The sequence below is a fragment of the Acipenser ruthenus genome, chromosome 2, assembly GCF_902713425.1.
Source record: "Acipenser ruthenus chromosome 2, fAciRut3.2 maternal haplotype, whole genome shotgun sequence".
In the NCBI taxonomy this organism is placed as follows: Eukaryota; Metazoa; Chordata; class Actinopteri; order Acipenseriformes; family Acipenseridae; genus Acipenser; species Acipenser ruthenus.
The window spans coordinates 93,843,486-93,915,574 of NC_081190.1; the positions used below are offsets into that span (position 1 = coordinate 93,843,486).

At 38.6% G+C, this 72,089-nt stretch overlaps 1 protein-coding gene across 4 annotated transcripts; it reads right to left on the bottom strand.

Annotated features, from left to right (window-relative positions):
• Positions 1-34,718: 34,718 nt before the first annotated feature.
• LOC117409631 (fibroblast growth factor 18-like) lies at positions 34,719-46,684 on the bottom strand. 4 transcript variants are annotated; one of them, XR_009309289.1, is made up of 6 exons: positions 45,856-46,684; positions 45,672-45,708; positions 41,068-41,245; positions 39,334-39,440; positions 37,321-37,843; positions 34,719-35,296 (listed from the first exon to the last, which is right to left on the bottom strand). XR_009309289.1 is itself a non-coding variant. In XM_059004100.1 (6 exons), exons 1-5 carry the CDS (start codon positions 45,885-45,887, stop codon positions 37,565-37,567), a joined length of 633 nt encoding a protein of 210 aa, XP_058860083.1. In that variant the 5' UTR covers positions 45,888-46,684; the 3' UTR covers positions 34,719-35,296; positions 37,544-37,564. The 4 variants fall into 4 exon arrangements, 3 of the variants coding, with proteins under 3 accessions (XP_058860083.1, XP_058860092.1, XP_058860075.1); XM_059004100.1 differs by having other exon boundaries at positions 37,544-37,843; XM_059004109.1 differs by lacking the exon at positions 34,719-35,296 and having other exon boundaries at positions 36,035-37,843; positions 41,077-41,245.
• Between the last annotated feature and the right edge of the window lie 25,405 nt (positions 46,685-72,089).

Consider the following 72,089-nt stretch of genomic DNA (forward strand, 5'->3'; position numbering starts at 1 on the left):
CATTGGAGGGGCGGGGACCGGTGCAGGTTGTGGAGGAGCCACTGGCTGGCTAGCAATGGGCCCAGCCGGTTGTTCTGAGACTCAGGGCACCACATTTGCTAGGGACATGAGAAGGGACTGCTGCCCTATCATGACCTCCATAAACTCCGACATCTTCGATGTTAGTTCCGCCACCCCAGACCTGTCTCTGTATCGTTTGTCCCGACGAGGGGAACGAGAGCATCCCCTCCGTCGAGGCGATCTGGAGTGTGATCTAGACTCCCGATGGGGGTGTACCCTACGAGGGGAGAGGCTGTGGGAGCGTTCCCGAGCGCGTCTAGTGGGGGACCTCTGACCAGCTGTCAGCTGGGAGGACGGGCTCCCGGAGAGCTGTAGCCACACCGGCGGCGTCGCCGTAGACGACGGCGAGGAGGGAGAGTGCCCACCAACTGCTTTCTTCGCCCTTTGGCGAAGGGCGCATGTCTGGAAGCCAGCACAGAGGTGACAAAACGCCCTATGTGCCAAAGCGGATGCGGCGTGCTCTGGTCCGACACACGCTACACAATCATCGTGCGGATCGCTGGCAGGCAGCTTTGCCTGACAGGTCACGCAACAATGAAAGCCGTACATCTCACCGAGGCGTTGAGCGTGGAGCAACGATCGCCGAAGCGTCGAGTGCCAAGCACCGAAGGTGCGTGCGTTGAGCGCCTCACACCGAAGGTGCGTGCATCGAGCACCGAGCGTCGAGCGCCTAGCGTTGAGCGCCGAAGGTGCGTGAGTCGAGCGCCGAAGCGTCGAGCACCGAGTGTCGAGCGCCGAAGGTGCGTGAGTCGAGCGCCGAAGCGTCGAACGCCAAGCACCTAAGGTGCATGCGTTGAGCGCCGAGCACCGAAGCGTCGAGCATCAAGTGTCGAGAGCCGAAGCATCGAGAGCCGAAGCATCGAGAGCCGAAGCGTTGAGCACCGAGCGTCGAGCACCGAAGCGTCGAGCACTGAAGCGCCGAGCACTGAAGCGCCGAGCACCGAGCATCGAGGTGCGTGTGTTGAGCGTCGAGCACCGAGTCCCAAGCGCAGATGCGCTAAGCACCAAGCGCCGAAGTGCTGACACCAGAAAGCGCCGGCGCGCTGTGCGCTGAGTGTGAGTACCAAGCGTTGAGACGCTAGCACGAGACGCCTAAGCGTCAGTTGACCCGCAGAGCGGAGACGCTAGTGCTGGTATGGTGTCTGATGCTGTGTAATACTTACCTTAGGTGCTTAATGGAGTATGTGCTTGATGGTTGTCTTCCACAATAGTGAAAGGGAATTTTTCTTTTTGGACACTGTAGCAACACTATATAAGTGATTTGTGACTGTAAGGGGCAGGCCGTACAGCTACCACGCGGTAGGGTGGAACACGCCGCAGTGGTAGTATATGGGAGACGGCAGTGCAGGCTCCACACGCGCGGTCTAGCCAGAGGCAAGACCGAGGCTGCAAATACACACGTGGCCAAAGGCCAACGCAACGCGCGTCCTAAACATATATATATATATATATATATATATATATATATATATAATAACAATACATAATTTATTTACAATAAAACAAAAAACACAACAATAATAATTATAAATAATTATTAGTAATTAAGCACAGGAAAGACGAAGACCACGAAAATAAACAAAACGCGATCCTGAAGCAAAGCGTGAAGGAATATATAATTGTAATACAATATATAATCCTTAAATAATAATAATAATAATTACTCCGAAGAGTATAACTGAAATAAACTCGGAGAAGGGGCAATAACCAGCTTCTCAAGCCTAAGCTGAATGAGTACAGTCAGTTAACAAGCTACCGATGCTGAAAACAAAAGAGGAAGAGAGTCTCTGCGCGCTGCGTATAGTAAGCTCCCAAGGGGGCGGGATTATGTGGCAGCTCACGCAGAGGCCTATCGGCAGCTTTGCTATAAAAGCTCAGCCAATCCCTACTGCCTGACGGCAATATCCCATACCTTGATGGTTATTTTCGACTTGAAAGGGAACTTCAGTTACACATTTTTAGCCAATGTTTTCACTAAAGTAAAATCAGACTTGTGTGATTTTGAAGTGCCACGTTTTGATATATTTACTATTGCTTAATCTAAGTTAAAAATACAAGATTTTGGTGAGAATTGAACTTGAACTTGTTCATGGCCTCACGGCAACATTACCCTCATTTTCTATTCTAAAACCCAACATTATTTCATTTTTAATAACGGTCTGATATTCTCTCTTCCTTACCTTTTTTTTCTTTTAATAATGGTCTATACTCTCTCTTCCTCCAGATATTTTCACGAGTAATAAATAAAGAAATATTTAATTATTAATATTTCATGCAGTCGTCTCTCCTGAGCACCTGCCAAGTTCACATTCACTTAACAACAGTTTTCCTTACTGTTCGCTAATGTTAGCCACGGTGCAGACCTTGGGTCAAACCAATATGTTCGTCTAGGGAGAATTTATTGTGATTATTGTGACCTTCTGAATACTTTTCCATTTTTATATTTTATTTTAAAGATTTTAAAGCAAACCAATGCCAAGCACAACAAGGTATAATACATACATAATGAACAAAAAAAAGTGGACAGGCAAAATATATAGTTTGACCCACCCATATTCAAAGTGGGAGGGCACGTGCCACCTTCTGCCCCATGGGTTAGGCGCCTATGGTGCTGAGTAATCATTATAGCTCAACAGGGAGTGCATAACATAATTATGGGTGCAATTAGGAAATAAATTAAACTATAAATAAAGTATTACCACTTACAGTTGTAAATGAGAGCCCAAGATCATTGCCTTGCATTACAGGTTGAATGCATTTCTGCCCTTTGCATGTCCAGAAAGAAAGAAACTTCTTTACCATTTAGATTTATATTCCTGATTTTCATGTACTTTTATAATAATAATAATAATAATAATAATAATAATAATAATAATAATAATAATAATAATATAGCAGAAAATATTGAATTCACAGTAAGAAAGTCCTGGTATTTCTAGTAATTTTTTTTTGTAATGTTGTCTGATAAAGATTGGAATCCTTTTGTTTATTCATCTATTGGTTGTACTATATCATCCAAGAAAGCTGTTGTACCTACTCCAGGGCCCAGAGCTCTTAATTTTATTCCACCACTCATGCTCCTTATAGTCAGACTGAAATACTCCTGGCTTATATAGTCTATACATACTGTCTCTTTATTTTATTTTGAACAGTATTTTCAGTTAAACTTCTTGAAGATAATACACATTTTTAACTATTATAACCAAAAAAAAAGGTTTTGTGGGCTTTTGTCATTTTCACTTTAATACACTTTAATTGTATGGCTGTAACGCAAAATAAATATATTACCTACTCAATACCTAACTGCTCAAAACTATAATATGACTGATATTTCACTTAACTGTAATAATGAAGACTGCAATCCAGTTGCTGGGCAAGTTTAAAGTATATTTACTGTAACTTTGGGTTGCAGCAGCTCAGAAGGCAGAAACAACATTCAAAAGCCATCATGTTCCGCTGCCAACCTGCATTGCCGAGAGTGTGGTGTGTGAGTGTGTTTGCACGGCATGACCAAGACCTCTGCAGATAACGATAGATCTCTGGAGGAACATCTTGTCACACTGGTCTTGATTAAAGGCACTGGTTGGCTCTGCGTCAAAAACGTCTTAAAAGTGTAACTTTTTTATCAGTCTCCTCCTCACCAATATGCAGGCAGTAACATTGTGTTTCAATTGTTGATTCTCAGTTTTAAAGAAAAGATATCAGAACATACTCAGCTGAGCTATATTTGCAGAACTCGTTCTTCTATTGAGCATATATATTTATAAAAAAAAAGAACTCAATCAATTGATGTATGGGGTGGCTTGGAACACTTTGCAAGCACTCTTTCACATCTTCCACATCATGTAGGCCATACTTTTTTTTACACATCTTACGGGAATGAAGATATAAGCCCCAACTGCATGGAGCCACCTAGTGCCTGATAACGTTAGATGCTCAGCCTTAATCTCAAAACCAAGAAAAGACTGATCTTGTAGAGCCACTATTATCTCCAGCCTTGTGAAGCAGGACACAGTATACTAAAATAATTCTCCAAGCCCGTCGGCCTATCTGACAGTTTTTGACAAACCATAGCTGTATTTCACTGTGTGTGGACCAGTAACAACTGCAGATACCTGATACATGATTCATGTATCATAGGGGACCTGTCCATCCAGCAGGCACTGGCGACTACGGGGTTAACATTCTATAGGAGTCGGCCTGCTAGGAGGCTTGTGGAGGGGAACAAGGTACACCTGGTTGCAAGGTGTAGAAAAGGGGCAGCCTCTCCACCGGTCAGGACAGTGTTCCTGGGACAGAGCAGAGAGAGCACACTAATGCTGGATAAAAGCCTTAACCTTTCTGTATGTTTTTCGTCAGATTAAGCAGAGCTATTTCCTGCCTTTTGGCTGCCAAGGACTGGTCAAGCACGGGACTGTGGTATTTAAAGAACCAGGACTTATAAATATGCTCTCGTCTCAGGACCTATCAATTGTAAATAATGTGTTTCAAAGTGACAGTACGTCTTTTTGTTTTGTGCACCGTTTTTTGTCTGTGTGTGTAAATAAACGCAGTTATACCTTTTCTTTTGAAACCTGACTCTGTGCGTCATTCTGAGGCCTCCCACACTTCTAACGCGCCTAACTGGGGAAGCGCAAGCTGTTTATTGTGCCTTGAGCGACAACGATGCTGCTAACTACTCCCAGGTGAAAGCTGCTTTAATGGATCGCCTTGGGATTACCCCCGAAACTCATCAGCTGTGTTTTAGATCCCTCAAAATGGGTCTGAGAGAAAGAATGTGGCTGGTAGCCCAATGCCTAAAGACCTCGGCCATAAATATCTGCAGCCCAATGCTCACACTGTGACAGAGTTAATAGAAGCTCTGTATATTGAGCAGTTCTTGTATGTAATAGAGTACTGTGCGTTCATGGGTCTGAAAACATCAGCCTACCACATTACGGCAGGCAGTCGAGCTGGCTGAGGCCTTTCTGGCATCGCCTGTGTCCATGGCAAAGCCAGAGAGTATCCAACTACGCGAGTTAGAGGTTGCAAATCGATAAGAAAATGGCATACGTAGTTGTGTCCATAGCCAGTCATCTGTCATACCTCATCATTTTGGGACAAGACTGGCCCCACTTCTCCAGACCTGCTAACCTCTACGCATTTTGCGTATCCGCTGCGCATTTTGAGTTGGTAATACGTGGGTATGCTTTTATCAGAGATGATACGCAATAATAAGTCATCCGTATTTCGCTCATCGTCTATGTTGCCTGTAGTTAGAGAAAGTGTTGCATCTAACATCAGGGCCGGCTTTAGGGCAAGGCAAGCAATATAGATTAACCAATCAGGTTTTGAGTTTAGTTACGTGATAAACCAATCAGCTTTTGAGTTTAGTTGACGATTCAACCTCTGTTTAAAAAAAAAAAAAAGTTATCGTGGGTTGACTGACAAAAATTCCTACCACCCAGTTCACTGGCATTCTACTGTAGCCAATCAGGCTTTGTTGAGCTGACTCGCTTGTGTTTCAACTGCCAGTTTCGGACACACTGGAGGGAGTGTGAAATATATTTATTTCAAACTGGCTATGATACCTTTGTTTTTTAATTAATGCATTAGTTATGCATTCATTTTTGTCTGGGGGAAAAACCCACTTGCATTTAAAAAAAAAACGTGCTCATTTTAGATAACTGCATCGCATGAAAAGAAAATACAGCTGAATGAGTCAGCCACCTATGAAGCTAGACATTCAAGATCTGAAAGTGCAGTTTGACCTGTTGGATTCCTTTCTGTTCCAAACAACTCACTTTGTGGATAGCTATTACATTTGGTGCTGAGTCAGTGACTATTTACAAGTTTTTTTTTCTGTTTAGAAGCTTATACATTTCAATTTGTTATGTTTTGACAGTAAATAAAATACAAACATGCTACAAAAATGGCTATTTTCTGTACTTGAAATAATTTTCAGTTGGTATAAATTAAAAAGGTTTCATCGATACTAAGGTAAACAAAATTTAAATTTAAACTGAAACAATCATAGCTAATCTCATTTTTTTTTTTACTGAAAAAATTCATACTCAATACTCACCAGAGTGTAGCATTTAGCTGTTTTATACCCTAAAACAATTCTGGGGGGAAGCCCCCTGGACCCCCCGAGATGTCTGCGTGAAAGAGTGCTACTCAAAAAAAAATGTCAAGGTTGGGTTGTCTGCTTCTCCAAACTGTTTCGGAGAAAGAAGGCATTTTTTGGTCTGTGCCAGGATGTAAGAAAGAGCGCAGGGCTGCTAAGTTTAAGGGTGCTGTGGATCAAATAGGTAAAGCTGTCAATGTGTTAATATCCAAACATTTTTCAAAGGGGGTGGGAGTGCAAACTAGGTCAACTAAGCCAGGACGGCCTCAATTGGTACCCCTAGTGACCAAAGTATGACCCAGTTGGAAGACATTTGGGGTTCTGATATTAATGTAGCTCTAGAACAATGAAACAATGGCACCCTGAAATATGCATGGTGAAACTAGTGGACCTACTCGACCTGTGACATATTAGCACATTCTGATTGAGTGATCCCTGTTGTATCGTGCAGCCAAATTACCGGGACTGGGGCAAGTAGTACAGCAATTGTTGATACCTAGAAGGTTCCGATCCTGGTCGATGGATATCTGGGGAGAGACAAGACCTGGGAACACTTGACCACCCGATTCTATTGGCCCAGGATATACCAGGATGTGCATAATTATTGCACCAAGTTCCCCCAATTGCCAGTTGGCGGCTCCACGGTGGGAGGTCCCGACTCCTTTGATTCAGCTCCCAGCTGTTGCGACTCCCTTTGAGTGGATTGGCATGGGCAATTTAGGCCCCCTAGGGGATACAGACACAGGTTATCGGTTATTTTCGTCATTGTCAAATATGCAACATGGTACCCGGAGGCTGTTCCCCTATGCACAATGAATGCTGATGCCATCACCACAGAGTTGTTAAAGGTGTTCTTCGGGTCCGCTTGCCCAAGGAAATCTTAACTGATCAGGGTACTAACTATATAACAGCTTTGTTTCAGCAGATGTGTCGGGCTCTCAACATCACCTCTCTCCGAACTTCGGTTTACCACCCACAGACTGATGGTTTGGTGGGGAGATTTAATCAGACTTTATAAGACATGCTCCAGCTATTTGTAAGTAGCCATGCTAAGAATTGGGCATGGTTGCTTCCCTTCCTGCTCTTTGCTGTCAGGGAGGTACCTCAGGCCAGCACCAGATTTTTACCTTTTGAGTTGTTGTACGGTCACCAGCCATGGGGTATTCTCAATGTGATTAGGGAAGGATGGAAGGAGCAGCCTGCCCAAGGTATTAGCATGGTCAAGTATGTGCTCCAGTTGCGGGAACACCTGCAGTCAGTGACACAACTTGCAACAGACCACTTACAGACGGCACAAAGAGAGCAGTGTCACAATTATAATACAGGAGTCTGCAACCGTGTGTTCAATGCTGGGGATAAAGTGTTATTCTTACTGCATATGTCTGATTATAAATTGTTTGCAAAATGGCAGGGTCCCTTCGAGATTATTGGGAAGACTGGGCAAGTAAATTATGAGGTCAATCAACCAGATTTCCGCCGACTGACCCAAATTTATCACATAAATCTCTTTCATTAATCGCATGTTCCAGTTGGTGCTTGCATTATAAGGGAGTCTGGGGGTGCTCTTGAGGTGTCATGTGTGCTTATGTGTTTAAATACAGTATCCAAGGTGAATAATCTATTCTTTTGAAAAGCCATTAGAAAAAAAGTGTTTGGCATGATATGGAATACTTACTGTGCCAAAACAAAAAATAAAGGAGAAATGACACTAATTGTGTTTTTCTGGTCTGTCCATAGCAGTCAAACTCTTATTAAAAAACAAAGACACAAATCACATGAAAATACAAGGATGAAATGTGTTTATAATTCCATTATGGGTTAATTGTCCTAACTGAGATTGAAGGGGGAATCAAATCATTAAGTTCATGTCTCTTTTAAGTTGTAATTAACTGATGATACCATGCTAATCAGTTTAATGGTTTCATGAAGACTTTGGTTGGTTTAGTTGTGTTTGTTTCAAAGCAGCTCCAGAGATAAGGGCCACCTCAGATGACTGTAACATGGAGGATTGCAGAAGAGTGTCAGACCACTGAACTTGTGAGGTCATTAAATATATTTTGCTGTATAAAAACTGGCATACAGAATAGTACCATAATAATAACAATGATAATAATAACAAAAGCAATGACATTATTTATCCTTTCCTATCTGCTTCTGTTTTATTTTCTTCCCTGTCTCTCTGTTATCCCCTGTAGCCCACAGCAGTGCTATGTTAAACTCGAAGCCCTGCTTTGTTTTGATTTGTTTATGTTTATCTGTTTAACTGGGGGTAACCTGAGCCCCAGCACTGCCATTTCCTCTCCTAATGGATTCTGGTGTGCTATCAGGACAGGCCTGGAGGCACTGGTGAGGGTGCACAGCTATGAGGAAAAAAAAAAAGCCATTGCCCTGTTTACAGTAAATAAAGACAGAGAGAGGATCGGGAATGTCTTTTTTTTTGTGTGTGGCCTTTTAGGAACCATGAAAAAATACCATCAATTAGAAGAGTCAGCGTGAACCTCAAGATAAGCAATCGAACCACGTGGAAAGGTGTCTTGACCATTTCCCAATTTCAAGCGATGAGTAAACCATGAGTAAGCACATGCAAGCTGTATCTTTAATGCAGGAATCTCTCTGGTGTCTAAATAGAAGGTAATTCCTCCATTGTGTTTGCATCTATGACAGAGTGGCCAATGGTCATGCAGGCAAAACAGGAGTAACACACAACAATTGCTGTTAAGCACCGGATGGCATGCTTTTGTTTGTCAATAATGAAAGAAAATGAACAAAATACAAGTCACCTCATATCAGGTATAAGCACTCTTTGATGCAGAGCTTGCCGAGGACACCAGTTCCTGCCCTTGAACTGACTTGATCAGTCAACTTGGGCTTTTATACATGTGGCCAGGTTAGACTGCCAATTAATGATCCAGTCTAACCTGACCACATCCCGGACATGTTTTTTTCATTCCCCTCCAATCTTATTAACAGCAGTCGCCAAATGCATACTGTCAGTTTTTATTGAAGTTACAAGTTAATACATTTCCAAATATCCTTTACACTCAGCTGTTCATTTTATTCTAATTGTTCTTCCCTGGGGGTGCTCCAAAATAAGTAAGCACAAACAGGAAATTCATATTAGGGAATGTGTATTACAAGAAGTAATTTACAATAATCGACTGCTAAATTTGGCTGGGAGTCCCGGGACCATGTCGAAAATTCAGTTTATTTTAAGGAGAAGTGACTTTTATATCTGCCTGAAGAACTGTTTGTTTAAAACGTGTTTTGAGAGCTCCAGAGTGGCACATCCAGTAAAGGCGCTCCGTGTGGAGTGCAGGATGTGCCCTATAGTCTGGACGTCGCAAGTTCGAGTCCAGGCTATTCCTTTGCCGACCGAGGACGGGAGCTTCCAGGGGGCGGCGCTCAATTGGCCGAGTGCTGCCCGGGGGGAGGGAGGGTTAGGTCAGCCAGGGTGTCCTCGGCTCACTGCGCACCAGCGTCCCCTGTAGTCTGGCCGGGCGCCTGCAGGCTTGCCTGTAAGCTGCCCAAGAGCTGCATTGTCCTCCAACGCTGTAGCTCTTGGGTGGCTGCATGGTGAGTCTGCAGTGTGAAAAAAAGTGGTCGGCTGACGGCACACACTTCGGAGGACAGCGTGTGTTCATCTTCACCCTCCCGAGTCAGCTCAGGGGTGGTAGCAGTGAGTTGAGCCTAAAAAGATAATTGGCCATTCCAAATTGGGAGAAAATAATAAAAAATAATTGGCAATGACTAAATTAAAAAAAACAAAAAAACGAGTTTGAAATGGAGGATCCTAAAATGAGCATCAACTGTATTGTTTCTCATGTGTTATCTCATGCTGTTGTACAGAACTACTAAGTGCTATTACTGCCTTTGTTCCCCTTGATATATTATACACTATTAGTAAAAGAAAAATACATTTAGCCAAACTACAAACAAAGGGTTTGTCTTTTGTGTTATTACTTCTGTGTTAGACTTTAAACCAAATGCCCAATGTGTCCCCATTTCTCATTCCTGGGTCCAACCACATTCCAACATATTTAAAACAGTCCACAATTTCAAACAAAATATGTATTACTTATAAACCATGTTGAAATATTTTTGATATCCCCATGCAAAGTACCATTAAAGTACTTAAAGCTAACAAAATCATTTCAGTAAGTCTTACTTAATATGTTTTACCATCACATTGCAGATCTCATATTTTCCTACATTGTTTTGTATTAGTGAACAAAAAATGTGTTTTGTACTGTTTTCAATGCTGCATTTCTGGTCATAAAGGAACACAGTCGATACTGAAAATACACAAGTTGCATCTGGAAGTTTGTGTTTCATTTTTTTTTTTATACCATAACCCTTCTGAGCATACCGTTAGTTTAAAAATATATATTTCTCCAGAAAAAAAAAAAAAAACTCAAAACATGCCTGACATTCATTGCCTTTAAAAGAACTTGAATTCCAAGAAGCTTCACCATCCAGTACCAATCACTGGTTTTCCTTAAACTGACATGTTTTCAAAGTAGACTGCATTCCTTTATGCAACCTCTTGAAGTAGAAAGCAGTAAATGGGAAGTGCATTGAAGGAATGATCAATACATTTTCTTCATTAACTGCTTTAATAAAAATACAATAAAAAATAAATAAATCAATGTGTGCTTGTTTCATATAGGAACATGTGAGACCTGGGAAATGATGTCAATACATATCAGGTACAATTTACTGGAATGTTTGTGTTGCTCTCTGTACTTTATATAAGTAGTTAAATGATACCCTTACCCGCCAATACATTTCTGAATCCATGTCTGGCCCTGTCAGTCACAGTTCTGCAGTCAGACAACACACCCTATACTTTGACTGCTTGAGATCTGTTATTAGGTAAGCCTGGGAGCGTTTAACTGCTGCAGGCAACAACCAAGGAGTCAAAAGCTCACCTAAAAGTGGTGACTGACCAACTCTAAGACCTTTGTAAGGATGTGAACTGACCCACATCCTGAAGAAGGCTCTCTTCAGTATGGGGCAGTTGTTATTGATCATTGTGCTCTAAAGCCTGACTGAGTGGATGACATTAAGTTATTCACATTTATCTACTTTGTCAAGTGTTTGATGGAATACTGAATCATGGTTTGATAGACCGGTACACCACACAACACATCCGATTTGACTGGACATGGGTACACAAATACTAGAGGTCAAAATGGAAGTTACAAAATAAATAAAATCATGGTCATATTTTACTCCCAAAAAACTAACCAACCTTATATGCTGGTATGTTTATTAGGGTGTTCTCTTGACAAATGTAGTGGATAGTGTTTTGTTGCTGAGGATGAGGAGTATTTGAGAATAATATTTTTAAACTTAACCAAACAGGGTTTAATTTATTGTATAACACAATAAATTAGTTGTCCAATATAGAATTGTAGTCCAATATAGAAATCGATGAAGCACCTAGGAATTTCATAGGCTACTGTAGGCACTGGTATATTTTCAATATTATATTCCGCAATTCTTCAGGACTTGCAAGAAAATCTTCAGAAAGTGGACACTGAAGCTGGCTGAAGAAAATAACGGAAAAAAAGAAACCCACAACAAAGAGCAGGACCTGTCTGATCATTTTTTTATATAGAGATATACAGTATAATTAGGGTGGTCAAATGAAATTTTAGATTTCAGCAAACAAAATAGATTATTATATTTAGATTTTACCTACAAACATATTTGAAATCAAAATGCCTCCACAAATGTGTTTTACTCATGTAAAATTTAGCTTTAACGCACCACCTCTCACTGTGGGCAGACTGGCAAGGATGGCATGGTACGGGCAGTTCTGCCAGTGCAGATAAATATGTGTCACTTTTAAAGGCATGGGTTATATATCAGAACACAATTATTAAAGCCTTCTTTAAAATGTGATATATTATTCTATTAAGAAAATGTTGTTATCTCTGTACTGTAATCATTTTTTACAATATATTTTTGATGTTAAAAAACCCCTATATCATAAGCCCCTTTCACACTGACACTCTTATCCGAGTCCCGACCCAGGTTCTGGCTACCCTGGTCACAATCCCACAGTGTGAAACCACGTACCTGGGTTGTACCCGGGTTGACCCAGGTCCCAGTGATCCACCACAGGATGTGGCAGCAGTGTGGAGTAGTGGTTAGGGCTCTGGACTCTTGACCAGAGGGTTGTGGGTTCAATCCCCAGTGGGGGACACTGCTGTTGTACCCTTGAGCAAGGTACTTTACCTAGATTGCTCCAGTAAAAACCCAGCTGTATAAATGGGTAATTGTATGTAAAAAATAATGTGATATCTGTATAATGTGAAATCTTGTAACAATTGTAAGTCGCCCTGGATAAGGGCGTCTGCTAAGAAATAAATAATAATAATAATAATAATGTAGGTTGACACGCTTTGACCCATGTTGAGTGAGACAAACATGCTTGACGGCCGTTCGGAAGCCGACTACATAACAAACAGCCATGCCTGCGTGAAGGTTTTACTTCCACAAGGAACGTTTCTGTTTATTCTGTTTAGCCATATTTTTGTTGCTTGAGACACACCATAAGCCAGATTGCAGCAGGGATGAAGAAACATTTGCTCTAATCAATCCAGAGAAGCTTGGATGGAAGTGTCCGTAACAAGCTGCTTCCGGGGCATTGGTACGCACATTGCTTACTTGCATCTGTCACCCAGGTCAACCCTGCTTTATTAAAAACAGTGTGAAATTGCGTAACCGACCCGCATGACATGGGGTCCTGACCCGGGTAGAGCATGCCAGTGTGAAAGGGGCTTTAGAGGCAGAACTAAGTGAAGCTCCCTACGGTCACTGTTGTAAAATGATGTGCTTGCCAATTTTCCAAGTCGGGATCATATTTCCGCCCAAATGTCTAAAATGCCAACCATGATAGGCTCTTGATTTAACTGACGACACATTATAGACACATTCCGTAGCAAATAGTGGAACTCTCACTTCGGCCCTGATTGGTATAGATTTTGACATCTCAGAGTAAAGGAAAGAAATATGTTTTTTTCACCTTTCTGTATGTCCCATGTTTAAGGGCTTACAAAGTCATAAAGCTTAGACTCTACTTTTCATTGATTATACAAACATGAATCAAAGTCGTTTCCACAGACCCATGGCATCACTAACGTTTTGACTGGTAGTATTTTTAAATCAATCAAGAAGATACTACAAGCAAAAAAGAAAAATAAAGTCTTTTTCAATTACTAAGCTAAACTTAAATGTGTATTTTCAACTTTCAATTAATATTCTAAAATTATGTTTTTTACAATGAAATAAAACAAAAAACGTCAAAGTATGAATATTGTGATTATTATTTATGTTTACTGGAGCATTTATACATCTGAAAAATGTAGAAAGATTGTGCTTCACTGAATAGTATTCAATTATATGACAAGTTGAAAACTGCAAAGTTTATGAGCAACACAGCAGAACTCTCCATTAGAGCAGAACTCACCAGATCCCTGGTTTGCCACCCTAGTATAACTGCAGTTTTGGTGTTTTTGATATTCCCTAAAGAAATAGAGGTTCGGTTATAGTTTGGATTTTTCAAAAGGAATACCTAACGAGTATGTAATATTTATATATATATATATATATATATATATATATATATATATATATATATATATATATATATATATATATATATTACCTGCCGTCTGGTACATTGGAAGAAAATCCACAGATATATTTTTTATATGTTAAACTGAAGGTGCATATTGTTTGTTTGTTTGTTTGCTCCAAACGGAAAAAAAGAGACTTGTGTTTTTTCCTGAAGTCAAGGACTGCTATTATAAAAGTTCAGATAATCACAAAAGTGTCCAAAGTTTGACGCTCATGTGTGCTCAAGTTCATTTGAGTCAAATCCATTTTTAATAGTAGCATTTTACCTGAAAACCAAATCTGGAACAGGATATAATATTGGCATTGCTTTCATCAAATTTCTTGAATTGTTTTGGCACAGGATCTTCCATAAAAATGCTTTCACCAAGCCCTAGGATAGGTCCATTAGATGCCATTCACCTGAGAAAAAATGTGCTCTGTTTGTTTAACATTTCACCTTGACCTCACTTCTTGTCTAAATATTTTAAGTGATATGGCTACAAGATCAGAGCAGCTTATGGTAGTAAAACCAAAACTGACCTCTGTGAAAATATACAGCATTCACCAGGTATGTTTCATTAGCTCTTGAGTAAGCATGTGCCTACTCAAAGTCCATTAGTTGGGATAAGCTAGAAGCGAGTGATTATACAATTAGCTTTGGTTAACAAGGTAAGCTTAAACACATTAATAAAGCAGAGGCCTCTTCAATTTCTGTACATAAAATGAATAGCCTAGCAGCATCAAAGCAAGAACAAAGAACAAGCTGTGTACTGTGTTTTCAATGGGCCATAAGGTAAGACAAGCCCTGTCAATGTTCTTAACAATTTGTATCTGATTCCATTCAAACCCTTTGACAATGTGACCTTTCAACTCTGCTGCCCCAACCTACTCGACATATATAAAGAGGGTGAGTTGGTGGGACATTGCAAAGTTGAAAGGCCATTTTGCACATGTATGAAGCTAGATATAAAGAAAAATCATAATTCAGTAGTAGATCAACAGAATCCAATATAAATGTAAATATCATAAAAAGGCAAGGGAAGGTAAAAAAAAAACAAAAAAAACCGTTTAGGGCTAACTACTGTGTCCCAATTTAATGGACATTCAGAATGGGGTTTCATATCACTATTAAACTACACAGAGCTTACAAAATAATTTCAGTAAATCTTATCTAAAATGTATTGCCATCACTTCATAGATCTAACTGCGCAACAGAAGCATGACTTACTTCTCGGGATTTTAAGTATTTTTATATATTTCCTCAAAACATTCTAAATGTATTTCTTTTTTCTTTAAAGGAACTCAAAATCCTAGAAACATCACTAATTGGCTCACCTTTAAGGACCAATCGCTGTTTTTCCTGTGACTGACGTGTTTTCAATGTCAACACCAGTTAATTAATGTTGCCTTTCAGAAGTTGACTGGAAGTGTAGCATCAAAATATCTGCAAGGAAGTATAATGTGTGCATTTTTCATATAGTAAAATATGAAGCCTACAAAATTATGGCAATAGATATTAGGTAAGGTTTGCTGAAAATGTTTTGTTAGCACTATGTACTTTAAAGATGAATAATAATAATAATAATAATAATAATAATAATAATAATAATAATAATAATAATAATAATAATAATAATACCATCATTCATTTTAAATCATTTGTTCTTTAACATATTCAGTGACACATTCACTGGCATTGAGATTTTTTTTCTCAAAGTAAATATGCTCTACTGGCTTTGGATAGAATTTACATAATTTTAATCTTAACACTTCTTGATGATATATTTATGTGTATTACGGGACGTGGGCCTTAAAATACTGAATAAGTATTGATTGATCCTTTGACATTAGTTTTCTTTTTTCTGCTACACATAATCCAGGTGGAGCTTATTAATTGAACAGTTGGGTTTGTTACACTGCCTAGATAGAGGTCACTGATTGTTTCATTAGAGATACAATCATAAGTCCAATTAAACACTCATCACATTAAACACTCATTACAACACAGCTGTGGGCACCCAGCCTCTGAAGGAGCATGCATTCTGATGGTGTATCCCACTTTAAAGACAGTAAAGACAATGCAGGACTCCCTGCTGTTCAGTGCAGCATGCTGAACAGTAGGGGGTTGCTCTCTGTTTGTTTAAATCTCACAGGAATCCCAATAAAGCCCTGAGTCCTCTCATTTAGGCCTTCTGAGAAGACACAAAGAGCAACCCTGGGAAGCGGCACGTTGCAAGGGACACCAATTTATCTCTGAAAGGACATAGGCCTGCTTGTTCGTGCTCTGGGACATGTCAACTTCTTGGACGACCCCTTTCGTCAAACCCATTCAGCAGAGCAAATAAGGAGGCATCTTAATTGGTGTTGGGCAAACAGATTTTGTCACAAAGTTGCAAAGAAAGTTAAGTAGCTGAATGTTCACATTGTCCAACCCCTGACCCAGGCTGAGGGGCCATTCTGAGACATCATTATGCTCCATTACTTTGATTAATCATCCTTGACTCCTTTTCACTCTGCAGGGGAAACCAGGACAGCAATTAAAAACAATATTCTGACAATGACTTTCGGAATAAATAAAAAATGAGACCTTTTCTCTTCGGACAATGATATGATAGTGGTGAGGGGTTCAATTTGGCACAAAAAGCACAGTCTGGAAGGAAACATCAATTTGTTTGTTTTTTTATTTTTTTAGGGAATCATTTGGCATCATTTGTTTGAAGATCTGCCAAAATGATAAAATGATTGTTGGGTTTATGAAAACATATGTTGAAACAGCCACAGAACACCACTTTTGGACCTCAGGTGAAAGGTCTAAAATCTTTTCTTGCATTTCCTCAATCTCTTATCAGATATTGAAACAAAACCTGAAACACTTTAATCTTGTAAGGTTAGGTCCTTCTAATTTGTGGAGGCAAAGGTACCCTTTGGGTGTTCGATTGGGGTGACATATCCAATGTGAAATGATCCAATATGACAACAGGATTTCCAATAGAAAGGTCAATAGTTGCACGGGTTTAAATTTGCAACCTCCAATACAACAAGCCAGTGTTCAATACATTGACATTTTAGACCTCTGCAAGACATCTGTATTCCAAACTTGACTGATTTTTGGCCTGCCATCAGTATTCTGTTTTTAATAAATCTTTATAAAATAAAAAAAAATCAATTTTATATGGATGAGAAAAAAAAAAAAATGTGAAGGTTTTGTATAAAGATATTGCATTTACTATCTAATGATACCACAGTTACCACAGTTTCAGAGTGGACAGAAATTAGTTACACACTCCTAGTGGTAATTTCTAAAACCACTCTCTTCTGATTCTTTCAGTAGCAGCCCTGTGGTCAAAAAGGACATCAGTTAATAAGTCTAACAAATAATGGTCTAAGCAGAAACAGTAATACAATTATTACAAAAACCACTGGGCTAACAGGTAAGAATGGAATACTATGAAAATGTAGAAGTAAATGGTATAAATCCTTTAATTCACATGGTGGATACAATGATCAGAATCCAAAAGTTGAAATCTTGCTGGATATAAATCAGCAAGCACTGAGATGTAAATGGACTCCAGACCTCTTTCCAAAAGAAAGTCATAATGTATCTTAAGTTGGTATGTTATGTAATGCAAACCTGTACCAATCCAGACTATAGCTTAATTCTATAGCCTTCCCTATTTTCTGAAGTATCATACTGCACAGTACAGAACTCAGATGGAAAGAAAACTGAAGCACAGGGAAAATGATTCAATTTCTCTACAGTAAAAAAAGATACCTCACATTATGGTAGGCTGATGCCCTGCATATTTTACTGTGAGCAGTGAAACTTTTTTTATGTGACGCAGCATGCAGCAGATGTTTTTTTTCAAGCATTTTTCAAGCAGGGTCGCACATTTGAGCCCTAGGACCCCCAAACTGCAGAACATACCAAACACATTACAAATTGCAAATGCATTGCCTGTTGTAATAATTTTATAAATGTTGAACTAGCCCGAAGGAATAGCCTGTTTATCAAATTCCTTATTAAGTACACTCACTGCAATGCGGAACAAAGAAAAGCTAAGAACTTCTAATCCAGACATACAATGTGAGTAAACAATTTCTATGTTTTAAAACTGTGGTGTATAGTAGATTAAAAAACTTGTGTCCCTGTTTGGGTGCCCAAATTGTCTAAATTGTTAGTAGGGACTTGTATTTTTTTTATCTTTTTGAACATGTAGATTTTAAACAATGTCTATTGGAGTATGTAGTGCTGTTTACAACAACTTTTAGATTTGTTTTATACAATAAAAAAAGATAAGAAGATAGGTCAAAATAATATTTGAAACATAACAGTACCTCTGAATAGGTTTTATATTTTCCTTTCTTCCTAAGGACTTATACTGATCAATATTTGGGATTATTCATCCAAAATAATTGAGGTGACTAGGACAAAAGAATAATAGTAAGGGAATTTGACACTGTATACTTATTTTGTTATTTTCATTACCTGTTCAATCTCCTTGGAAACCTAGTTGTAATTCTGAAAGGAGTAAACGCCCCTAATCAAACACGTAATCATCGAACCATATAAATACCAACTTCATCTTCGGCCTTATCGTTTGTCGTTCGTTTGGTTACGTATCCCCACAGGTTGTGTCAATGATTCATGTCATTATGTATTCCATTTTTCTAATCATAGACCCAGTTCCAGGATTCGGCAGGGAAACATCCTGACAGGAATTGTCTAACACCACATCCATTTTACAAACGCCACAATTTTTTCATTTTTGAGCAATCCTTTATTCCAGTCACTCAGATTCCAAATGTTCCTCGTACCAGTAAACTAATGTTCAAAACACACAAAGGTAGGAATGTAAATTTAGTACTGCTCTTAATTCAAATATCCATTCGGATATTGTTTTGTTTTTTCAAAAAGTAATAAAAACCATTATATTGCTCAGAACTCAGGCAGAGACAGCATGGCCCTGTGTGTGCCTTTATTTTACAGCAAGACATTACAATATTTAACACGTTCAAGTAGAAAAATATCCCAGGAGTAAAGAATACGTTGTGTAGGCCGTACTTTACCCCAGTGAATTAACTACAAAACAAAGGATGCCAGTTAGCAGTTTAAGTTCAACGTTTTTTTGTTTATTCCCAAAATAAATAGTACATAAATTTGACACTGCATTTTATTTATTTTTTCCTTTTTTAATTTCTTGCCATTGTGATTTCTTCACAGTAAGCAGTGGCCACACCTTTTCATAAAGTAATAATATGAGGTTTACTTGTGAAAACTGAAATTTAACATTAAACACTTAAAATAAAACAAATGTGGAAAAGGAGTTGTAAAATGAAGGTGAAAAAAACTCACCATTTTGGTTATCATTTATTACATTCCACATAACAGAAAGTCGCAACAAAAAATATATAATATGTACAATCTAAAACTTTTAAATAGAGGCTCAAGGCTGCTGTATTGACCCTTTGTTTTTTTAAATATACTAATCTCACATATCATACAGAGCTCTTTTTCATTTGCCATTTTTTAAACTGTTGTGCAACTTCTGGTGATTTTTGTATCCGAATAAAAAAATAATAATCGTGGGCTCCCAAGTGGCGCATCCAGTTAAAGTGCTCCGTGTGGAGTGCAGGATGTGCCCTATAGTCTGGATGTCGTGAGTTCGAGTCCAGGCTATTCCTTTGCCGACCGAGGACGGGAGCTTCCAGGGGGCGGTGCTCAATTGGCCGAGCGCCACCCGGGGGGAGGGAGGGATAGGTTAGTCAGGGTGTCCTCGGCTCACCGCGCACCAGCAACCCCTGTAGCCTGGCCGGGCGCCTGCAGGCTTGCCTGTAAGCTGCCCGAGAGCTGCATTGTTCTCCGACACTGTAGCTCTTGGGTGGCTGCATGGTGAGTCTGCAGTGTGAAAAAAGCAGTCAGCTGACAGCACACGCTTCGGCGGACAGCATGTGTTCGTCTTTGTCCTCCCGAGTCAGCGCAGGGGTGGTAGCGGTGAGCTGAGCCTAAAAATAATTGGCCATTCCAAATTGGGAGAAAATAATAAAAATAATTGGCAACGACTAAATTTTAAAAAATAAATAAATAAATTATAATCGTTCGAATATTCCGATATTTGTCACAGCACTAACATTTTGTCATATTGTTACTTCTCCTTGTTCATACTTTTGGAAAGTCGGCCTTTCCAAACGCCACATTTGTTCTCTCATGTTTTGCTATTTTAATACTTTGTTTCAGCTCAGGCTGTATCTAACTTATCATGCCTGACCACATAAACAAGCTGAATGTTTTGGGACGACCATGTAGCAGACAAATAAGTTCTATTAAGGTATGTGTATGTTTTTCGATAATGAATACTGGGACAATCTTGCATTGATTTCGGGACTGCTGCTTTGGCATGTGCCCTCTGTCCTCTAGGGGGGAAAGGCGTTTTTAATCAGAGTTGAGTTACTATTATTTTATGAAATAATTCACAAATGTGAAATCTGCAAATAGAATACTGCTTGATAATAGGATATTCTGTGTATATGCTTACTGTAATGTACAGAAATGAATATGCTCACAACAATATAAACATTTCCACTCTACATAATTTCATTCAAGCTGACAAGATTATACATACATGTTAAGCATGTAAAATATCGTACTAATTGAATTATTTGCCCTTTTGTGCTCCTTCTAGCTACCTAGCGAGGCATCCTGCTGCAGGTTCATACAATCCCCTTTTTCTTTATATTGCCTATCTCTTCTCCATGCTGGATTCCTTCTGGCACCCCTGGCATTCCTACGCTGTTGCGCTGTTACTTCTTCTGCACCTCCCAGAATGTTCTTCACATTTAACCAGGCAACAGGGAGATGGACCTCAAGAACTCACAAACTGTGTACATGAAAATGTCAATGACACATGTTCATTTAAAAGATCATTAAGAAGTTATTTTGCAGACCTGGAGGAAGGGCTACCCTTAGCCATGGATTCCCTGAGGTTTCCTCCTGTCACCTTGTGTTTTCCTTACCCAAGTACCGGGCGGTTTAATTCTGCAAGGTGGTGGAGGCTTGGAGGCTTGGGGGGCGGTGGCCCCAAGTGCTACTTTTCCTGCCTACTGGCATTAGACATTCATCTAATTCCTAGACTTCATTCATCATAATTTGCCAGCATAAGGGCAGCTAATGAGATCCAATGGGCAAGGCCATGGGCCAGACTCAAATATCAATGTAACCATTCATATGCATGTTTCCGTCAAATCAATAAACTGTTCATTCATTCCATTGGCATGTCTCCTTTCTAAATGCATATTATATGTATGCTTGGTATTTCTTTAAAATAAGCCGTATCTCAAAAAGCATGGATAGAATATCTTTGAACATGGTGTGTGTTCAGTGCTGTATTGCTTTTACATTTGCTGTAGAAGATCCATCACTTAAAGACATTTGCCTTTTAAATATAATCTCTGACTTCGTTTTTTCCTCAGATAAGGGTTTTGGAAGGACATTTATCACTGTTAAAGTTGTGTTGAACAAAGTGTTTACATGAGGTCAGTGGCAGTTGACAGGCATTCCACTTCTGTATTAGCAGATTACTATACATCAGACACAGTAGCATAACATCAGCTCAGGTCTGTTTTGGCAGCTTGTGAAGCCCTGCAGCTGGTAAACTTGCACATTTTCTTAAAGCAACCTCCACAGCCACCAATGTGAAGTAGAAATTAATTCATAGCATGTGTAACAGGACGGAGACTGGGCGTGAACCAGCAACTCTGCACACCGCAAGCAAGCGTCTTAACCACAATGCAAAAGAGCCGGGCTCGTCTGCATTCGTGGTTTTAGAGCTTTTAACATCATCTTATCTCACTGACAGGGCAGAATCTGTAATGGTAGTTTACCACACAACACACGTCGTTACACATGTATGAATATAACATAAAACCAATGTCACCTTACAATAATTGATTTTGAGTTTCAGTGTTTTAAAACTGTATATCCTCGCTCATGACCCCTAGGTTAATGAGCGCATCCGCTCCTTCAATCCTCAGATGCCACACCGTTTACCGTCTGGGTCATTAAGTTTGGATACCGTAGCTGCGCCCCTTTCCTAAATGACCAACTTCCACCTACCCTACGGAATAAATTGTCGTGCCATTTAGTTTAGGATACTCTGTTCCTGTTACACAGTGCCCTCACAGGTCAAGAGGGAGATCTAACACCAAGCACCATTCGATCTCTGTCACATACCCCTATCTATTTTAATGTAAAACAACCTTTATATCAGAATATTGATCTACATATCATTGTTTCCCAGTAGGTACTGTAAAAATAAAATTAGAAAGCTGTTTTAACTAGAAATCAATAAATTCCCAGATCTCTTTTCCAAGCCGTTGTCAGCATGATTTTATCAGAAAGGATAGAACGCACCTAATGAAGTTACCAAACACCTCAGATATAGGGGCTTGTTGGTAGTCTTAATTTATAGTAGTATTTGTGCATTTAAGAAATGTATTTGTGCATAATAATGTACTTGACCCTTTTAATCTCCGTAGCATTCTGTAAAATTATCCACATACTTTCTAGACCCTGGGTACTCACCTACAACGGGACTTGGTCATGCTACATTGATAGCATTGGATGAGAACATATATCCGTTATTTATTTATTTATTTATTTTTTTACTTATTACTTAGCCTACGATAACATGTTCTGTATGCTTCTCTGTTTCTGTCTAGATTAATTGCCACAAACTATTCCAGAAAAAAGCTTTTGAAAAGGCTTCCCAAAGCTGAACAAGAAGAAATGTGATGGAATTATGTCAGTGTTACACATACAGTACACCTTCTTCAAATGGTTTTTCATCATGGCGTGATTATCTTTCCCACATACTTCCTGTAAATCCGCTTTGAGAAGTCTTTTCAGGAGTGTGACAGAGAGCGAATGAATCCTAGTCAACAATCTCCCTCCCGACCTGTGAGGGCGCTGTAAAACAGGAACAGTGTGCCTCGTACTGGATGGTTCGGCAGTTCATTCCAGGGTCAGTCGGAAGCCGGCCATCCAGGAAGGGGGCGGAGTCACAATACCAGAAGTCATCGCCCTAGTACGTTAAGTGATGTGTCAGTCATGGATTGGAGGAGACGTGATTGCTAGCTATCGGAGGGGCGTGACCATGTGTATTTTAAGGGATGTGACGATGCAATTTGTTCCTTTGTCATGGTTTTACAAAAGGATCAGGACAGAGTAAAAACAAAATTGTGAGTGTTTGTATTTGTTTCATTAGCCACTATTTATTTGTATTTAGTAGACGGCTAACAACCGGGAGCTGTCGCTGTTCTAGCCAGCATTAAACCCGGATTCCAAATACTGCACGAGTCACCAATAACTGTGGATTCACCACCAGCACTGGAGCGCCGCGAGAAAGGACACAGAGCCGTGCTTGTATTATTGTATTTATTATTTTCGGGACTGAAACCCTGTTTTGCTTAGCTGTGCAATTACACATTGCTGTGTAGTTGCCAGCATTATTATCTGACTGTGCCAAACCGTGACAACAATTGAAATAACTGTTTGGACCGTGAACACTGTGTTATTGTCGTTGTTTGAGTGCTGCATCACATCTACACTGGCACACTACTAACCACTTTGCACAGCAAATACTAACATTATTTATAACTCTTAAAGTTTGTATAATGCTATTTTCAGATCTTCCCAATCTAATAATATATTTAATATAACTATAGACAATGTATACATATAGTGTTACATCAAATGAAGACTAAGAGCATTTCCAAATGATTTTTTTTAAAGACAAGTGAAGATGTCTCCCTTCTCCTGTGCATGAGTTCAGAAACTGGAACACTCTACCACTCTATATTATGAATAAGCATAAAACTGTTTAAAAATGCCATGTGTTTACTTTAGTAAGAAGAAAAAGGGAGAACAGTGCATTTAGCTACAGCCTTCATCAACATTCAGTTGGAGATGTGAAATAAAGATTTACTGTAATCTAATGCTTTCAAATATTATACAAATGATAATATTTTTTTTTTAAATGTGCATTAAAATCAATAATAGTGACACAAAATTGTCGCTCTACTGTAGATTGTAAACACAATATGCTACAGAGGGTGTATCTTTTGTGCTACACCAATGGCCTGGGCAGCCCTCCGCCTGTAATGCTCTTGCATATTGTACCTTCCCCCTGCTGAAATTCAAGACATGACCACTAACTGTTTTTCAGTGTTATTTAGCCTGCTCCCATGAACAATAAGATACATTAATAAAGTACATCCTTACATTTCTTTCTTCGATCATTTCAAAGAATCATCTACCAGATATTCTGCCATGTCAACAGCACCAGGTATTGTGTTAACATCTTGAACATTTACACATGGGTAGAAAACTTCTAGTCACAATTAATGTAATAATAATAATAATAATAATAATAATAATAATAATAATAATAATAATAATAATAATAATAAAATCAAAAGTATGTAGCCAGATTGTTGTATAATCGTGGTCTGGTTCAGCTGTTAGGTCTCAAAGTTTTGCCGTAATATTTTTTTCTTGTAAATAAATAAATAAAAAGGTAATGGATTAACAATGACTGAAGTGCTCCATTCATGCTCATCTCAGGATCAGCTTGGACAGCAGTGTTGGCCTCCTGACACATAGACATTGGCAGACAACTCTGGTATGAAGAGACCATCCCTTGCTGGGATAAAGTTTACAGTGATATAGAACATATTGTTTTAATAATAAAATCACTACTTAGGCTGTCTGTCTTATAGTTTATTTAAAATAATAATAATAATATAGATGATGTAACACCCAGCATTTACTCATTGATTTCTTCTGGCTAAACAGAGAGAGCAGAGCTAAGGGTACATACAGGTCTCTGAGCAGCAAGGAAAAACAGTACCTGTGCTTGTTTAATAGATAACCATTTTACTGGGACTGGAACCAAGAATTAACAGTGAGAAAGAAGTCTATCTTCTCTGCAATACCAGGCTTACTCACCCAAACAAAATACATTTAGCTGTCGCCGAAATAATAAACTATAAAAATAACCATATCATTATAATTAGTGGTTGAATGAGTTAGGCTGAATAGCTGTAAAATAGGCATCCCAAATGCTTTCTAATATGAGTTTAAATGGCTATTTTGTATGTATTGTACTAGTACTCCTGGCAGGTGCCCAGACTGCGGTGATCCTTTATTGCTCTGATAGCAGTATGGTTATGGGTGCTGTTGTGATCAGATAAAGCATAAAATACTGCAATGTAATTGGACAAAACACCATTAGGATGATATAACAACTAATTACATTGTTACTGCTAAAATAACACAGATTTCAGTTCTTGGGCACTGACAAAGAAGAATGACTCTTTTTACAAGTCTGATAGTGATGAGGTTGTCCTCTTGAAGACAGCTACTGTAGGACCAGTTAAAGTGGTGTGAAAAATCTTGGCACTCTTGTTTGTGCCTTCACAAAAAAATTGCAGTGTTTAAAGAACAAAAAGACATTTGCAGACACTGTCAACACAATGAAACTTCAAGAGTTATTGTCTTTTTCAGCTAAATTTAGACACAAACAATCATCCTTGTCCTAGAAATCCTGTGTAAGACAGGGATTCTTTATTCCAGGGGTGATTAGTCACCATACACCCACCTCAAAATCAAATGGTCTGTGTTCTTAAACATAAGGAGGCTGTGTGGTCCAGTGGTTAAAGAAAAGGACTTGTAACCATGAAGTCCCTGGTTCAAATCCCTGCTCACTCACTGACTTATTGTGTGACCCTGAGCAAGTCACTTAACCTCCTTGTGCTCCGTCTTTCGGGTGAGACGTAGTTGTAAGTGACTCTGCAGCTAATGCATAGTTCACACACCCTAGTCTCTGTAAGTTGCCTTGGATAATGGCATCGGCTAAATAAACAAATAATAAATAATAACAATAACTGGTTTGCATGCTTGTACATATCAGTTTGTGAGTAATAATAATGTGTGTTGTGTCGGCTCAATGATTTTTAAATCTAGGAACCACCACTTCTTTGAAACAGAAATGTGGCCTTGAAAGAGTCAAGGGGCTTTTACCATTGGTGGGAAAATGCTGATTAATTGTGTCATAGCCCTGTGAGAAAGTACACCCTCTGTAATGCACTAATTATGGGTCCTGTCTGGAGAAAAAAAGGCAAAACGTTCAACAAAGGCTCATCTCATATCTCAAGACAATGAGGACTCAAGAGAATGTCAGGAAGAGAATTAATGAGGTGTGTCACCTGCCAGCTTCTGGCAAAAGGATCGTTCCGAGCTGTAGGACATTCTTCTAGAAGGTTTGTGTGAGTGAACACAGCGGGCCCTGCCAAGGCATTGAAAAGATACGCATGAGGGCCCAAAGCAGAATGGGCCCCCTGAAATACTAGTCTGCTATCGTTCTGGAAAAAACGGAAAAAAAGAAATCCCTGGTACTTCTCAATTAGGTTTTGGTACTGTGGGACTTTTGACATAATTGTACTACAGTCTTTAGGCACTGTTTTAGTGTTCATATGAAATATCTGTGACCTCTGCTGAAATCCAAAATGGCAGTGGTTTAGGTCAAAGAAACCTTACGAACAGACATTTCTCAGTTTCATAGGCACCACCCTGGGAGTCATATTTCTTGTCCAGCACTATTCTTCCTGTTGTTCATAACTAAACTGTTACAATAGATCTACAATTTACCTTAAATCATCATTACATTAGAATGTAAAAGGGAATACTAATGTTACCTAAATAATTACAATGAACCCTCTGCTTTACCTTCCTTTTATTATTACTTACTATCCTTAACAGCACTTAAAAGCCAGGGGTATCAAACACATGGTCCAGGGGTCGAATCAGCCATCAGGGCAGTTTTGTTTTTGGTCACCACAAAATTAATTGTACTCCCGTTCCTAGTCAAAGCCCTGAAACCAAACAGATTTGCAAGTGGTAAATGGATATCAGAGACTGGATCCAATTGCATTATTGCAGATTTTATAACAAAGTGTTGCCCCAAAACACTAACAAACTATTAATTGATCCATTAGCCCAAATAATTGCAAACACACATTGGTGGGATCTACTCTTAGTAGAATTCATTAAAAACAGACTTTCAAAAAACTACAAAGGGCAAGTTAAAATGTTAAGAATACAGAAGGTTCTAATATCAGTTTTCCTTTGCACAACAGAAGATTGAGGCTCAAAATGCTATTTAGGTGTTGTTCAGGCTTCTCTGGGGATCCCATTCATACTGCTTTCTTGTTTCCTTCAGGCATTTTCAGAGAGCGCAGGGGTTAACTTCAAACTAGGACTGGGAGATGAATAGGGTTATTGGGCTTGACCGTCTCTGATTCAGAGAACGATGGAAAAGCTTGAATGAGCCAGGGCGTTCATAGCCTGCAGTCTTGGAATAAGAACAAAACAGGCAGAGCTGGAACAGCCAAGCAGGGTTTTCATGGTATATGTGTCTTATTCTGCTTCACTGGAAGGTACACAGCATTGCAAGAAATACATTTTACAACCCAACCCTTTCAAAATAGCAACAATTCATTGAATACACTTATTTATTTTGTTAAATATCCTTGATCTAATGCCGGATTCTAAAAATTACAAAATGTCACAATTCCATGCTTGCTGATGAGCAATGAATGGGTTGAGAATAATTCTATATTGATATATTACAAGAAGGGAGTTAAATCCTTACTGACAAATTGTATAACAATGTGTTTGATTACACTATGTAACACAATTTTTGTTCCTGGGTAGTAAGTGTTATTTCCTAATTGCTTAAGCCTCAAAAGTATAGAAAATGGCTATTATTCCCCACAAACTTTGCTTTTGTGACCAGGACAGTGATATTTTGAAATTTACCTATTTTCAATTTGAAAACGGGCGAATTTGTGTCTTTTCGTTTACATAAAGTCAGAAAAAAACAACATATGAATCCAAATTAACATGTATTTATACTAAAGTAATACAAAAATGACTACAAAAGATTTAGAAGTGAGTAGTTTTTCGAGATTTACGATTATACTGTAAATCACTTTCACGAATCAGCCCCCAAATGTAGTCTCCCATCATGTTCTCGTTATACTGTCCTTGGTAGCGGCGTTCAAAGTCCAGTATATCCTGGTGGAAGCGCTTGCCTTGCTCCTCCAAATACGCTCCCATGTTCTCCTTGAATTTATCAAGATGAGCATCAAGGATATGGACTTTGAGGGACATCCTACAGCCCATTGTTCCGTAGTTCTTCACCAGAGTCTCAACCAGCTCCACATGGTTTTCGGCCTTGTGATTGCCCAGGAAGCCCCCGAACCACTGCGACAAAGCTGTTCCAAGCCGCTTTCTCCTTACTAGTGAGCTTCTTGGGGAATTCATTGCACTCCAGGATCTTCTTTATCTGTGGTCCGACGAAGACACCGGCTTTGACCTTTGCCTCAGACAGCTTAGGGAAGAAGTCTTGAAGGTACTTGAAGGCTGCCGACTCCTTATCTAGAGCACTGACAAATTGTTTCATAAGGCCCAATTTGATGTGCAGTGGTGGCATCAGCACCTTCCCGGGGTCCACTAGTGGCTCCCACTTGACGTTGTTCCTCCCCACAGAGAACTCGGTTCGCTGTGGCCAGTCCCGCCTGTGGTAGTGCGCCTTGGTGTCCCTGCTGTCCCAAAGGCAAAGATAGCAGGGAAACTTGGTAAATGCCACCATTTTGAAGTCTCCTATGACCTCCCAGCCGTACTCATCATACTTCAAGGCGTCCAGCAAGGTCTTGATGCTGTTGTAATCCTCTTTGAGGTGCACCGAGTGAGCCAGGGGAAGACACGGGTACTTGTTACCATTATGGAGTAGCACGGCTTTGAGGCTCCTGGATGAGCTGTCAATGAAGAGGCGCCACTCATTCTGGTTACAGGTGATTCCGATTGCCACGAACTGACTGGTCACATTGTGGCAGAAGCAGAGCCCATCTTGACGGGTGAAGAAGCTGGAAAAATGTTGATGACGCTTCCTCTGATCTGCGACTTGCACACTTTCATCCAACAAGTTCCACTGCTTGAACCTAGATGTCAAAAGCTCGGCATTGGACTTGGTGAGACCAAGATCTCTAATCAAGTCGTTGAGGTCTTTTTGGTTGGGGTAGTATGGGTTTCTCTCCTCAGCTCTACCTCTGAAATTGTCATCTGGATCTACAACATCTTCATCGCTCTCTGACTTGCTGCTCTCTTCTAAAGATGGCTGCTCTCTCTCCGGAGGAGTGGGTGCGGGGAGCTCATGGCAGTGTGGCACCGGGGCGATGGATGAAGGAAGGTCCGGATACGTGATAGCAGGTGCATTCTTGCCAGTCCGACGTTTGGAAGGGTCCACCATGCAGAAGTAGCAGTTGCTTGAGTGGTCAGTGGGTTCCCGCCAAATTCTTGGGATAGCGAACTTCATGGCTCTCTTTTCCCCTCTGTACCATCCTACAAAAATACATTTATTTCACCCATGACTAATGTGTAAGAGATTCTCGCAACATTTTTCATATATGATATATTTTTTCAATAACATTGAAAATTGTAAAACATTTTAAAATTAAAAACTTTTACAATTTTAAAAATTTTAACAAATTTTATAACATAAAAATCTGAGCAACAATTGTCCATCTTACCTTCCAGAGTTATTTTTTCAATGCTCGCAGGTGAAATGAGGTGCCCAGGGTTTGTCTTGATCCCCGACAAGCATGCCGAAATATGCTTTGTAGGCCTCACACATCTTAGCAGATGCTTCCACGGAGTACTTTTTCGCTCTTGTCTTGATAAATTGGCTGCAGACATAGCAAAATGCGTCTGCCGGATGCTTGCAGCCTCTTGATGCCATCTCAGAAAAATGCAGATATGTATCCACTTAGGCAGCTGGAACTAAACTGAACTGGTGGGCTTAAGGCCCCTGTATTTATACTACTATTTATATTACTGGAAAGTTCTAGAAAGTTCGAGAAGGTACTCCAAGTTTACTCAGCACTGAATCTATCTGGAATGTTCTGGAAAATAGGTAAATTTCAAAATATCACTGTCCTGGTCACAAAAGCAAAGTTTGTGGGAAATAATAGCCATTTTCTATACTTTTGAGGCATAAGCAATTACCCAGGAACAAAAAAATTATAATAATTGTTACACGGTGTACTCAGATGAAAATATATTACATTAGTACGGTGTCTTTCCTGGTTAATATTAAAAAATTATTTTGTTTGTTTTATAAAACTACAGCTGACCAATTAGGCCCCTCAGTATACAAGATGAAGACTTATTTGGATAAGGCACAAAGAATGAATAAGATACCCTTTGAAAAATTCCTGCACATTAATTATTTAGTTTTCTATAGATTCTTAGGAATATCTATATATTTCTATATAATATTTTCAAAATAAACTGCAATGTAACAGTACTTAGAATAGTCATTTTGATTGCAGTCTTAGTCTTTATCAGTTGAATGATAGTAGTATTGCAAGTGCTGGATGAGAGATTTTATTCTCAGTTACAAACAACATACTAGGCTGTAAATTAATCGCCTTTGTACAAAGAGGTCAGACAAATCTTTGACCTTGAAGAGCAAGTTCTTACATCAAATATGTATTTAACAACTAGCTAGAGCAGGAACTTCAGAATGGGAGAGGCATGTTCTTCTAACTTTTATGCATGAGTACTCACACAGAAGAGTTTTGGTCCATCAGGGGTCTGAGAATTAATCATTTCAGCAATTCAACACAATGAAAGAGACAGAAGCATAAATTAAACCTTAAGCTGCATTATTTGAGGAAGACAAAAAAAGAAAAATTAATTAAATGATCAAGACCTTTAGTTTATCTCAACCAAAAAATATATATAAGCAAGCATACAAATATTCTATCCAGACAGAAGATTATAGAGTTATGCCTGCACTTCTTTAGAAGTTTTGTGTTTGTTGTTACAGTTAACAAGATATCAATGTTTATATATATATATATATATATATATATATATATATATATATATATATATATATATATACAGACGTGCTCAAATTTGTTGGTACCCTTACAGCTCATTGAAATAATGCTTCATTCCTCCTGAAAAGTGATGAAATTAAAAGCTATTTTATCATGTATACTTGCATGCCTTTGGTATGTCATAGAATAAAGCAAAGAAGCTGTGAAAAGAGATGAATTATTGCTTATTCTACAAAGATATTCTAAAATGGCCTGGACACATTTGTTGGTACCCCTTAGAAAAGATAATAAATAATTGGATTATAGTGATATTTCAAACTAATTAGTTTCTTTAATTAGTAAAACACATGTCTCCAATCTTGTAATCACTCATTCAGCCTATTTAAATGGAGAAAAGTAGTCACTGTGCTGTTTGGTATCATTGTGTGCACCACACTGAACATGGACCCCAGAGAAAGCAAAGGAGAGAGTTGTCTGAGGAGATCAGAAAGAAAATAATAGACAAGCATGGTAAAGGTAAAGGCTACAAGACCATCTCCAAGCAGCTTGATGTTCCTGTGACAACAGTTGCAAATATTATTAAGAAGTTTAAGGTCCATGGAACTGTAGCCAACCTCCCTGGGCGCGGCCGCAAGTGGAAAATCGACCGCAGAGTGAACAGAAGGATAGTGCGAATGGTAGAAAAAGAACCAAGGATAACTGCCAAAGAGATACAAGCTGAATTCCAAGGTGAAGATACGTCAGTTTCTGATCGCACCCTCCGTCGCTTTTTGAGCGAAAGTGGGCTCCATGGAAGAAGACCCAGGAGGACTCCACTTTTGAAAGAAAAACATAAAAAAGCCAGACTGGAATTTGCTAAAATGCATATTGACAAGCCACAATCCTTCTGGGAGAATGTCCTTTGGACAGATGAGTCAAAACTGGAGCTTTTTGGCAAGTCACATCAGCTCTATGTTCACAGACGAAAAAATGAAGCTTTCAAAGAACACCATACCTACAGTGAAACATGGAGGAGGCTCGGTTATGTTTTGGGGCTGCTTTGCTGCGCCTGGCACAGGGTGCCTTGAATCTGTGCAGGGCACAATGAAATCTCAAGACTATCAAGGCATTCTGGAGCGAAACGTACTGCCCAGTGTCAGAAAGCTCTGTCTCAGTCGCAGGTCATGGGTCCTCCAACAGGATAATGACCCAAAACATACAGCTAAAAGCATCCAAGAATGGATAAGAACAAAACATTGGACTATTCTGAAGTGGCCTTCTATGAGTCCTGATCTGAATCCTATCGAGCATCTATGGAAAGAGCTGAAACTTGCTGTCTGGAGAAGGCACCCATCAAACCTGAGACAGCTGGAGCAGTTTGCTCAGGAAGAGTGGGCCAAACTACCTGTTAACAGGTGCAGAAGTCTCATTGAGAGCTACAGAAAACGTTTGATTGCAGTGATTGCCTCTAAAGGTTGTGCAACAAAATATTAGGTTAGCAGTCCCATCATTTTTGTCCATGCCATTTTCATTTGTTTTATTATTTACAATATTATGTTGAATAAAAAATCAAAAGCAAAGTCTGATTTCTATTAAATATGGAATAAACAATGGTGGATGCCAATTACTTTTGTCAGTTTCAAGTTATTTCAGAAAAAATTGTGCATTCTTCGTTTTTTGTGGAGGGGTACCAACAAATTTGAGCACGTCTGTATATATATATATATATATATATATATATATATATATATATATATATATATATATATATACATACATGGATGAAGGCTATATTTGCATCCTGAGCCATTTGAAAAAAAAGTGATAATACCACAGTAGTGACGTTAGAAAGTGAAAATTCCTCTCGAGGAAAATATACATGAACTTTGACCCATTCGACTTCTCGAGATTACTTTCAATTCAAACACAAAATGTTTTGTTTTCAATCACTCAGCAACACCCACAGTACAGAAATGTTCATTAATGATCAACAAAATGAGAATACGTTTTAAAAAAATGATGTAAAGCTGGTACATTCATATCTCAGAGAAACTAGAGAGGAACGAGAAATTAAAACAAGGTAAAGGCAATCATCCAAATAAAACTGAAGCACTAACGAATAATGACATAGAACATCTGTACAGCACTGAAACACTACTTTAAAAAAACAAACAAACAAATGTACTGCTGAACCTCGTCTTCTTTAATATCAGCATCACAAGGGTATCCATGTATTAGAAACCCTTTATGGAATTATTTTCCTATAACTCACAGAAGCCCATCTATTATTCTATCTATATCTAATTTGGCTAGTGAAAATGTTTATTTTTCTCTCATTCCAGCTTGTTAGGTTTGTTCTTTATGTTTTGTTGTTTCATTCTTCCTTATACAGAATATTTGGTTGCTTAAGGTCAAAACCCTTTTACATATACTTAAGGTTTAGTGTCAAAATATATAATAGTAATAATAATACATAAACATATACTAAAAATATACTTATATACATACATATATACATACATAACATTACCTTGTATTGTGAAATCATCTAGGTACCCACGTTCCCTGGGAAACCCCTTTTCTTAGACAAAGCTTGCAGCCAGTGCATGCGACTCCTGAGAAGGACGGAAGGGGGGCTTTGCGACTCAGTGGACTGGCAATTTGATTTGAAGCCTTTCCTCTATAAGTCACTGATTTGATTGCAGACCAATTCTCCAGTGACCAAAGGTCATTGCTATCAAAAGACTGGTTGTCTGCCTGTGTGGAATTCATTTTGATAGGTCTTGGCCAAGTTCCTAGTGGACAGGTGTCCATAATATAAAAAAAATTCTATTGAGCACATATCTTTGGCTGATTTTTGAAGACTGGACAGTCCTTGAAGCTAGATGAAACATAAAGAGTGAGCTACCTGAATAATGCACATGGCAAAAGTTATCAAGTCAATCTCATGTCCGATAGTAATCATCATGTGAATTAAGTTGGAGTCAGGTCCTAAATTAGTTAGTTGAACCAAAGGGTCAGTTAACTAATTTAGGACCTGATTGGAACAAAAACCCAGACAGGAATAGATCTTGAAGGCACCATTGCAATAAGGGTATTCATTTGAAATGCTCAATCGAGGTGAATTCTCTCCTAAACATGATAAAAGTTATGACCTTATGAGTTGCAGCTTTATCATTTTCACCCCTAAAAAGCTCTGTGATTAGCAGGCTTTATAAACCAATGGCGGGCCGGCCTCTTTGGCTGATGTAGGTAGCTGCACTGGAGAGGTTTGATAACATCAGTGGGAACTTAAACAAAAGACATTTTTTTCCTAAAACTGCCATCTCTCAGTCTGACGGTTACTGTAAACAGTGGCAGAGTACAAAACATTTTTAAGTCAGTTACTGAGACCATGGAATGCTGCTCCACATTCCTGATCCATTTTCTTGAAAGTGAAAAAAATGTTTCAAATATTTGTTTGCAAACATGAGGCGTACAACAACATTCACACAGTAAAAAAAAAATAATAATAATAACAGTTTTTAACAGGTTTGGGATATTTATAAAGAAAATACACCCAAGAGAATGGCAGGCAGGGGGACAGTCATTTTGGGAGGTTTGCGTGTGGATTATGTTTGCATTCCTTCTTTTTTTTTGGAGCTATTGATACTCTGAAAAGTAATGCTTGCTTCCTTCCACACAGTCGGAGTCTGTTTGTCTTTGCCTGTCTTTTGTGTCAATAGATTTTCAAATGCTTACAAACCACTGTTCTGGTTCATGGAAGGTGTGCAGCTGGACCATACTGACGACACGCTTATCCAGTCTTATAAAGGTATCCTGCCGTGCAAGTTTGGTTTTTAAGGAAGAGTTTAACAAGAACAGAATGACTGAACAGTATAAAGAGCTCTACAACAATGTAACAATGTGTAATTTCTGAAATATTCTACATAAAAATTATATATATATATATATATATATATATATATATATATATGTGCAGTTGTACAAAATAACCCAAAATCCATCTCTCCTTTCAGTTCATTTTTTTCCCCCCATGTTGTTTATTTGGAAGAAATTCAACAGAAGTGTCTGATATACTACATTTTTATTGTGATTGAAGAGTGTGCTATTTATGTATAGATAATGCACAACTCTTTTGAGTGGGTTGGGATTTTGAGTTAGGAGTGAAACATAAATAAATAAACAATAAAATATTCAATGCCTTTCTACAGGTTTGACAATAAAACAATGTTCAACCTATATCAGTTTAACTGTGGGGTTTAGTCATACAGACAAGGGGTGTAGGGTTGTGTTCTGGCTGGGATCCCACAAAGAGCATTGGCTCCTACAGGTTGAGAAAGCAGAATTGTCAGGGACTGTTTCACCTCACCACACTACAGCAGCCCCCACTGGCAAGGCGCCTGAGGAGCTCAAGTGGACACCTGCGGGGCTGGCCTTTTGTCCTCCAGGGACTGGTACCTCACTGGCATCCGCTGTTGAGCTTGCAGGACGCCCACTGACCTTCATTTATCCTGGCCTGTTGTGGGGAATTGTTGCGGTGAAGGAACTTAATTGGACATTCTAAATTGGGGAGAAAAAAATTGAGGTAAAATAAGAAAACAGGTGATTTATTAATTTATTTTGCTAGCTTGTCATGGCTTGTGGCTTGAGGAAATCATTTAATCTCAACCCAAAGTGATGCCATTTCTCACATAGAACCAATGTTAAAGCCAGGTTGCCTAGCCAAATTTCAAATACAATGCTGAAGAAAAAAGGTCAGTAGAATGGAATATTGTAAACTATCAATTGACAACAAATGTTTGTTTCAAATCAAAGTTTCCCAGAAATGCTACTTTTCAAACACAAGATGTATTTTAACATTAAAGCAAATGTGTCCACTGTTTTAAATAGTGGGCCTAAAATACAGTAAAATATGATGGTGGAAAAAGAAGAAAAAATGGACAGAGACAGAGATGAAGGTTAGGAATTTATCAATAATAAAGAATAGATTTTTCATCATAAATCATCATTGAGTTACATGATTTCCAGCTGTCATCAGCTGTGCATACCAGCATGTGAATGGTGATGGGAAAGTGCAAATGACATCTTACCTCTTTCTTTTAAGACTGTTTTAAATATAACCCATTAATATGCATAAAGGTCTGAAGATTATGTAACTATTATGAAAGGACATGCCCTACCTCCACTATTTTGGTAACACAGTAAGCAACACAGTAAGCAACAGACAAAATAGAAAACAATTATATATATATATATATATATATATATATATATATATATATATATATATATATATATATATATATATATTAAATATACTCCTCACTTTATTAACAGAGGCCATATAAATTCATCAGGATGTATTTACAAAGCAATAAATATTTAATAATAGTCATAAAAGTCATAAAACTGTTTGCATACATCATAAATGTGTCAAGTTGTTGGTAGCATCTCATACACAATACACAGTGTCCCTCGGCAGATGAGTTAACGATACAGCCATACCAACGTCAGGACCAAATCATTTTTATAATGGCCCACTTAGTTCACCAGTCTATTTCGGCCCCCTAAGCTCCAATCACCCTCTGCCTGTATTTAGTCTTAAACAGATAGTAAATATGATCTTTTCAGTTTTGGATTCAGCGGTAAAAACCGCAATGGAAAGAGCTATGATGATACGCATATGTACTATAACATACTATATGTATGTGAATGCCTCACTGTAAGACAGTGTATCACTTACATAGTAACTAACTTACAGGTGCTGTTAATCATGGAAAATAGAGGCAGGATTGTCATTGGATGGTGTGACTGATATAATATCTAACTATAATACGCATTACATATATGGAAGTATTTGGTTTGGCATATATTCTTCTCCAAAATAAGTACTTTTTAATAAATTAATACAAATATACCTGAGGTATAAAACTACCCCCTGCCTATTTTCCAATGTAATAAATAATGTACAATTGGTCAATAAAGTTGGAAGGAAAACTATGATCTCAAATGGACTGATGCCCTTCCAGGAAAGAGTCCTCTTGGTCCAGCCTCTTTGTTTCCTCTCTAAACAGTGTGTGCTATTATTGCTCAGCTACATAAACACTGAGGTGGATGAATGTGCAGTCATTTATCGAAGCCCTTACTTAAGGCCCCTTCCATTAACGTTACCAACAGCTTTCAATTTATAATGAACTTGAATCACTTTGTCTATCATTACACAACTTAGGCTAGTCTGTATGTGTTAGCTACAACATCTGACTTCAAATCATGATAAAAAAAACAAGTAAAGGGAGGCAGGGAAGTTTGGAGTTTGGGGACCCAGAATAACTTTCATTAGTAACCTCTTCTGTAAAAGGGCCCTTTACAAAGTATTGCACTTATATCTAAAGAGCTAGCTAAGGTGAATATCATGGGCTTGCATCTTTTCCTTCTGGGCTCCATTGCATCTAACCCAACTGAATATAAAGAGACTCATCGACTCGCTGGTACTCTCCACAGATACAAATATAGTCAGTGACTCTAAAGGAGTTTCCAATACCTCCAAAAAAAAAACAAAAACCTGTTTGTTCTTCTGGCATTACCTTTAGAAGTAGAAACAGCAAGGTAATGACAAATGTTCGTTCTGTTCAATATAAATAATAATAAACAGCCCACAAAAATCCAGCACATCGGAACAATTCCCGACTCCTTATGTATAAAAATAAAACATATTTTCAGTTTTTATTTATTTTTGTTTTGTTTTCTGTTTTTTTCCCCCATGGGATATATAGGCAAGGTGGTTGAGTATTCCTTTGACACACATACCCTGGGATTCTTTTTCATGTTTCAGTTTGAGTTGGACTTGACTTTTAAGCGTCGTGCCCTGCGAGTCCGTTTGGTGACTGTGGTGAAACGGAACTCCTGTAGTGGGTCCACTTTGCCCTTCGGGTGCCGTTTCATAAAGTGAACTTCCTGCTGATTCTGCTGGGTCCTTGAGCCTTTTTTGGGTCGTCCTTTCCGAGTGAATCCCAGGTACCAGCCTTTGTACTTAGCCGACACCAGTGCAGTGTAGTTATTCTCCAGTACTTCTTCCACAAAGACGCACTCCTGGTTCCTTCCATTGAGCTGCAGAAACAGAAAAAGGTAAACAATAAAATATCTATAACAAACTGTGATTCAGTTGGTAATATCATTTTATAAGCCCACTGATTTGGATGTACCTAGTTGAGTTAACCTCTTCGCAAAAGCATCAATTTCACATCACAGAAACCAAGCAGGCAAAATACCCCACTTCTTCACTGTAGCAGTAAAGGAACAGACAGATAAACATTCTGCCAAGTACCAACTCTTTAAAATGGGTCTTTTTCTGGTATTTTTAGCCCAAATCAAGCAACCCAAGCCAGAAAAGGCAGGAATGTGCTATTCATGTCTGAATAAAGGAGTTGTTATTCCTTTTCTATTCAGAATGTGTTTGTGGCCTGGCTGGTGTGGGAAGGTTGAAAAATAATGTTTTTTACCTGGAATCTATTGCCACCAGTCTGGGATAATAACTGCTCATTTGAGAAGTAGAATCTGAACATTTTGCCAGAGGGCCTACTGTTGTAATGTTTATTTCTTGTGTTTTTAAACCATACCCTTCTTTGCTAAGAAGCATATTTTGTGTGTGTGCTCTGCACGGGTGTGTTTGTAGTGTAATGGTTACTTTTCATGTATTGTGAATGTGGCTTCTCAGAAATGACACACAAACCAGACAGAAACCTATTTATGTGGCTTGTACCCTATTCCACTTGGATAATTGCGTTTCTTTCACCTCAAACCACTTGTATGGACTCATAAACTGCTGAAAAAAGATTAAACCTGTTCAAGTGTGCCAACCTCTAGTGGAACTCATCAAAAAACAAAGCAATTTTACTAATAGCAACAAAATACGAAAAGATGCAATTTCCGCACAATCTACATGTGTTTCTAGTCGCTGTTCCAAACTATGCCAAGATTAGTAACTGAGCAGGGTATACATGTTACAGAGATATGTAAACTGACTCTTGCTTAAGTTTGTGAGTCCTACTCCTGCCTTGTTTACTTTTACTAATCATGTACAAGCAAGTTCAAGCAAGTTATTAGTTTGGGGTTAAAAAATGAAAATAAATTAAAAAGAGATTCCAACCTTGATATACCAAACGAGAACCAACATCTGTAAGAGTTAGGTTCCTAATTTTAAGCCTATTTTCTGTACAGAGTTTCAAACAAATTGTCCTTTGAAATTTCTGAACAGGGACCACTTAAAGAATATTTGGGGCTCTGCCCAGATAACTACTGTGAACCTAAAGCTTATTGTTTCAATTAGAGTGGCCCTTTTCAAATGATTTATTTAGGGAGTCTTTTGTCAATAATTTGTGATTTGAGAGATCTCTGGGGGACACTGTGCAAAAAGGTATCCAGTATCTTACCCATATATAGTAAGAGAACTTGCTTCAAATGATTCTTAGGTAAAATTATAACACAGTAAGTCAAGCAGACATATTGTATAGTAGTACTAAAAAAAGCTAGGTATAACATTAGGCTCACATATCTATGTTATGGGTCACGTTGTAAATAATCATTTAAGAGATTCTTACCTTTCCAATAATTTTTCCCCTTTTGTTCATGCAAATGTAGTAACCAGTATCTTTTCCTTTTATTCGGATATGGCTTCCAAATGTTTCTGTTTCCACCACAAGCAGAGCTAATAATAATAAAATACTACAATTAGTAAAAGGTCAATGTTAGAAGAGTAAAAATCAACTTATTCCCACTTGTACAATCACAGACATTTCGGAGTGGAACCAAAGCTGGTCTGAACAGTAGTTGGACTGGTTTTATAGTATAAATATACTACTTAACTGTTCCACTTTTTTTCCTGTTTTGTATAGAGCTTCAGGTTTACTCACACATCCCAGCCCTGCTTCAGGGAATGAAATCAGCTTGAACTTTTCTAAACAGTTCAGATGCCCTGGAATTATGTATCAGAGTCTCTTTAGTACTTGTTCACTCAATTAAAAGGTTAAAGATTGTCTATCTGTTTAACACACCAGGGATTACAGGTTGCCCTCAGGGACTCAGAACAAATTCCATGAATTGTATTGCTTCGCTGGGGATTTAACTTAGAATAGGCCATCTCTATATCTACCACACAAGTGAGACCAAAAGTCATAACATAGGCCAGCAGATTCAACTGCTCACTTTCACTTGCAATGCAAGTTTGCTTTGAACTGAAAAGGTTAGTCTAGTTATGTAACAACAAGGCAGTATTTTATTTTGTATTCCACATTTTTTAAACTTCTAGGGTAGAAATATTTCAAGGCCTAGAGCTCCAAATATATAGTTGTTTACCTGTTTCATACTGCTTATGCCAGTGTATCAGTGGTTACCATTCAATATTTATTAAGGTGCATTATACTTTGGACTGAATTATTATTATTATTATTATTATTATTATTATTATTATTATTATTATTATTATTATTATTATTATAGGCAGGAGTTCTTATGAAATGCAATACAATCCAGTAACACTGGATTGAAACTGTACATAATTCATACGAGGCACATATTTTCACATCAGAAATTGGCCTGCATTGCTGGTAATTTAACGGAACAGAGTGTCTTTCTTGGCTCAGGAAGAGAAGCCCTGAATTTTAATGAGAGACAGTAGGTTCTCTCACCCTGGTGGAGACGGTGGCCTCTTCAGGTCATGAGGCACATTGGCAGGACTCATGAGAAAGCCTGCCTCTGCTTCTACTCATGCTGGAGCAAGCATGTGCGATGACATACAAATGCAGTCTCCACGAAACCTAATATTTCTAAATTAAATACTATACGCTCGCCAGGATTTGTTTTTTTTTTAAAAGCCACAGAACAAAAACTTCATATGTGTGTGTGGGGGGGTGTTAATGTATATTTTTTGCACCACATAAATATACTAAATTCTACTCTACTGTACAATTTAAGTTTGCTAACACTGTTGTATTTTAATCCCAAAATGAAAATGATGTAAATAATATCTTGTACAATTTTATTGAACAAAGGGAATTGTATAAAGTTTACTACTTAAAGGAATAACTATTGTACAGTTAAATATTGGCAGCATTTCACCTCTCAGACAGCTTTGTTGGTGTGGTTGTTGCTAACCCCAGAATTCGACAATGACATAATACTACATATAATACCATGATCTCTTCATTATGGTTCTTGTTTATTTTGCTGTCTAGTTAATTTTAAAATCTGCTATAAGGATAGGGGCACCAAATATTCAATGTATTCCGAGGGTAAGTTGGTTCAGCCTGTCTCACTGCACAAGAACACTCCCGTACCATACTTGCCCCCATCGTCCCCATTGGCGTTGATCTTTTTCCCCAGGATCTGGACGTGCTTCCCAGTGGTCCGGCTGTAAAGCTGATATATCCGGACCTGTTTGCGGCTCAGGTCATCTGGGTTCCTTGTGTGGTTTTCAACATAGACACGGAAATCTGCTGATGTCTGCCGAGATTCCTTAAAAACAAAAAAAGGCAGTAATGTCAGTTTGAGGGAATGTTATTATAATTATTAGTAATGAGGTTCTGCTTTTCAGACTTTGGACATTATAGATTATTTTGATTTCTTTCATAAAGATTGGTGCTGACCATAGCCATTAATAAAGATAGGTAAACAAAAAATAGCTTTTTTGACTTAATTCTCCCAGGCCTGGCTTGTTTGAATCCCAAGCTATCAGCTATTCCAAGCTCTAATGCTGAATATAGGGACAGGATCAGTGGACATATCTGCATAACTATCTTCAGCTATAAAAATAATGGTGAGAGACAAGGAGACACTGAGGTATAAACTCTAAAACCCTTTTGTCCAAAAGTGCTTTTCCAAGTCTCCTTGTGTGCTTCTGCCAATTGATCCATCTGGGTATTCAGGGGAAAAAAAAAAAAAAATTCTACTTTAGGTTTCTGTGCTCTTGCCAAGAACTAATCCCCTAGCTGTATTGTTTAGTAATTATATAGTGCACGTCTTTCATGTGGCTTTTCTCAGGTGGGTAATTATATACATGCTACATACACAAGACTTTTTGTTATTTTAACCACAGTACATTCATTATATTATATATATATATATATATATATATATATATATATATATATATATATATATATATATATATATATAATGTGTTTTAGGTCTCCAGCATGGGAAGCCAGGTAGTCTTGACAAGCTGGCTGTACAGCCCTAGTGACAGCTTTAATCTAACCCTTGAAATGGTTCCCCAATACAGTTAAAGGTCATTGGTTAATTTGTACTGTTTTAAGTAACTATCCCTCTGATTAAATGTAATTGTGAGGAATGGTAGCCTAAACAAACGCTGTGGGGTTGGCGTGTGTATGTGGGGTGGGGTGGGGTGGGGTTGGGTGGGGGTTTATTAACTTAATCTAGCTGAACGGCCTTTTAACACAAACTACATAACCATGACCAGAGTGGAAGGAGAGAGAGAGAGAGAGAGAGAGAGAGAGAGAGAGAGAGAGAGAGAGAGAGAGAGAGAGAGAGAGAGAGAGAAAAGAAAGAAAGAAAGAAAGAAAGAAAGCAAGCAATACACCCACCCCTCGTTATATCGCCCCTCGCTATACTGCAGATTTGGATATATGACGGTCCTGGAGTTGGCTCCCCATTTTTAGTCTAACTGCACATACCTTAGCTGCAATATGCATAGGCAATTTCACTTAGAATTACTGGGCAGCAGTGTGGAGTAGTGGTTAGGGCTCTGGACCCTTGACCGGAGGGTTGTGGGTTCAATCCCCAGTGGGGGACACTGCTGTTGTACCCTTGAGCAAGGTACTTTACCTAGATTGCTCCAGTAAAAACCCAACTGTATAAATGGGTAATTGTATGTAAAAATAATGTGATATCTGTATAATGTGAAATAATGTATAATGTGATATCTTGTGACAATTGTAAGTCGCCCTGGATAAGGGCGTCTGCTAAGAAATAAATAATAATAATAATAATAATTTTGTACTGCACACCACAAACAAAAATATACAAAACAATTAAAAAAGCATTAATATCATAGTGTTATCATATAAACATACATTGCACAAATATATACTTGCTGAAGAGGTTTTTATTTTAGCCAACGAGGTGTTCACTTATGGCAGCAATGCACTAGCAAAAGTCACAGGGCAGTGACGTCAGCTCCCTAGCAACAAGCCTCTATGTTGAGAATGGATTCTTTCAATGCAGCGGGTTTGTGCATTTGAGAAAGGAGAGGACATCTCATGAAATTAATTGAAGACTTAAGTTGATGAGAAGCAATTACCCTCCACAGTACGAATTAAAACAGTGTGCTGCCTTTTTTATACAAAAAATGAGAAAAAGCAGGTTGCGCAGATGATTTATACAGGACCCTGATGCCCCCGATAAAACGAGGGAGTGGTTGTACAGTATTTGTTAGCCTATTTGTTTTTCTATGGGTCTCTCGCTATATCGCGGCCCTCGATATAGCGGATGTATGTTGATCCCCGACACCCGCGATATATCGAGTGGGTGGTGTATATGGGTCAGAATATGTTGCCACACAATAATATATGTCTCAAGTTCGTTTTGAGCCGCAGTGCACGAGAGTCGTTGCTAGATCAAAACTAATGACAGACATAGTTTTGTGTAATATATTCTGACCCCTATTATTATTTTATATATTAAATGTTTCTCAGCTTCTAGTTTCGTTTTGTTTGTGTAAACTGTGATGCGCTGCTGAAAACTGCATTATGTCTGCGCAGGTTACGCTGCTATGCAAATTTGTTGAAAATCGTCGCAATATTTTTTTTACTGACAAGGTGAAATGTCCAGGTCTTTTTCAGGTAGCTGCTGAAATAATCAATTTCAACCTCTGAACGCAAAATACGACATGATCTGTTGACATTAAGTGGCGCGTTCAGTGATGACGTAGTAGGAGTCTGATAAAAATGCATATTAACCATGTACATACGTATGCATACCTTTCAACTTTTAATAATACAAAATCGGGAGTGGGGGTGGTGCAATCCGTGATACCTTGTTTACTGTTTCCCTGTACAGCGGCGTGGGCGAGACGAGGGGGATGGTGCAGGTGTGTAGCTAAGTATGTGAACTTGCATCGCGCACTAAATGCATGCCTGCCACAGGGCTCCCCTGAGTCCTAAACCCTGCTAAGTACAGACGGGAATTGCAGTAACCACACACCGGTCATGACTTTTGCAGACAGGTTTGCTGACATAAAGGGGTTTAATAGTAGAATTTTGAGCAAAATACGGAAGAAAATCTGTCCCGGGAGATGTCCAGGAGAAATGTCCAAAATACGGGAGACTCCCGGTGAATACGGGAGTCGACAATCTGTGTATGAACTTAACTCATAACAGGATTTTTGTTTTCCAGTTTAAGGGTCTGTTGCCATGGTAATAGAAATAGAGAGAGAGAGAGAGAGAGAGAGAGAGAGAGAGAGAGAGAGAGAGAGTAAACTGGTAGTGTGCAGTAAATCTGCACACTGAAAAGCCATGCGGTAAGTTTTGAAAAGCATTCCCAGGTTAACCAGAGCTAAAGCATCTAATGCTAGCTGTTCTTTAAAAAGAAAAACAAATTGAATTACTTAAAGCTAAAAACATATTGAATATGCAAATACTTACTTTATACAAATAAGAACGTTTTATAACCAGATTTAATATGGTGAACTTGACAACTACATTTGGTAACATGATATGAAAATGCCCCAGTTAGAAGAGTCACAAATCGGTAGGCTAACTAACAATATTTTAGTTTGAATAAATTCGCTAAATTAATTGATATGGATTATTATTAGTAGTAGTCGTAGTCGTAGTATAAAGTAAATACAATTGAAAAAAATATATTTTAAACACATTTAGGCTACTTGAAGACGTTAAATAGCCTAACCACTTTAATCAAAACGCTTATTGAAATTCTTAGTTTTAATGTGAAAGCTATTTATAAATATGTTATTACTAAAAATTGTAAAGGTTAAAATACAATCTTTGAAAATTGAACATATTAAGGCTAATTTTGAATAGACTAATATATTTTAGAATTTATATTATCACCAGTGTATTTTTAATTTGTGGTTATAGAAGACAATATAGACTATGCGACTCTTCCCTTTTCCTAAAATAGACACGAGGATACAGCTGTGACCTTCAGTCCGATGTAATTCAGAATATTTGTAATATATTAAAATCCTTACCTTTTATTTGGTATTTTTTGGCCAATATGTCGTTTTATAATAACAATAACTTCAAAAATACTTTTGAAGCGAGGAAAGCGGTTTTAAATAATACAGGCCTATAGACGTGGGTATAATAATAATAATAATAATAATAATAATAATAATAATAATAATAATAATCATAATTTATAGTAAGGTCGTCATGGTCCGGTTTTATGGGATATTCATTGTTCCCCTTTACACGAGCCTGGATGTCGAATGAAAGCAGTGCATGTGGAGTGTATGTATACCGTTTTAATGGGTGACATAATACATATCCTACAGTACACTATCAGTATAATCTTTTGAGTTATGCTCAACGCTGTATTAGTTGTTAGGACATTAAAAATGACAACAGCATCACTAACTACATGCAACACCAGGTACAGTAAAAATTTAAATCACCAGTAAACCAAATTGATTCATATAAATAGTAACCCAGACCCATGTCTATGCAGGCCCATTAAATAAATTGCGCGATGATTGTTTACTTGGTGCAACGCTTATTAAGTAATATATATATATATATATATATATATATATATATATATATATATATATATATATATATATATATATATAAACACACACACACACACACACACACACACACACACACCATAGGGTACATAACAGTGGTTGTAAAAGGAAACAAATCAATAATAATATTTATATAAAAAGACAACCTACCTGAACTTGAAAGTAGAGGACTAATAAGTGTAAACACCTGGAGGGACAAAATAGAAACACAATTATTCGTGTATAATTACAAGCCATAAAAAGAAGTTAAAAAAAGTTTGGTTTTAGCGACTTCTATTGGTAAGAATGTACACGTTTTATAAATCGAACCGAATAAAAAAGATGGAATCCTTACAAGTAGATGAACCGTGAAGGAATATAACGCATCTTGAGTTGCCGAAATCCACCTGTTTACAGCGCTAAAAAATAATAAATAAATACTAATAATAATAAAAAAAAAACCTGGAATAAAAAAACAAAGTCGCCGCCTTCTTTACAATAAATATTTCCTTGAATCCCAGCGGAAGAATAAATTAATGAAGTTAAACAGTACCAGTGTGTTCAACATAGGCGCTTCCTTGTTTATAAGCGTGCCAAAAAAAAAAAAAAAAAAAAAAAAAAAACAGAAAAAAGAAACCCTTTAAACAAAAAGATCTTTACAATTCACGTCCACAGCACTATAAATTGGAAAGTGAATAAAAATCAACTTGTATATTTGCCTTGCCAGGTTTCCTCTTGAAGAAAAAAGAATCCAGTGTTTTTTTTTTTTGTTTGTTTGTTTTGTATGTTTTTTTGTCCCTTTAAGTGTGCGCGCTTCCAATCAGAGAAACATCAGCTCCAAATTTACCTGCAGGGGACATCTACATATACACCTTGCGCGGATCATTTTAATTTAACGACAGTTACTTCATTTAAAAAAAAAAATCTAACCAAAAAAATGAACAAACAGACGGTAAGGACGAAAAAGAACAGCGGGGGTTGGATTTCTCGCATGAAGTTAGAAGTTTAAGTATCCAAGAAATGTATATGTAAAAAACAAAGCAAATCACAGCCTACTTCCATAGAACGGGATGATGTCTTTGCATTTGGGTGCAGGGAGTTCTTGGTAGACAATTAAGCGAAATTCCCTTGGTGGGTGGAAACTTGAGAGTCGAGCGGCTATGATTTCTACCTATGATAGGACAATCTAAAGAAGGCCATCAACACAGATTTCGAGAGAGTAGTTTTTCAAAGTACTAGCTGGGGAGGGGAGGGACTGGGTGGTAAATTAGTGGATTTCTTTTGTCGTACATTTGTTTTTGTGGGTTGTTAATGAAGAACTTGACAGTTACCCGTGAGTATTGTGCAGGTGCATTTATTTTCTTTCTTTAAAAAAAAAAAAATGGCAGAAGCCTGGAGTGGAGACGCATCAATAATTTGAAATAGGAATCTAATATTAATCACGGTTCAAAGGAAAAAAATAAATTAAGAAAGTTCAATAGACTTTTTATGATCTTTTTTAAGAGAGAGAGAGAGAGAGAGAGAGAGAGAGAGAGAGAGAGAGAGAGAGAGAGAGAGATGCATTACTGGATTTGTGAAATGTATATTTTTTATTTATAAATATATCATTTTAGTAGGCTACCAATTGTAAAAATTGATTAACCACTAGATCCAACTGTGTGCAATACATAAACTCTCCTACATTTAAACTAATAAACTACAATTGTAAAACGTTTTCTTTCGATGTAATTATTGTTACTGTATCTGTAAATAAATAAATAAATAAATAAATAAATAAAATGTATCTTCCATATCTTATTGTCCTAGTGTTTAGAGAGGGTCGACACTTTTGAAAATAATAAAATGACTTGCATGCTAACATGATCTTGACCCAACTTCACACAATGTGAAAAATAACAAATACTGTATGTGATCAAATAGCTGCCACATAGCCTAATCTGTAAACGAAGCAATGCAGGTCATTGGATGAATTCTGTTGAAATTTTGTTTACGATAACCTAATGAATTAATAATTACTATTAGATATGCAGCATTTGTATTGTTTTTTTTTTTTGTTTGTTTGTTTTTTCATTAAGAAATGAGCGCCCAAAATGAAAGTAGTTCTGCCTCATTCCATTTTAAAAACGCGCTTTAATATAATCAGACGGCCGAGTACAGTTTGCGGATTCGATTTTCTAGTTCCAGACAGCATAGAAATGCAAGTGGTTTTCAGCTTCTCGCGCTGGATAATGTGCTATTCCTAATACTGCATTTACATAACTGAAGGACAGCGAATCAATGTTTCAGGGTCTCTCTGAACTCACAATAACATGCCAACAACACCTAACACCTCCAAAATAAATTGGTTATTAGTATGTTCTACTTAGGATCTATTTGTGAATAATGTTTATCCAAATACAATTATTTGATTATAATTATTTGTATTTCTTTTTATTGTTTTATTTAGTGTATAATTATATTGTATTTTATCATTTACAATTAAATAAATACATGCTTGCTTACAATCAAATGAATACATGAACAGGGCATTCAGAAAGGTTAAGAATTTTTTAATTTTTTTTAGTAGACGTCTTTATCCAAGGCGACTTACAGAGACTAGGGTGTGTGAACTATGCATCAGCTGCAGAGTCACTTACAACAACATCTCACCTGAAAGACTGAGCACAAGGAGGTTAAGTGACTTGCTTAAGGTCACACAGTGAGGATTTGAACCGGGGGTCATCTATATAGGTAGAAGAATAGATCTATCTATTTCTGTCTATTTATCTACCTATCCGTCTTTCAGTATTTTATGTTCATGTAAACAACAGAAAAACTACCATATGTTATATGCCTGTGGTAAGCAAGACACAATTAGAACTAAAATTTAAGAATTTAATCATTAAAAAATGAAATACAAACATTTAAAGAACGCCAAGAACATCTAATTATGGATGTCATAAAAAGCCCTAGGAATCAGTATGAGTATGATATCCCTAAACCATCTACATTAAGTGCACTTAGAATATGAGATAGATAGATAGATAGATAGATAGATAGATAGATAGATAGATAGATAGATAGATAGATAGATACTTTTTTACTTTTTGAAAAAACTTTATTTAACAATTAAATAAAATACACAAAATCAATATTTATAAAACAGATATCATCACAAAATCAATTCAGATCCACCCAAGGTGAACAAAACAATACATAAAATATTATGAACACATAAAAATTCACATCACAGATACTCCTCCAGATCACCATCCTTAACAGCACACAACACACTGTCTACACACCAGACTTCCTCAAACATTGCTATATTATGCATTGCTTTATAAAAATTAAAATCCAGTCTAACCCGTGTTAATACAAGCATTCTAAAAATGACAAAAGGATCAGTATTTAAACTGTCATTCATTTTGTTTTTTCTGCTCTTTAGAATTGCTAATTTGGCCTGTCCAATAAAAAAATTCACCAGCTGGATTGAGTACTTTCTCTTTTTATAATACTTAACACCAAAAATAAAAGACACCTCAGAGAACACAAAACCCAATCCAGCAAGCAATTCCTTCAGAGCAGCAAACAGAGGTTTTAATCTGGTGCAAAACACAAAACAATGGTAAACAGTTTCCCTTTGTGAACAAAATGGACAGGAATCTTTCACCTCAGGGTTTATGATGCTCACAAAGGAGTTAACGGCAATGATGGTATGTAAGATCCTCCACTGCAGATCCCCCGATCTTTTTGGCAGTGGTGGCTTATACAGGGTTCTCCAAGCTGGCACTATCTGTTCCGCCACCCCCAGCTTCTCTCTCCAGTGTGTGTCTGGTATTGCCCTGAGCTGCTGCTGGTAACGGCCCTTTACACACACCCTATACAGCTGTTTCCCCTCTACTGTACACAGAGGGAGATCTCTCAGAGCCTCTACAGTCAGTAAATAACCCTGCTCATCAGAAGCCTGACTGATCGCTGGGGACACTAACAGTGATGGAAAGGGGGAATCCGTGTGCGGAACTCTCTGTTCCCTAAACAGCTGGTTTAAGAGCTCCAGCCCCTCACCGGGGAGAGCGGCACGCACCTGGGCAAGGAAAAGCTCAGCAGTGCGGACAGACCGCATCCCCAGGGCAGATGCTAACCACTGAGGAGTCACCCAGCTGTAGGTGTTGAAATCTAAAAGGGCTTTAAGCTTTACAACACCTGCCTTCACTAACCTATATATAAAAGTAGCAGACTGAACAATATCACACTTCAAGAAGGTATTATATATTAACGGCTCTTCTAGGAGCCAATCAAGGCTAATGTTTCCAGTGCCCCTCTGCTCAACACGCACCCACTGCCATGCCCTCAACAGGCTCCTATAATAATCTGGCAGTCGGTCCATCTCCAGTTTACCCATTTCTAACAAAAAAAGACTCCTATCCAGACCCAGCCTCCCCACCTGCTGCAGGAAGGCACAGGCAAACTGCCTCCACGGGAGGTCCTCCGTGCAATACAGCAGCCTCTGCAGGGCCTGTAACCTAAAAGCCTCTGTCCTGCTAGAAAGGTCTATGAGTCCCTGCCCCCCCTCAGCCAGAGGCAGGTACAGCACACTCTGTCTGATCCAATGCACCCCATCCCAGAAAAACTCCAACATCACAGCCTGAACCTGTTTCACTAATGACTGTGGGGGCTCCAAGCAGATGAACCTGTGCCACAAGCTAGAGGCCACCAAGTTATTAATAATAAGTACCCTACCTCTATAGGAGATCTGCGGAAGCAGCCATTTCCACCGCTGTAACCTGCCTTTCACCTTCTCCACCATCCCCTCCCAATTTCTCTGCACTGTGCTGTCATCCCCAAGATGGACACCCAGATAAAGGAGCCCACCCCTGCTCCACTGCAATCCAGCAGGTAAAAATGGAGGACGACAACCCTTCCAGTCACCCAGAAGCACTGCACTACTCTTATCCCAGTTTACTTTAGCAGATGACAGCTTCTCAAACAGTCTTTGACAGGTGCCTACACTGTCAACATCAGTTTGGTTGTTAACAAATATAGCAATGTCATCTGCATAAGCTGTTACCTTCACTGGTTTACCGGGACACTGAGGAATGGACAGTCCAGTCAATACCCTCCTCAGCTCATTTATAAAAGGCTCTATTGCTAAAGCGTAGAGCATACCAGACATGGAACACCCCTGTCTAATACCTCTCTGAACGGGGAAAGGGGCACTTAAGCCACCATTGATTTTCAATAGACCAGAAACGTCACCATAGAGCAGCTGAACCTTCTCTAAGAAACCGGTCCCAAACCCAAAAGCTTTAAATGCCCTCCACAGGTAGAGGTGATCTACCCGGTCAAAAGCCTTTTCCTGATCCAACGACACTACACCTGCATTGAAACCAAAAAGCTTGGAGGCTGCCAGTATATCTCGAACTAAAAAGATATTATCGAAAATGGATCTGTCTGGAACGCAGTATGTTTGGTCTCCTTGCACCACCCGCCCTATCACAGTCCTGAGACGGTTTGCGAGGGCTCTGGAAAGGATTTTATAATCGGCACAGAGCAACGACACAGGTCTCCAGTTTTTAATATTACACAAATCTCCCTTTTTAGGGAGAAGAGTGATGACCGCTCTTCTGCAACTCTGAGGCAGAACTTTATCCTGCACACTCTCCCTGAAAACATCCAACAAGTCCTCTCCCAGCAGAGACCAGAACTTTTTATAAAACTCCACTGGGAGACCATCAAGTCCAGGTGTCTTCCCATTGTTCAGCCCCTGCAGGGCATCAGAAAGTTCAGTCAGTGTCAGAGGACTTTCCAGCCCCTTGGCTTCCTCCTCAGGCAGCTGAGGAAGGTCCTGCAAGAAACGCTGTGATTCCCCAGTTTCCTCCACCGCCTCTGCTGTAAACAGGTCCTTATAAAAACCCACAGCCAGCTTCCGGATCTCTGCGTGCTCCCTGAGCTCCTGCCCAGCCGCTGTCCTCAGGCAAAGAATCACTTTTCTCTGTGCACTCTTTTTCTCCAGCCCAAAGAAATAGTGAGTGGGTGCATCCATCTCCACTAAGCTCTGGAAACGCGATCTCACCAGAGCCCCCTGCACCTTTACGTCCAGCAGATCCGCTAACCCCCTTTTTTTACATTTTAGGCCCTCAATCAGCCTTTCGTTTGGGCTGGACTCCAGAGCTCTCTGGAGCTGTAGGATGTCCTCCTCCAGCTCTCTCATGGTTTTATTTAAGCTCTTTGTGACGTTTCTAGTATACTGCTGACAAAAGATCGGGTCTGCACCTTCCCTAGATCCCACCATTGCCGCAATGAGGAGAAGTCTCTTTTTTTACATCTCCATCTCTCCCAAAAAAAACTAAAAACTTTCCTAAAATGCTCGTCATTAATCAAAGCAGTATTAAAATGCCAGTATGCACTTTGTATTCTCAGAGAGGGGAGCAACACACTGGCAGAAACTAAACTGTGATCTGACAGGCTTGTGGGGCTGATAAAACAAGATTTAAAAATGTTTAAATTATGTTTAACAGTATAAAACCGGTCCAATCTAGCCATAGAAACATCAGTGCCATGTGTTTTGACCCATGTATATTGTCTATCCTTTGCATTAATGTTTCTCCACACATCAACTAGTTCCATATAGTTTTCAATTCTAACCAGCTCCCTGGCAGACTGAGGATGTGGCTCAATGTGATTCCGATCTAATCTACTATCAGTTGTGCAATTAAAATCCCCACCTAAAACTAACACCTCATCGGTTTTACATCCGACCAACATACCTTCAAGCCTCTGGAGGAAGCTTACTCTCTCCCTACCATCAGTAGGTGCATACACATTAACAAAAACAAAGACTCTGCCTTCAACAACCGCTTGGACTCTGAGTAACCGTCCTTGTACGACTTCACAGGCAACTACAGAGCTCGGTTTAAACCCCTCAGAAAACAAAATGCTAACCCCAGCACTCACATTAGTTCCATTACTGAAAAAAACCTCCCCTTTCCAATCCTTTTCCCAATCAACCTGATTTCCCCCATCTATGTGAGTCTCCTGCAAAAACGTAACATGCAGATTTTTCTGCAAGATAAATTCAAACAATGTGGCTCTTTTACAAGCATTTCTACAGCCATTAATATTAAGGCACCCGATATTAAAGCTAGCCATTGCAGAGTTTGAAAAGGAAACACATTGATATTCAGAAAAGAAAAACAAGCAGACAGTAAAGAGAAAGAGTATTAGGAGTGTACTGGCCATCAGGACTGACTGTGTTTAACATTGCCACGGAGTTTGCTCGATATGTATTTGAGGCGCACTAGCTCCTGAGTACTAAACGTTTCTTGAGCAGAAACGCTTTGTTTTAAACCTCGTACTGAGCTCAGAAACAAATCAATATCGGGAAAAAAATCCTCAACATCAATTCCCCTTCGCCCTTTCGTCTGCTCCAGGAAATCTTTGATGCTTTGAACACTGTACCCTCCCCGGGGTTTATACGCACCCAGCGATTGCGATGCTTGAGAGGAGTCAGTGAGACTGCCTTCATCCTCACTGTCTACAGCGGGATTGTCTGTCACTGTGCTGACAGCCTGCGCGCCGCACGTCTCTGCAGAGCTCCCAGGCTCCACACCAACACTGCTGCCGTCAGAAGAAACGCTGCATTTTTTTGTGACAGCACTGCCCTCTGTTTTACTCACCCTTTTTTTTCCCGGCAATCTAAAAACCTCACTATCCTCGGCGAACTTTACCCCTTCTACCTGTATCTGAACATCACCCCACACACTAGCAACCGTCTCTGTGTCCATTTGCTCACTCTCTCCCTCCGTTCCGTGACTTTCTGTGCTCTCACTGTCTTTTGCTGTATCTTGTACTTTGGTTTGTCCTTCCGCCCCCAACACAGCATCACTGCCTGCCCCCTGGGGCTCAGCTGCCCCCCCGTCACTAGCCTGCTCGCCCTCCGAGCTGCCCGCAGGTACTGATCCGCCGGCAAGCCCAGCACCGGCCGGTCCTGGCTTCTGCTTATCAGCAGTCTCGTCTCCCTTACTCCCATCCCGCTCCCTACTCTCTTTCTCGGGACAGTTTTTCACCAAGTGACCTTCAGTCCCACATCTGAAACACTTCATCGAGTCCGAGGTTGCATAAATGACATAATCACTGCCATCCACCTTAAATTTAAGCGTGATGTTAAGATCTTCATCGATGTTTTTAAGAATCATGAACAACTGCCTTCTGAATGACATAACATGTTTCAAATGTGGTGACTTACAGCCTAAAGGGATTCTCTTCAGCCCAGACATGAGCTGCCCATATCTAGCCAGCTCCCTCTCTATCACTTCATTTTTCAGGAACGGGGGAACATTAGAAAGGGTGATTTTCCTAGCGGGGACAGCTAAAGGAATTACGGGGAGAAACGTATTATTGACAACAATCCCCTTTTCTACAACCATAGACACTAGCTCCACTGTACCTAAAAAAACCACGATCGATCCGCTCATGCGAGAAGCCGATTTTACGTTTTCACAACCGACTACCTCCCCAATAGCGAGCACACATTCCTCCAAAGGGATAAACCCCTCGGCGGAAACTTTAACCCCATGCCGGCGGGTTAATCTTTCAAACAAAAAGTTTGGCGGCGGCCTCCCTCCTGAGCCGGCCATCCTGCCCGCTGTCGCTGACAGAGCGTCAGCTCAGCACATAAAACTGTTCACCAGTACACTTTAACCAAGAAATGCAAAACAATATAAAAACAAACAAGAGAAAAAGAAAAAGACCGACAAACCTGCCAGCAGCGCTCACGCACACACCACCACTCCACACCGCTCTCACTCCGCCAGGCAAAACAAGTCGAGATAGATAGATAGATAGATAGATAGATAGATAGATAGATAGATAGATAGATAGATAGATAGATGTACTTTTCGATTACAGGAGAGACCTCCATATAAAATAAACTAAATTTAAAATGTTTTAATATTTACTTTCATTTGGGACTGTCTAAATCCAGTCCTCACAAGTATGGCAGGCAAAATAAAAAAATGTCAGTTTGAATGTTGTGCCAATCTTGAAAAATGTACTTTTTTTTTTTTTTTTACTTCTGAAACTTCACCTGGAAGAGTTGGCTAAACATTCATTAATTGCAAATTCCTATTTATCTATTTTTTTTCATATATATTTTTTTCATTATATATATATATATTTTTTTTTTTTACTAAAGCCAGGGTAATTTCAACATGCCTTTTAATGTGTAAAAGAATAGGAGGTAATTCCACTGCCTAAGCTCTTTTAACTTATTAAACTTATTAAAATGAAAGTCCTAGCAGCCCCCTTTCTGCAAACCATTTCTGGGAGTGGAATACAATTCTGAGCTGGATCCGGTCACTGCAAATGAATTGGTCTCATCTTGGATGCGACCCAATTGGTTGCTACAGCTGAAAATGCACACCGGCACATAACGAGGCAGTATGTCACTCAAAAAGTGTTAGAAATCAAACCAGGTCGTAGGATTGGTGACACCTTGTCTTGCCAACTGGACAACGTGTGTCGATATATAGTTCCTACAGTGTGAAATAAACCCTCCAGAACAAACAACTCATACCACTGAAATGTGCATCATGCATCATGCATGGACCAGTGAAGTACCACCAAACTGTCCAAATTGCACCCAAACTGGAAAAGGAATTTGAGAGGTTGGATTTGCCCCCATACTTGATTATATCCATGTCTGTCATTATCACAGTCTTTATTGTATTTAGAAGTATTTTGTGACATGGTAGTTGCTTTGAATTTGTGAAAAACATGTATATTCCGCTCGCCACATTAATAATTCTCAGGGATTAGAGTGCTACAGACCCCTGACTTTGCCTCAGACCTATTGCTCAGCAAACCTGTCCATAATCCCTGTCAATGCTCTCTATGATGGCTCTTTTTTTTTTTTTTTTTACCAAAACAGGGATGGTCAGGAGTACAGATGCACCAACATGTTACATATATATATATATATTACTTACCATACTTACTTTTCATACATAGCCTGGGTCTTGAGTGAACAAGGCAGAATATATCAAAACCATTTATATTGAGGAACACGGTAGCAAAAGGAAGACTATAGGAGGCTGTGTGGTCCAGTGGTTAAAGAAAAGGGCTTGTAACCAGGAGGTCCCTGCTTCAAATCCCACCTCAGCCACTGACTCATTGTGTGAACCTGAGCAAGTCACTTAACCTCCTTGTGCTCCGTCTTGTTTGATGTTTGCATCTTTGAAAAGGATACCTATTGAAAGTAGGTGGCAGTGAAAATGTTGAGAAAACTAAATGGCATAAGATTCCTTTTGCTTGTAATAACAATTTCAGTTCTTGATTTACTGTACATCTTTGCACACAAGTTTAAAACATTGAGTAAACTGTACAGAGCTGTTTTAATTCCAAGTTTTTGTATTTTGTCTGTTAGATTAAGTATGCACTATGTTGTTTTGTTGTGAGAAATTTTGTGAGGATTTGGCCAGTATTCATAATTTGTAACATAAGATATATGTGATGGAGTTGATCTTGAGTGGACTAACCTCTTAAAAAAAACTTAAATTAGCCCTTTGCCACAAGAAAAGCATTATTTTTATCAGTATTATTAGTATAGAAGAAAGAAAATAATAATTTTGATAAAAGTTTTAATTAAAATAAAAAAACAGACCTCAGATATTGTTTTGCAATTCTGTAATCATGATATTTACACACACACACACACACACACACACACACACACACACACACACACACACACACACACACACACACACACACACACACACACACACACACACACACACACACACACACACACACACACACACACACACACCTGACAAGCAGCAGTGTGGAGTAGTGGCTAAGGCTCTGGACTCCTGACTGGAGGGTTGTGGGTCTGATCCCAGGTGGGGGACACTGCTGCTGTACCCTTGAGCAAGGTACTTTACCTAGATTGCTCCAGTAAAAACCCAACTGTTTAAATGGGTAATTGTATGTAAAAATAATGTGTAAAAAAAATAAATAAATAAATTTGTATGTAAAAATAATGTGATATCTTGTAACAATTGTAAGTCGCCCTGGATAAGGGCGTCTGCTAAGAAATAAATAATAATAATACAATATGCAGGGGGTTAAATAGGTCTGGCATAATATGCAATTTCATGTATTATGTCGATTAGAATGCACTTTGTAAATTGGGTGGCCACATCCAGTTGACTGTCTGCACCACACATCAAAATGATTTCAAGTTGCTCTGCTGAGCTTAGACATTTCACACCTGAAACAAACAGAGTCAACCAATATTATCAATAATGCCTGTGATGAATGCTGGTTTCTTATGAGATTTACTTTAGAATTTTGACTGAACATTTTGAAGGTATGGATGATTTACACAGTGATGCCTGAAGCACGTTTTAAAAGGGTAGTATGTGGCTGTCACTGTATCTGAACCTGGCTCTCAATCCCCACGTCCTGCATGACAATACCAAATTATTTCCATGATCACCAGATGCCTCGTCCCAGAAACCTTAGAATAGTGTGCTTAGTTTCAGGGAGGTGCCCCAGTAACCTTGGTGTTGACTATGATTGCTGGTCCAGTATAGGTGATGTGTAGTAGCAGAAAGAGGGTTTGTGTGTAATGCATGCGCCCTCAGCTAGCCCCAACCTGTACTTCCATCCAGCCTAATAGCTGATTCCAATCCATGGTCTAACACCTTCTTAGAGGAAACTTACCCCTTTGTTCTGACAATACACAAATGACCATTCAAGGAGGGACCCTGTAATCAATGGAACACAAGCCCCTGGGCTGTTAGAGCAAAAAAATCCATCCATGACAAAACTGCTCTTTAACTACCTGTCTGGGTTTTTTTTTAGCTGCAGATGTTATTTCAAAAAAAAAAAAAAAGAAAAAGAAAAAAAAAATGTGTGCGTCTTGATTCCAGGTGGAGACCGAATTAAAACTTTTTTTTTTTTTACTGTACCATATTATGCAATATCAAGCAAAAGTTGCGATTGCAAGACTTGCTTCGTTGTAGTCCTTTTCACTACAGTTAAGTTCATGTTTTATTATGGCCTTTTTTTATCACAAAAGCTGTCTCAGATTTCAGTTTTAATTGAGATTTCTTAAATATCTATATATATATATATATATCTATATCTATATCTATATATATCTATATATATATATATATATATATATATCTATATATATATATATATATATAGAATATACACACACAAACAAGCTTGTTTAAATCCCTGTGAATGCATTTTTACAAGCTTTAATCTAGGTACTATAAATATGAAGTACATATAGTCTGTTATTTGAAAATGGTGGTATAATTCACAGTTCCAATCTATCCAGTTACTCAAAATAAACTGTTACACTTAAAACTACTGCTATTTTAGTTTAGGTCAACTTAGATATTGTTAGAAGATATATATTGGAATTGTAAGATTTGTTTCTAATATCAATAATAATAAAAAATCAGATTTTAACCACCCCAAGCCATGTAACCCATTGGTTTGGACACTAAAGTGTCCCTGACCAAATTAAGCCAATTCAGAGCATTATGGTTTGATTTCAAATGTATTATAAATCTCCTCTATCTAAGTTGCAATATAAGAGACAAATGATAACAAATGATCATAAATGAGCTGAGCTTATACCTTATCAAGGGTTAATTTGTCAATTCAGAAGATGATCCTGCTGTAATTATTTCTTAAAAATCAATCCCAGATCAAGTTCATTTTAATTAATTGACGTGATAAGATTGTTATGGAACACCTTGGATACCGGAGCTCTAAGGTGTATCTCAGATCAATCAAGATAATACAGGTATGATATAAACTCATACACTTACTGTGAAGATAGCACAATGTGATATGAAATATAGTCAGTTGCTTAAATAAGTTACTGTATGAAATCTCCTTATGTTTCTTTCAAATTGTTGTTCATATTGTCCAATTACATTTACTTTTTTTAGAATGGGATGAGTTAGGGTTTTCTAAATAAAATATAAATTAATTTTATAGCTGAAATAAAAAAAAAAAAAAAACATATTAACTTTTATATAATGATCTAATATGAAAATATTATACAGTTGTAGTCAGAAGTTTACATACCCCAGTGGAAATTTATAATTTCTAGAAATTTCTCAAAAACAGAATTTTAGGAAAACAATTTTGTAGCAAAAGTTTTGCTTTTGTGGAAGAGGAAAAAATAGGTTATTATTGCCCCAACTAGCTATTAATTTAATTTTCCTTGTCAGGGTATGAATACTTTTGAATTGGCATTTTTTGAGTTTTGCAAAAAAGTTGCTGAAATAAATAATTGTAGACATCTATTTCTTGTAACTTGTTTTTCTCATCCACAAAAGCAAAACTTCTGCCACAAAATATTTTTTCTATAATTCTTTGTTTTCGAGAAATTTCTAGAAATTGTGAATTTCCATTAGGGTACGTAAACTCTTGACTACAACTGTATAGATAGATAGACAGATAGACATACTGATGCGCAAAAGAAACAACACTCAGGTTTAATGGATTTAATCAAATATTTTAAACATAGATATCAGAAAATGTGAACAAAAATACAGATCAAAGAATCATGATAAGTTGTCAGTATGAAATGTGACCCACTGTCAAAATGAAAACATTACAAAGTTAGTATCATGTATGACCTCCCTGAGCATTAACACAATCCTGGCAGCGTTGACACATAGACCTGATCAGCCTCTGGATAGACTGCTGTGGGATGTTACGCCACTTTTCCTGTGCAGCTGCAGCCAGGTGGCCAATGTTGGCTGGTCGCGGTTGTCTCCTGTGGATGGCACTGGCGATTTGGTCCCACAGATGTTCTATTGGACTCAGGTCAGGAGAAAAAGCTGGCCACGGCAACACCTCAACATTGTTTTCTTGAAATTGTGCAATTGTAATGCTAGCACTGTGTGGTCTTGCATAGTCCTGCTGGAAAATCGACACTTCCAGATTGGCTTGCAGGATGGAAATACTGTTGCTTCAAGGATTTCAACAATGTATCGCTGAGCAGTAAGGTTGCCCTCAACCTGCACCAAATGCATTGTGTTAAAGGAGATTCCTCCCCACATCATCACACTTCCACCACCCCACTGGTTGGCTTGAACAATGCAAGAGTCAGCATTATGCTCTCCACGACGTCTCCACACACGTTGTCTTCAGTCTGGTTTGTCAAGGGCAAAACGGCATTCATCGGTGAATAAAACACTCCACAACTCTCTCCGCCGCCACCTCAGATGTACTCTGGCCCACAGAAGACAGAGATTTCGTCTCTCAGCTGTCAACATGTTACCCCTGAACGGCCTCCGAGCATGGAAATCATTTTCATGCAGATGGCGAGCTACAGTCATTCTGCTGATGTGCAGGTTATTTCTTCCTGGAATTTCTCATGCTGTAGCCACTGCAGTCTGAAAACAATTACACAGATGGATCAGTCGGATGTGACAGTCCTGGGCCAGTGTGGTGACCCTCTGCCTTCCAGGAAGTGGCCTGTCCCTCACAAAGCCGGTTTCCTGTTTTCTCTGGACTAGTCTGCTGATTGTTGAAGCAGAACTTCTCATTCTCCGGGCAACTTCTCTCACAGACAGGCCACCTTCAAATCATGCCGATAGCAGCCAGGCGATCTTCATTACTTGAGTGGTTACTATTTATACAGATTTTTAATTAACTAATTTTGGCAATTTTAACTCAACTAGCAGGGCAGGGAGGGGGTTAAAATTCTCCCTGAAAAACACACATGAAAATGTTTGTTTAAAAATGTGTTAATTGTTCTGGCAGTTGGCCACAATTCTAAACTAGTACCAGCTGCCTGCATTTTGTTAATTCTGCAGGGTCTAAAAACCCCACAGATCTCTTACTCAGCTGCTGACGAAGGAAGAGCCCGCTCGTGTAACCATTAGAAGAAAAGGTATTCTGTGTTACTTAGCAAATGTAGTACTGCAAAGTTTATGTTGTGTATTGGTGTTTTGTTTTACAGGGAAACAGCTTAGCTGTCCTGTTGACAGTGAAGTTCCTGTATGTTGAGTTAGTGCTCGAGTAGAGCTAGGTTTTGTTTTGTTTATTTTGTATTTGTTGTGTGGAAATAAAACGTGTGCAAGCACAGTCAAAAACAAACACCTGTGGACTTGGTTTGTCAAACAGTGCTGAGAAAGAACCCGGAAGAGAGTGATCTTCCACAAATTAAATTAAATAAAATAATTTATATTATATATATATATATATATATATACACACACACACACACACACAGAGTACACCCTCACTATAACAAACCTGTTGGGATCCAAGCCTTTTGTTCATTATAGCGAAACGACGATCAAAATGAACAGTAAACTGTTGGATTAAGTTAATGAGATGATATTGTTAATAAAAGTATAATTACATGTACCTGTTCATCTCATGTATGCAGTATTCTGCCTTTGCTTTATCCTATTCATTAAAGAATTAAAACGCAGTACAAAAAGCAAAAATCCTGAATTGAAGAAAAACTTTTATTCAAAATTAATCTGACATGAATCGTTTCAAAGTGCACCATATCTTAATCCAACATGCAAGAATCCCAAACAAATTTTGATCCAAATCAACCCGACATGAAAAGTTTGACATGAAAAGTTAATCAGATCTCATTCATAAAAACTACACCGGAAGTCTGGTTTCAGAAAATAGGCATATATTTAAAAATATATTTAAAATGTATTTTTATTGCCAACATGACTATATAAAACAGTTAATGAGATATATAAAACCAATTTATTTTAAACAAATTATTAAAATCTAGGTATGTATTACATACTTAACTTACACTCTCAGTCACTCCGCTCAGTATGCTCTCCAGCTGTTGTCATAAACACTGTCAAATGTGAATCAGCTAATCATTCATGTTCCACCCAGTAACTGCATCCATCTCTCTGATTGGATGGTTGTTATCATGTTATTAACAATACTGTCCTTTTTATACGCAAGTGTCAATGGGGTTTCTCATTTGTTCTGAAGTTCCTTGTTCCAAAGTGTGACGTAGGTTTTATATACATCTCGATTCCAAACCGGCTGTTGCTGATGGTACTAAACAAGTGTCAATAGAGTTTCTCATGTTCATTTTTGTTTTCTGATGTTCCTTGTTCCAAAGGTCTGCTTGTCACTCAGAACAGGAATGAAAAAAATAGAGGGAGTGATTCAGACTCTGCCCGAGAAGCAGTGGGCAGACTGCACTTTGTCCAAAGCTTGCATAGATATATAGATATAGATATCCTTTCCAGCTTCACCATGGCAAAACAAGCCACAGTTCTACCTCTCCAACCACCACAAGCAGATGAAGATTGTAAAGTTTGTTTATAAGTGTACAAGAAAGTTACAAATAATGAAACCATTAATAAAACCAGAAGTATCTTGGGTTTAAAAGGCATGTCGTATGCAGACAGGCTAAAAGAAATTAATCTATTCAGTCTTGAACAAAGGAGACTACGCGGCGATCTGATTCAAACATTCAAAATTCTAAAAGGTATAGACAATGTCAACCAAGGGGACTTTTTTTTACCTGAAAAAAGAAACAAGGACCAGGGGTCACAAATGGAGATTAGATAAAGGGGCATTCGGAACAGAAAATAGGAGGCACTTTTTACACAGAGAATTGTGATGGTCTGGAACCAACTCCCCAGTAATGTTGTTGAAGCTGACACCCTGGGATCCTTCAAGAAGCTGTTTGATGAGATTCTGGGATCAATAAGCTACTAACAACCAAACGAGCAAGATGGGCTGAATGGCCTTCTCTCGTTTGTAAACTTTCTTATGTCCTTATGTTCTTCTAAAATCCTATATAAACAGATGCAGGGTAGGCATTGATGCAAAATGAAATTATATAAAAGAAAATGATGTGTAATAATGATAACTGAGAGAAGTATTTAAACAGCTCACACACCTTGGTTAACTCTTTGGCTATTGGCTTCAGAGCTTTTCCCCAGATTTCTTCTTCTTCTTTATTTCTTAGCAGACGCCCTTATCCAGGGCGACTTACAATTGTTATAAGATATCGCATTATTTTTTACATACAATTACATTATTTTTACATACAATTACCCATTCATACAGTTGGGTTTTTACTGGAGCAATCTAGGTAAAGTACCTTGCTCAAGGGTACAGCAGCAGCGTCCCCCACCTGGGATTGAACCCACAACCCTCCGGTCAAGAGTCCAGATTCCTAACCACTACTCCACAGATTACATTTAAAGAATAAGTAGTGGGCTTCCAAAAAATACAGCGTTACTATAATAATGTACCTGTCATTTTTCTTTTCATTGTTAAAATCCTGTTTTACACTTATCATTTTAAAGTCTGTTTCAAAGCTCTTTTCAAAATGGCCGCTCTAGTGCACTGATAGTGTAAGGATTATTGCCCACATTGTCAAACAGGCAATACAGCAATAACGATCCATGACGTGGTAAAATCCCTCTTCCTGCAGTGATTTAGAGAACAGATCTCAAACACCAGTGCACTAGAGCAGCCAAAAGGGCTTTGAAACAGACTTTAAAGTTATAAGTGTAAAAAGTTGTCAGGATGTTACCAATGAAAAGAGAAATTACAGGTGCGTTATTTAAACAGTTATAACAACACGTGGGGACGTATAAACGGTATATTTTGTGGAACCCTGCTACTTCCTCTTTACAAACCTTTGCGGTTCATTTAATTAAATCCTGGCTTCGTAAATAGATTGTACAATTAGGGCAGGGACAAATATGCCATAAATGTAAAAAACATTCCAAAAACAGCCGGACAAATTATGTGTTCACAAGTCAGCACATGTTGAGCAGTATAAACAACATTGCTATCTATTAGAGGTAGTCAGGGGTAATTACAGTCAAATGCTTTTCTACCTAGGGCTACAGGAGTTCTTGTGGCCCCTGATCATACAAAGTTAGGAAAACAATAATAAACCACAAGTGAAGTAAGATTATGATTCCTGAGAAATAAGAATTCAGAGAAACCATGTCAACTATAGACTACTGTGTATGTGTGTGTGTGTGTGTGTATATATATATATACAGCTCTGGAAAAAATTAAGAGACCACTGCAAAATTATCAGTTTCTCTGGTTTTACTATTTATAGGTATGTGTTTGGGTAAAATGAACATTTTTGTTTTATTCTATAAACTACTGACAACATTTCTCCCAAATTCCAAATAAAAATATTGTCATTTAAAGCATTTATTTGCAGAAAATGACAACTGGTCAAAATAACAAAAAAGATGCAGTGTTGTCAGACCTCGAATAATGCAAAGAAAATAAGTTCATATTTATTTTTAAACAACACAATACTAATGTTTTAACTTAGGAAGAGCTCAGAAATCAATATTTGGTGGAATAACCCTGATTTTCAAGCACAGCTTTCATGCGTCTTGGCATGCTCTCCACCAGTCTTTCACATTGATGTTGGGTGACTTTATGCCACTCCTGGCGCAGCTCGGCTTTGTTTGATGGCTTGTGACCATCCATCTTCCTCTTGATCACATTCCAGAGGTTTTCAATGGGGTTCAGGTCTGGAGATTGGGCTAGCCATGACAGGGTCTTGATCTGGTGGTCCTCCATCCACACCTTGATTGACCTGGCTGTGTGGCATGGAGCATTGTCCTGCTGGAAAAACCAATCCTCAGAGTTGGGGAACATTGTCAGAGCAGAAGGAAGCAAGTTTTCTTCCAGGACAACCTTGTACTTGGCTTGATTCATGTGTCCTTCACAAAGACAAATCTGCCCGATTCCAGCCTTGCTGAAGCACCCCCAGATGAGTCCAATTTTCAGCTTTGCCCAACACCTGGTTGTCTAATGGTTAGACGGAGACCTGGAGAGGCCTACAAGCCACAGTGTCTCGCACCCACTGTGAAATGTGGTGGAGGATCGGTGATGATCTGGGGGTGCTTCAGCAAGGCTGAGCCAAGTACAAGGTTGTCCTGGAAGAAAACTTGCTTCCTTCTGCTCTGACAATGTTCCCCAACTCTGAGGATTGGTTTTTCCAGCAGGACAATGCTCCATGCCACACAGCCAGGTCAATCAAGGTGTGGATGGAGGACCACCAGATCAATACCCTGTCATTTTTATTTGGAATTTGGGAGAAATGTTGTCAGTAGTTTATAGAATAAAACAAAAATGTTCATTTTACCCAAACACATACCTATAAATAGTAAAACCAGAGAAACTGATAATTTTGCAGTGGTCTCTTAATTTTTTCCAGAGCTGTGTATATATATATATATATATATATATATATATATATATATATATATATATATATATATATAATATATTGTGAGGAAAGGATAGCGTCGTCTTTAAGAAATGGCGGCGCTAAGGAAGAAACTACACAACCCAGAAATCCGAGTGTCAATTAATGGGGTGGGGTTTCTGGGTTTAAAAAGGAACAGGGCAGAGCCATAGGGGAGAGAAGTGTGGGGAATACGGCCCGGTTGTGCTGAAAGGAAATAGCGTGCAAGCTCCAGTGTGTTGGGAAACAACTAAAAAGAAAGAGATCACAAGGTAAAGCTATCGTTTGTGTTAAAATACAGTCGGCGTTTAGTTTTTTTTTTTAAAGTGCGGTTTTTCCTCTTGTTGAGGTAGCCTTTTGTTTGTTAAAGTTTATTTTTATTTTCTGTTGTCGGGGTGTGACTTGAAGATAGTGTACTCCGTAGCAATTTAAAAGAGACCCGCGGTATTCTGTGCTATGCGGTTGTGCGCCGCCACAACCATAGTATGTTGTGCTATATGCTTTATAACCCGGAGAGCTATTGGTTATTTACGTGTTGCTGAGACAGTAAATAATAACCAGAAAGAACGGGCTTGTGAGACTGGAAGTGCAAGACATTGTTTATTCATAACACAGACACAAGATACTTTGCATATAATGAATACAGGAAAAATGGACACTGGCTTTTAGAAGAAACACAATTTGCTTTTGTGGATGACCGGGAGTTGGCTGCAGGAGTTCTCTCTCCACAGCCCTTGTTCACTTCTCTGGACGTCTGGGGTTATCGCTGTTGTGTTCTTGGAAGTTTTCATTAAAAACGGATCCATTCTTCTACTCACCTGTGTCCCAGGATTACTGTATCAGAGGGAGCTTGTCTTGTAATTACCAGTGTTCTAGAACTACTCCAGCAGAGGGAGCCGATCTAATACTTACCTGTGTTACAAGACTACTCCAGCAGAGGGAGTCTGTCTTGTTCTTACCTGTGCTACAGGACTACTCCAGCAGAGGGAGCCGATCTAATACTTACCTGTGTTACAGGACTACTCCAGCAGAGGGAGCCTGTCTTGTTCTTACCTGTGCTACAAGACTACTCCAGCAGAGGGAGCCCGTCTTGTTCTTACCTGTGCTACAGGGCTACTCCAGCAGAGGGAGCTGATCTAATACTTACCTGGGTTACAGGACTACTCCAGCAGAGGGAGCCTGTCTTGTTCTTACCTGTGCTACAAGACTACTCCAGCAGAGGGAGCCTGTCTTGTTCTTACCTGTGCTACAGGATATACTCCAGCAGAGGGAGCCTGTCTTGTTCTTACCTGTGCTACAGGACTACTCCAGCAGAGGGAGCCGATCTAATACTTACCTGTGTTACAGGACTACTCCAGCAGAGGGAGCCTGTCTTGTTCTTACCTGAGTTACAGGACTACTCCAGCAGAGGGAGTCTGGTGGATAGTTACCTGTGTGGCGGGTATACTCCAGCAGAGGGAGCTCAACCTACACCTACCGGTGACTCAGGCCAGCTCTAGGGAGGAGAGCTGGCCCTGTTCTTACCCGCGGGCTGACTCACTTCAGTCGGAGGATCCTTGGACTTCTTTTGCTATCTCCCTATCCTGATATAGCTAGAGAGGGTTGAAGAAGTGAGTTAGCCAGTGGCCCGTACAGGGCGAGAACCGTGACAAAAACTGTTTATTTTATGTAAATATTGTAAATAAAAATTACTTGCCTGCAAACGTATTGAGTCTGTGCCAGATGGTGGAACGGGAAAGCCACGGTTCAGCAGCACGTGTCCACTGAATAGTTTACAAATATATATATATATATATATATATATATATATATATATATATAGATAGATATACACACACACACACACACACATTACACAGTAGTCTCCGCATATAGGAACTTCGCCTAAGAGAACACCCTTGTGGTGAAACAGATTTTTCCCATTGTAAATGCTCCGCCTAAAGGAACAGGAACTTCGCTTAGAAGAACACCTTTTTGGCACCGATAGCAATTCGTTCACAACTGATAAAGTACTGTTTTGTAACCTGATAACTCATCACCTTCAAACTTAAATTCAAATGGTTTATTCAATCTCTGTGACTTGTCATCGTGAGAGTGTCTTGAGGCACACTGATTGGTTTATTAAATTTTTCCAGAACCGCCGTCATATCATTGTCTCGTAAACAAACGGTGAAATGCGCCAGTGTTGCTCTTGCTACAAAAAGTTGGAAATTGTTCAAGCTCTTGAGAAAAAAAACTGAATCCGATAAGTCACGAGCAATTTGGTGTTTTCTGCTTTAGTAAGTTGCTTCACCATTCTGTTACATAATTTTTTTGCATGTCTTTAATATTGCTCCTGTATTTCATAATTAATCTAGAGCTGCTGCTGCATTTTTTAACTTGTGTAGGGATGCTGTGTTAATTTAGTTAGTTTATTAACAACAATTTGTCTGTTACTTATTATAGTTTATTACCATACACTTGCCTATTGCTTTCCTCTTACTTATTCTGTTCATTTCATATGTTGATGCAGTAAACTTGTACTTTTATTTCTACATGGCTAAAGAAGAGATTTTGTCCAAAACATCCTGAAATTATATATATATATATATATATATATATATATATATATATATTTTTAATCATTTAAACCTTTTGTGTGCATCCCAAAAATCTTTTCATTTTTGTACACTGCAGTTATACCTCCTTTCAAACATATATATAATGTGTGTGTGTGTGCAATAAGGCCTGACAGGGTTTCCTTATACGTTGAATATATGGACGCCTTGGGGCGTTGTGCGGCACAAGACAAAGTCGAGTGCCTCAAACTCCCAAGAAGTCTGTATATTCAAATATTTGAAATATACAGACACCCTGAAGGGCCTTATTGTGTTTATAATCCTGGTAAACAGTAGATTTGAAGAAAAAAAAAGCATAAATATTATTTTTTCTATTAAATATCCTTTCACCAGTGATGTTGTCCCATTTATAACTTTGAACTACACACCAAGTTAAGATGAGTAGATTAATTTAATTAAAACATGCAAAAGAAAGTACATCTTTATTTTTGATATTGTGTACACTGCCATTGAAAAGATACACCAGGGGGCGGAGTTGAGACAGCATGGAGTGTTTTTTTTTTCCTGTCACTGACACACACTGAGCAGAACAGATGGGAGGAATAAAAATAAAATTCAACAGCTCAGATTTCAGTCATTTTTCAAGGTCTGTGTTGGAGAACCGCTAAAAATACATTATTTGAAGTGACAAAGTCGGGGTGAGTGAGTATAAAGACAGCGATTTTTTTTTTTATTTGCCATTTTTTCTGTTTTGCTATCTTCCAGTTCATTTAATTGTTCATCATCCAAATCAGCATGTCTACTTACTACTTTTGTGATTCCTTGTTTCACATTCCATTGCCAGCCCTGGATTATAAATATACAGTTGTAGTCAAAAGTTTACATACCCCAATGGAAATTTATAATTTTTCCAGCAATAAAAAATGCTAATTCAAAAGTATTCATTCCCTTACAAGGAAAATGAAATTAATAGCTAGTTGAGGCACCTTTAGCAATAATAACCTCTTTTAAACGATTAGGATATTTGTTAATGAGCTTCTGGCATGATTCTTCAGTGATTTTTGACCATTCTTCAAAGCAAAATTGCTCCAGTTCATTCAAATTCCGAGGACTTCTCTTGCACAGCCTTCTTCAATTCGTACCAAAGATTCTCAATCAGATTTAGATCAGGACTTTGACTAGGCCATTCCAGAACCTTGATTTTATTCTTCTTTAACCATTCTGAAGTAGATTTTGATGTGTGCTTTAGATCGTTGTTGTGTTGGAACATCCAGTTGTGCTTTAAACCAGGTTCTGTAGTGGAGGGTTTCAGATGATTGGCCAATATCTTCTGGTATGCTATGGAATCCATTTTACTATGTATTGGTACACAATTTCCTGTGCCATTAGAGGAAAAACAGCCTCATAGAAGGATATTACCACCTCCATGCTTGACAGTAGGTATGGTGTTCTTTTCTTTGTATGCCTCACCAGACTTTCTCCACATGTAACGACTATCAGCGTGACAAAATAGCTCGATTTTTGTTTCATCACTCCACAAAACCTTTGACCAGAACTCATATCCACAGTTCAAATGCTGTTTTGCAAACTTTAAGCGATTGTCCTTGTGACATTTTCCTAAGAGTGGCTTTTTCCTTGGCCTGTGACCATTGAGATCTTCACCATGCAATACTCGACCTATGGTTGAAATGGAAACCCCAGTCCCACTTGCAGCCAATTCACTTTGAATATCTTTGGCAGTCAATCTCAGAATGTTATTAACCTTCCTCATGATTCTTCTACTTGTTCTTGGTAAAAGAAACTTCTTTCTTCCAGACCGAGGGAGCGTTGTGACAGGACCATGAGTCTTGTACTTCTTGATAACACCGTGTAACAATTTTTTTTTTTTTGGTTCCTGGGTAGTAAGTGTTATTTCCTAATTGCTTATGCCTCAAAAGTATAGAAAATGGCTATTATTCCCCACAAAAACTTTGCTTTTGTGACCAGGACAGTGATATTTTGAAATTTACCTATTTCCAATGAGAAAACGGGCGAATTTGTGTCTTTTCGTTCACATAAAGTCAGAAAAAAACAACATATGAATCCAAATTAATATGTATTTATACTAAAGTAATACAAAAATGACTACAAAAGATTTAGAAGTTTTTTGAGATTTACAATTATACTGTAAATCACTTTCACGAATCAGCCCCCAAATGTAGTCTCCCATCATGTTCTCATTATTCTGTCCTTGGTAGCGGCGTTCAAAGTCCAGTATATCCTGGATGAAAGTGTGCAAGTCGCAGATCAGGGGAAGCGTCACCAACCTTTTTCCAGCTTTTTCACCCGTCAAGATGGGCTCTGCTTCTGCCACAATATGACCAGTCTGTTCGAGGCAATCGGAATCGCCTGTAACCAGAATGAGTGGCGCCTCTTCATTGACAGCTCATCCAGGAGCCTCAAAGCCGTGCTGCTCCATAATGGTAACAAGTATCCGTCTCTTCCCCTGGCTCACTCGGTGCACCTCAAAGAGGATTACAACAGCATCAAGACCTTGCTGGACGCCTTGAAGTATGATGAGTACGGCTGGGAGGTCATAGGACACTTCAAAATGGTGGCATTTACCAAGTTTCCCTGCTATCTTTGCCTTTGGGACAGCAGGGACACCAAGGCGCACTACCACAGACTGGCCACAGCGGACTGAGTTCTCTGTGGGGAGGAACAACGTCAAGTGGGAGCCACTGGTGGACCCCCGGAAGGTGCTGATGCCACCACTGCACATCAAATTGGGCCTTATGAAACAATTTGTCAGAGCTCTAGATAAGGAGTCGGCAGCCTTCAAGTACCTTCAAGACTTCTTCCCTAAGCTGTCTGAGGCAAAGGTCAAAGCCGGTGTCTTCGTCGGACCACAGATAAAGAAGATCCTGGAGTGCAATGAATTCCCCAAGAAGCTCACTAGTAAGGAGAAAGCGGCTTGGAACAGCTTTGTCGCAGTGGTTCGGGGCTTCCTGGGCAATCACAAGGCCGAAAACTATGTGGAGCTGGTTGAGACTCTGGTGAAGAACTACGGCACAATGGGCTGTAGGATGTCCCTCAAAGTCCATATCCTTGATGCTCATCTTGATAAATTCAAGGAGAACATGGGAGCGTACTCGGAGGAGCAAGGCGAGCGCTTCCACCAGGATATACTGGACTTTGAACGCCGCTACCAAGGACAGTATAACGAGAACATGATGGGAGACTACATTTGGGGGCTGATTCGTGAAAGTGATTTACAGTATAATCGTAAATCTCGAAAAACTACTCACTTCTAAATCTTTTGTAGTCATTTTTGTATTACTTTAGTATAAATACATGTTAATTTGGATTCATATGTTGTTTTTTTCTGACTTTATGTGAACGAAAAGACACAAATTCACCCGTTTTCTCATTGGAAATAGGTAAATTTCAAAATATCACTGTCCTGGTCACAAAAGCAAAGTTTGTGGGGAATAATAGCCATTTTCTATACTTTTGAGGCATAAACAATTAGGAAATAACACTTACTACCCAGGAACAAAAATTGTGTTACATAAACAATAGTTGAAATTGGGATACTCAAATGCATGGAAATGTTCTTGTATCCTTCTCCAGCTTTATGACAATAAATCATTTTCTGCCTAAGGTCTTCAGATAGCTCTTTACCTTTTCCCATATTGACTTATTGGTAATGACAGCAATCATCCTATGCCTAACCCTTTTATACTCTCGAAGAATGTTCAACTACAATCCAGCACTTTCTAGAATTAGGTTCTACATTATCATATTGAAATTTCTAGCACCTAGTAGACAATCCTATCATAGCATCAAAGGGTATGAATACTTTTGAATTAGCAGTTTTGGAGTTTTGCAAAAAAAAATCTATTTCAGGTAATTTGTTTTCCTCATCCACAAAACTTTTGCTACAAAAGATTTTTCCTAAAATTATTTGAGACATTTCTAGAAATTAATTTCCATTGGGGTATGTAAACCTTTTGATTACAACTGTATATATTATGGCTTAGGCCATAAAATTCTAGGTGCTGCAAAACTTTTGGCCTCTTGATATTTCAATTCTTGCAGTATTTGGCAGAGAAGCTTCACTGGGAACCACCACTCCTATCTAGTTAATAGCTGACAAACATAATCCGTTTATTGCAAAAACTGTTTTGGAACTATCCAGAAAAAAACAGCTTTGTTTTACTGAATACCTTTTTAAAGCATGATGACTATGATTTATAAGGGAAGGTTTTCCAGGTGTTTATAGAAAGGTTTTGATCTCACAGTTTCTCAGTAACACAGCTATGGTCTTTAAGGCAGTCAGCACAAGGCTGCATATTGCATCAACCACATATTCACTAGCTTCCTAGTAATATAAATAGTACTTGTAGTAGATATTAAATGCACATTGACTCCTTAAGTGATGTTTATACAAAGCATCCATAGCATTACATATAATGATAATACAACTAGCGTCCTATTATGATTTTATGGGTATGTACATTTCAAAATATTAATTATTAGAGAAGAGTAGAACACATACTCTGTATTATCACTGTGGACTCAAAGAGGCCTTTACTTTTTTGGGGGGCGTTTTACCGTCCTTGTATTAAGAATAAAATCAATCCCTATATAATATATATCTATATATATATATATCTATATATATATATATATATAATGTAACAAATTAATGCACTTACCTGTCGCACGCGATTTCCGACTCTGTCACCAGTTTTCTGATACAAAGCCCATCTCTTCAATTTATCTGAA

Coding starts and splice junctions, on each gene's coding strand:
- LOC117409631 (XM_059004100.1), bottom strand. CDS start 45,887: ATGCGTTATATTCCTTCACGGTTCATCTACTT. Junction 45,709..45,855: donor CCTTCACGGTTCATCTACTT/GTAAGGATTCCA, acceptor TTGTCCCTCCAG/GTGTTTACACTTATTAGTCC. Junction 37,844..39,333: donor GGGGAAAAATTATTGGAAAG/GTAAGAATCTCT, acceptor CTGTTTCTGCAG/CTCAATGGAAGGAACCAGGA.